This window comes from Stenella coeruleoalba, assembly GCF_951394435.1.
Source record: "Stenella coeruleoalba genome assembly, contig: scaffold_589, whole genome shotgun sequence".
NCBI lineage: Eukaryota > Metazoa > Chordata > Mammalia > Artiodactyla > Delphinidae > Stenella > Stenella coeruleoalba.
Genome location: NW_027646329.1, coordinates 1 through 59,000, shown reverse-complemented (window position 1 = coordinate 59,000; position 59,000 = coordinate 1). Strand labels below are relative to the sequence as shown.

General features: G+C 44.8%; 1 long non-coding RNA gene across 1 annotated transcript; it reads right to left on the bottom strand.

Moving 5' to 3' along the window:
- Positions 1-16,577: 16,577 nt before the first annotated feature.
- LOC307181168 lies at positions 16,578-43,436 on the bottom strand. The gene is made up of 4 exons (XR_013826059.1): positions 39,306-43,436; positions 38,832-38,943; positions 18,336-18,479; positions 16,578-17,564 (listed from the first exon to the last, which is right to left on the bottom strand). It is a non-coding gene; the product is annotated as an uncharacterized lncRNA (long non-coding RNA).
- Positions 43,437-59,000: the final 15,564 nt, after the last annotated feature.

Here is a 59,000-nt window from a genome sequence, read left to right as displayed (position 1 = left end):
CTTAAACATTTTTTAATAAGTCCATTTTAATTTAATTCATTTATAATCATTTGTGTATACTGTTTGTATAGTTTTCTTAGTGGTTGCTTTTGGCATTACAGTATACATATGTAACTTATCATAGCCTACTGGAATCAGCGTTTCATTACTTCAAGTGAAGTTTCAAAATTTTACTTCCATTTAGGTCTCTTAATATTCCCCAGTTTTAAAGTATGATTTTCTGTAGTATTTCCTTTCTCTACATTGAGAACCCCATCAGATGGTGTCATCATTTTTGCTTTGACCATCATATAGAATTTAAGAAACTCATGAGGCTAATGATAGTCTCTTATATTTACCCCATTTGTTTTCACCCATTCCATTGTTCCCCTTTTCTTTCTGAAGTTCCCAGTCTTCTGTTAATTGTTTATGTTTTCATAACAGTAGGTGATATCTTGGATTTCCAGTGCAACTGGATATGAGTTTCAGGAAACACTGAGCCTGGCTCACTTAATGCTACTGAGTTGGAGGGTTTGTATACGTTGGGCCTGTTGGCACAGCAGATGCTAGCAGATTAGACTAATGTTGATGGGACTAGTGCCACAGGAGGATGGGTTCCCATTCAGGCTATGCTGCTGCTACAGTAGATCAAGTCCCCCTCTACCCCAAGTGTGGGGCAGTGACCTGCTGCTGTCACTGCTTTGTATTAGGCTCCTTTTGCCTCAGGTGTGTGGTGGGATCCCTTGGAAGCTGCTGCTGCTGCTGCTGTCAATCACAAGGTTAAATTCATTTCAGAAATACTTAAGTATAAATATATAGCCTGGCTCTTGTAGGACCTCTGTTTTTTTTTTTTTATTGCTTTCATACAAATTATCCCAAATTTAGTGACTCAAAACAACGTAAATTTATTACCTTACAAGTCTGACATTGGTCTCAATTAAGTAAAAGTGTTGGCAGGATCAACAGATGAATGGATAAAGATGTGGCACATATATACAATGGAATATTACTGAGCCATAAAAAGAAATGAAATTGACTTATTTGTAGTGAGGTGGATTGACCTAGAGACTGTCATACAGAGTGAAGTAAGTCAGAAAGAGAAAAACAAATACCATATGCTAACACATATATATGGAATCTAAAAAAACAAGAAAAAATGGTTATGAAGAACCTAGGGGCAGGGCAGGAATAAAGACGCAGCCATAGAGAGTGGACTTGAGGACACAGGGACGGGGAAGGGTAATCTGGGATGAAGTGAGAGAGTGGCATGGACATATATACACTACCAAATGTAAAATAGCTAGCTAGTGGGAAGCAGCCACAAAGCACAGGGAGATCAGCTCTGTGCTTTGTGTCCACCTAGATGTGTGGGATAGGGAAGGGAGGGTGGGAGGGAGATGCAAGAGGGAGGAGATATGGGGATATATGTATATGTATAGCTGATTCACTTTGTTATGAAGCAGAAACTAACACGCCATTGTAAAGCAATTATACGCCAATAAAGATGGTTAAAAAAGAAAAAAAAGTGTTGGCAGAGCTACATTCTTTTCTGGAGGCTCTTAGGGGTGTTTCTGTTCCCTGGACTTTATCCGCTTCCAGCGGTCACTTGTAGTCCTTGACTCAGAGTCCCCTTTCTCCACCTACAAACCCCAAAATGTTGCATCTCTCTGATTCTGCTTCTATTAGGACATCTCTCTCTTTCTCTTTCTACAGTTGGGAATGGTTTTCTGCTTTTAAGGACTCATGCAATTAGATTTGTTCCATGAGGTAGTCCAGGATAATCTTTCTATCTCAAGGCCTATAACTTCAGTCATATCTGCAAAGTCCTCTTTACCATGTAAAGTAACATATTATTGGGTTCTAGGGATTAGGGTGAGGGCATTTTTAGGAGCCATTATGCTGCCTACCACACCCTTAACAAGTGACCTTGAGAAAATTACTGAGACTTTAAAGCCTTACTTTCCTCAAACATAAAATGGAAAGAAAGATAACTAGTTAATATCATGAAAGTGAAACAGTATATATGAAATCAACTAATTCAAAAAATAAGATTTCTTCTTTTTCTTTATGATTGGCATGATTCTCAGAGTTCAGTTACTTGAAGAGTTACTTTTTTTTAAACAGAACTAAGGAATTTCAGGGTTCAGGTGCTGTAAGATTGTCTGAATTATCTGAGTAACAATTAGCTAAGCACAGGTGTAAAGCATTTGATTTACTCCCTGGTGTCCTTTATCTTCTCATCCCACTAAATCCATATCCCTTGTCTAGCTCCAGCCAGTAGAGTCAGAGTTTGTTTTACTGTTTAACTAAAGTTCAATTTAAATTTGCTCTACCTCTCCAGATTCTCAGCCCTGGTTGCATATTATATTCACCTGGGGAGATTTCAAGACCTACTTGATGCCAAAGTTTTACCTATCATGGATATTTGAGGAGGGACCTGGAATGAAATGCTCTAGCTTATGGTTTGGGGAGCCAAATCATAGTCTACACTGAGCCAAATCATTTGCGAGATCAGCTCTAAAAAGCAATTTATCTGTGGTGACTGATGCTCTTCCTTTGTCAGTATGCTTGTCCCTCTTTGGGGGAAAAGAAGAAGGGGAAAAAAACCCCAGCGGTTGGGCTCCCTGAATTATAACCTGATGCTGTGGAATTAGTGTTGGCTCAGAGCGCACATCTTCGGATACCCATTCTCTCTCCTGCTTCCTTGCATGAGCTTATATCTTTGGGCAGTTTTTCATCCACCACCCTCTTTTGCTTCTAATCTTAGCAAGTAAAGTCTCTCCTTAATGAAACAGCATTTCATGAGACTTACTGGGAGCATAGGTCTGTTCCAGACCTATCCTATGTTAGCTAAAGCAGATATAAGTGATGTATTTTTGGCATTCATCCTTGTGGGTTGGAGAGAGAAGACAGAATTTTATCCTTTAGGTGTCATATGACTGGGCAAATGGGCTCATTCCCTCTACTGCCTACCATGTAAAATACTGAGGGTATTACCTCTAGAAGGTATCTTCTAGGTATCAAAATAGCTCAGATAAGTCATATTTCTCAGTAAAAGGTGACAAAACTATGGCTTAGGTGGTGAATTTTCCATGTCAATTTGTCTGGGCCACCATGCCCAGTTATTTGGTCAAATATTATTCTGGATATTTCTGTGATGGTGTTTTTGTGTTTTTAAAAATTTTTATGTTTTATTTATTTATATTTTTGGCTGCATTGGGTCTTCGTTGCTGCACATGGGCTTTCTCTATTTGCAGCAAGCGAGGGCTACTCTTTGTTGTGGTGTGCGGGCTTCTCATTGCGGTGGCTTCTCTTGTTGCAGAGCATGGGCGCTAGGTGCACGGGCTCAGTAGCTGTGGTGCATGGGCTTAGTTGCTCTATGGCATGTGAGATCTTCCCAGACCAGGGCTCAAACCCGTGTCCCCTGCATTGGCAGGCGGATTCTTAACCACTATGCCACCAGGGTGTTTTTGGATGAAATTCATAATTAAATTTGTGGTGGACTTTGAGTAAAGCAGATTATCCTCCATAATATGCATGGGCCTCATCCAATCAGGTGAAGCTCTTAATAAAGACTGACCTCCCTGTCACAAAAAGGAATTCTGCCAGAAGACTTACAGAAATTGAACTGCAACTCTTCCGAGTCTCTAGACAGCCTAACCTGCAGATTTTGAATTTACCAAGCCTCTATTATTGTGTGAACCAATTGTTTAAAATCTCTCTCTCTTTCTCTATCTTTATATAGATATGGATATAGATCTAGGTATCAATATCGATATCTAGATCTATATCTGTCAGTATATATGGGCACATTGTATACACATGCTGTTGGTTCTGTTTTTCTGGAGAACCTTGACTAATACAGTGGCCCATATAAATAAAAGGATGAACCCAAGTTCACCCAGGTAGAAAGTAGTACAATGAGAACTGGAACTTAAGGCCTCATGACTCATTCAGCTGTGAACACTGACCCAGAACTGGCGTCCGCACACTCTGGCCCACTGATCAGATCTCGCTTGACTCCTGGTTTTGTACATAACGTTTTGCTTGAACCCAGCCGCACTCATTCATTAACGTATCGTGCATGGCTGTTTCTGTGCTACAGCAGCAGATGGGCAGTTGCAATGGAGACGTATGGTACAGAAAATCCAAAATATTTACTATCTGACCCTTTACAAAGAAGATCTGCTGACCCCTGCTCTAGGATGCCATCTGATTTCTGATAGCACCGAGGAGAATAATTCATGCACATTGGGATAGATTGTTAATCTCATGTCCTCCTTAGGTCAAAGATCTCTTAAATGCTCACCCTTGCAATAGCCAGCTTGGGGAGCATTGTCTGAGGATGCAGAAATTTTTCTTGCCAGGTCTTTCCAATCCACACTGCTCCCTGACTATGGTTCTTAAAACCTTTTTTTTTTTAAAATTTTTATTGGAGTATAGTTGATTTACAGTGTTGTGTTAGTTTCAGGTGTACAGCAAAGTTAATCAGTTATACATGTACATATATCCACTTTTTTTTTTTTCTTTTTTCAGTACGCGGGCCTCTCACTGTTGTGGCCTTTCCCGTTGTGGAGCACAGGCTCCAGACGCGCAGGCTCAGCAGCCATGGCTCACGGGCCCAGCCGCTCCGCGGCATGTGGGATCTTCGCGGACCGGGGCACGAACCCGTGTCCCCTGCATCAGCAGGCGGACTCTCAACCACTGTGCCACCAGGGAAGCCCCACTTTTATTTTTTTTTTGGAGTCTTTTCCAAATAGCCCATTACAGAGTACTGAATGGAGTTCCCTGGGCTAATAAGAAGAGCAGGTTCTTACTAGTTATCTATTTTATGTATAGTAGTGTGTATATTTCAGTCCCAATCTCCCAATTTAGCCTCCCCGCCACAATCCCCTGGTAACCCTAAGTTTGTTTTCTACATCCGTGCCTCTACTTCTAAAACCTGTCTATTTTAACCAACTACCACTCATTGCTTACTGTCTCTGGCTTCATGTACTTGATAATAAATCTACTTCTTGTTCTATCCTGGATGACATGTTCCAAGGACTGAGATAATATCTTATTCTACATAATTTGTCCTTGATATTGTCTATCTTGGGGTCTTCATCTATGTCCCAAAGAAGACAGTCACTCTGTCTTCTAGTACTACTATTAATACCACATTTTATGGCATGAATTTGACCCAATGCACTGAACTATCCCTTTAGAAGCTGTATGCAACCTGTCACTGGGTTTTAGCACAGGGGTAGAACTCAGATTAGTGATCATATATAAACAAATCTACTTGACCAGAAACTTTTTGTCTCACCATTTATTACACAAGTAACTTCTGTCTTTGCATCTATGATGTAAATATTTTTAATCTCCTAAATTATCTGAAAAATTATTGAGAGCTTCCATTTCAGTAGGCATTGGAATTGCTGTGTTATGACTATTTCATTATTTTATTTCCAAGTGTTAAATTAGGCTTCAAGCTTTGGCCAAGAGTAGACAGGAAAGGGTTTCAAAGAAATGAAGAGTGGGAAAAACTTCTGATGCAAGGGAGACTTAATAAAGATTTGATTTTGAATCAATAATTTATAATAAAAGTTTGAGTTTGAATCAATAATTTATGTCATTGCAAAATAGCTCCCTGGTAAAATTCCATTCTTTGGTAATCATTAAGTACAGAAATTAACAATCAAAATATGCAGTGACCTTCTTCATTTTCTAAAAACAAACCTATATCTAGATGAGAGGAGAATTCATCTCATAACTCAGGCTCTGGACTTACGACTCCAAGTTCTGTCTTCTTTCAACCATACCTGCTAAGTTTGTCTAACTTCTTGAGCATGAGGTAATGGTGTCAGCTTTCATCCCCTTCCTCAGTATATAGCTTGGTGAGTATGAGTAAGGGATCTAAAACTTGAGAACCTGGGTTCAAATCTTGACTCTAAAATTTACTTGTTGAGTACTCTTGAGCATGTTATCTGTTTTTGCCTCAGTTTTCTCATCTATAAAATAGAGATACCATTACTTCTCTCAGGGAGTTGCTATGAGGGTGAAAGAGAAAATTCATACAATGCAAGAATTTATCAGTTCTTGGAACACAATAAATACCGAAAAATAATGTTAGCCATTATCAAGGCCCCCTCATTTTATGGATAATATAGATTAGTTTATATAGGTCTAATATTTACATATGCATAAACATTTTGTACCTATGTGTGTGTATACGTTCTTCTTAGAAATTGAGCAGTCAACATTCACATCTAAAAATCTGTGCTCTGTGAAATGTAGATCTCCTGTGTACAGACACAGTGCTATAGTTATCTATTGCTACATAATAAAGAAGTCCAAACTTAGTGGTGAAATAAACAAAAATTTTAATATGTGCCCAGATTTTGTGGGTCAGCAATTCAAACAGTACACAGAGGAGATGGCTTGTCTCTACGCCATGACTGATATCTGAAACCTCAGCTCATGAGGATTCGGATGGCTGGAGCTGGAATCATCTAGATAATTTTAATTCACATGTCTGGCCCTTGAAGACTGGGCCCAACAAGGACTGTTGACTGGAGTGCCTATAGATGGCTGCCCAGGTGGCTTGGACTTCTCATAACGTGGTAGTTAGGATTCAAGATAGAGTATCCCAAGAGAATGAGTGTCCAGGGTTGAAGCATTCCACGAGAATCATGCAAAAGCTGCATGACCTTTTATGACCTAGTCTTAGATGTTACATAGCATCACTTTCATTATATACTATTGCAGGCGTTGGAGACCTTTTTCCATAAAGTGTCAGACAGTCAATATTTTAGGCTTTACAAGCCATACAGTCTCTTTTGCAACTACTTAGCTCTGCTGCTGTGATGTGAAAACAGACACAAACAATACATATACTAAGGAACATGGCTGTGTTCCAATAAAGCTTCATTTATAAAAGCTGGTAGAGGCCTAGACTTGGCCCACCAGCCATAATTTACTGACCCCTGCTCTATTGTTTGAAGCCATGGAAAGCCTGCCTAAATTCAAGGGAAAACACCCACATCTGGATGCGAAGAATGGCAGTGAATCTGAGACCCTGTATTAAAACCACTACATATGGGATATTTATAAGAGGATCTGTCTGCATACCTTGTTTCTCCCATGTATGGTGGGTATGAGGTATTGGGACATCTTACATCTCTGTAAGCCTGGGTCAGGGTCAAAGTTGGAATCTGAACTCAATGACCTTGATTTCTGGAATAATCGGTAACTCTAATTATGATTTGCTTACACTCCTTACCCCAATAAATATACCACAAAAGATAGATTTCAAGTAAACAATTGCTTTATGGCAAATTTTTATCAAGTCTCCATTGACTGAATTATTCCATTTTGGTTGGAAAGCATGAGCTTTTTTCTTTCCTAAAGAGATCTGCAACTTTTCAGATGTGGCATTTCATTCTACTGAGAGGATGATGTAGGTTTTTATAAACGGAAAAAGCAGGGCAGGCTGAGTTCACTCAGATCGTACTAGTGCTTAAAGGAATAACCGAAACTGGAACACAGGCTTCCAGGTTTTCCTGTCCTGTGCTCTTTCCGGTAGGTGCCATTGTCTGCTGGGTCTGGCGGTAATAATTTCTGACCTTTACCTCTCTACGCTCTTGTGAAGTGGTTTGGGGCTTTGTTAGCTTTCTTATGAGTTTGTACTAAATTGTGTCCATAAAGTAGGCTGAATTCCTCAGGGAAGGATGATAGCTGTTACTGTGTTATTACTGGAAATGTTGTGTTGGTTACCTTTTTTTCTTTTCTTTTGTCCAGTTGTATCCTGAACTTAAAAGTTATATTATCCGAAATGAAAGATGTGCATCTGGTAGAAAAGACTAATTTAAGGGATGAAAATTCCTGATGATTGCTTCAGTCAACCCTTAATACACACTGAGCTTCATTAGTAAGTAGACAACTCTCAGACCATTCCCTTGGAAGAGGTCGCATAATCAGGCTTTGTGTTGATTTCGCATTCTGTTCGGTAGAGACAGAACAAATTAGAATAATTAGCTGGTACAGGAAAGCACAATGAACTTTCTTCTGTTTTTGTGATGCATCCCATAAGGGTTGAAAATGAGACTGGAGGTAAGAACGTGAAACTCAGAAGAGCAAAGGAGAGAGGATATTGTTTCTTTGAAAATATTCTTTCAGTGTTGGCCCAGAAGAAATATGAAGCTGAGGAAATTTTTTTTTAATGATGATTTTTGTGTTGATGATGTGAGTGTGGAATTAGTAAGAATCAGGAAGCAAGCATCCTTTTCCACCAAGGACTTGGGAGCAAATGAAGCCATAAATACTCCCTGCTCTTGGAAACCCTTTTGGAGCAGTAATCAGAGAAGGGTAAAGGCAAAGCCTCAGGGCAGAGGTGTTCAGAGCAAAGGGATAGGAGGAGAACAAAAGGAGAGTGGATATGTTTAGAGCTGTCATTTTGAAATTTACCTGCTTCTGATTCAGTGCTGCTTTGCTGCTCTGTTGGTCCAGTGGAAATCCTCAAAGCAGGAGCAGCCAGCCGTATTTTAAAATAATAAGGTTAGAACAAATGACTTTAATCCAGGTCTCTTTAGCTCAAAAGCACACAGGAGAGTGTGAGGAAAGAGTGAGGCCATGAGGAATTGTTCACTGGGTACCTTTTCCCCAAACCTCACTAACTGGGAGAAACTGACCACTGGGTTATGTGCCTTGAAGGAAAGCAAATATGTTGAAAGCAAACAGTGTGGAGCTTGTTTAGAAAGCAAGCTGTATCATTTGGTCACCTGCTGATGATAATAGCATTGGCTGAGACCTGACCATTTACAATGAAGGCACTTCTGTAGGTAATAAGTTCCAGGAGGACCCGAACTGAGTATGTCTGTTTCAGCATTTAGCATGGTCTAGCATCTGAGAGGCTGGTACATTATTGGCATATAGTACACTTAAAAATGAATATTTGTGGATTGTCTGAATGAGTAGATGTGTGTGATTCACCTCCTATTTGCAGGTCCTATGCCCTGCAATGGATTTTCAGTGTCAGGTTGTGAAAGTATTTATGACGGGGATTGGCACTGTTCCCTATCTAATGGATAAAGATTACACATGAAAGGACTTTACACTGACATCCCAACAGCCTCATAGGAATTACTTAACAAAAAAATAAAATTGGATTCTGTATAATTTCTAATTTGTAAGCTGGCCAGAACACTGGTATTTCAGCCAGTCCTCTGGTAGTTCCGATGACGTCCCCATGATCACCCAGGCATAATCAGAATGGCTTTAGGATTTGGGAGCCAAAATGTTCCTCAGTATTTACGGCTTTGCTAGTCCATTTAAGAAAATGGACTATTGAAAAAATAGCTTCAGACACAATATGGCATTTTATGATTTAGCATGAAATCTGAGAAATATAGAGGTTATCGGAAGCCTGCAATGGTAAAGTTCCCTCTGCTATTGAAGTTATTGTCTTTAAACAAAGATTCTACATCAGTAATGCTATATATATATTTTTTTTTTATGATATTCAGGTTAATTTCCTATTCTCTCTAAGGAAGTAATTGGTTGGTTGGTATGGGAGATGGTGTGGCTTCCAAAGGTGAAAAGTATTATTTTGTTGTAATTTCCAGCTACCTAAGGATGGGAGAGGCCCAGGACACTGCAGTCAGTATATTATGTGGAGCAGGTTATATTGTGGTTTATTTATGAACTTTTACATGTTTATTTTCTATGCAAGTTTGTGTGCTCCTTTTTGAGTTTTGGTAGATAAGTGTTTTGTAACTTTGGAATACTTGGAGTTTATATATATATATATATATATATATATATATATAAAACATATATATATATACATACATATATATATATATATATATATATATATATATATAAATGTAGTAGTTAAAGCCGTGGAGAGTGTACTAGTCTACCTAGGTTCAAATTCTGGCTTTACCCTATGACTTCCCTGTGGATTCCTCTGCTCACCTATTAAAAAGGAGGATAATAAGACTGCTGTGGTGAGTTACATACTAAGTGCTATTTAAGCATTTGCTATAATGATCATGTATACTCGAAGGCAAGGAACTTGCCCCTTGATCGTCTCTGTATTCCTAGTGCTTAAGAATTCCTAGTGCTTTCCTAGTGCATTGTCTTAGGCTAGAGATAGCTCAGTACAGTTCTTCTCACTATAAAGTACTGTTACATTGAAAGTCTTTGCTTGTGTACTAATAATCTATGACATATCTGCTGAGGACAAAGAAAGGAATAGTTTTAAAACTGCAATGGATAACAAAAGATTGTATGATGTAATGCCTTTATTATGTAATTATAAAACTAACAAATGATCATGGTAGAAAATATGAAAAACTCCTAGACAAAAGAGAGGTCAACAACATTTGGAGTAACTTTCAGAGTGTAGAGCTGTCCATGAATATTAGTGCTTTCATATTTTCCAGGACTTTCAGTAGACTCTGCTTCTTAAGAGTCTATTCATGATATTTTACTTTAATGATGTTTTCATCATGGGGACACACACACACACAGAAATCTGTTAAAAAAAAAAGACAGACATGTAAATCACTGATGTTTCAGATAGCCACATGAAATAAAGTGAGAAAGGTCAACAAGCTGAAAGAATGTGGAGTAGCATCTCCTTAATTGCTTACATAACTCTGATAATTACCTCTTTGTGGATAAAGTAATTAATGGGGAATCTAATTTAAGAAAAAGATATGAACTGCTTGGCTTCTCGAAGCCAAGTATTTCTTTCCACAAAAGGTTACTTTCCACGGCCATTCTTCCTTATTACCCGACAGGGAAAGAGTATTGTATGGCAAAGGATCTTCCTGAAGGAGGGTGCTTCCCACACTGATTGTCATAAGTGACTTCGCGATTACTGTTGCTGTATTACCAAAATCTTAAACTAGGATATTTTTGACAAATGCGGTCCTTAGTTAATTTTTAGAGCTACAAACTGTCAGATGGCTCTGAAATAACAATTGTCTGGCTATTCTTCAGGGTGATCACAATATGGAAATGACCTTGAGGTATCACTAAAAAGCAGGAAGGTGTGAGTCTTCCTTTGGTTCCAGAGTGAAATGGGAGTTGGAGTTGGAGTTGGAAAAGAGGCCCACAACCAAGTGATAGAGAAGGAAATGTGAGGTCATTGGTGAAAAACCAGGTTGAAGTTAAGGTGAAGAGGCATGAGGAAATGGGCAACTGTTCCAGTATTACAAAGATCATCAAGAAGCATATCCATGAATGTGGTTTGTATTGCAATCTGCTGAAAAAGAGACAAATATCCTGGCCTGGCCTTCATGGAGATTATATTTTATTGATTCTGATAATAGATTATTGTTGAAAAGGGCCTCCTATAAATTATAACCATGCAAAGGCAGCAAGATAATTTTTTTTCTTTATGTATGTGTTTCTCATTCCTACTCACTTCTATCTTAGGGGAAGAGAAAATCACAAAAAGCAAAAATGTCAATTCTCAGCTATTCATTTTCAATATAATTTTTTTTCCAAATTCCAGTGGAGGCAATAGGTTAACTGTTAAGATTTGTAAGCCTCAAAAAGCTAGATTTTTACAAAGTGTAGCCAAATTTTATTCTATAAATAATAGCTTTGCAAATAATATATGGTGATGCAAAGTTGGAAAAAGCTGGTTTTTCTTCCGTGAATGGCTTCACTGTGCTGGGAGAAGAGGCACAGAAGAAATCAACGTAATTAAACGTGGGGTGAGTTTTCCTGATAGGGGACTCTAGTGCTTTAAAATAGACTAGATAATCCTAAGGATAATCTGAGGGTAGAACAGACCAATGCCTCATTTCCAATCTGGTACCCTGGAAGAAAACAGTGTATTTTCTTTAAGGTCTTGAGAGGTTTTTCTTCTGCTTTGTTTTGGTTTTGGTTCATTTTGTAATCAACCTTATTAAGGTATCATTTACATACAATAAAATGCAGACATTTTTAGTCAACGGCTCAGTGACTTTTAATTAATATATACATTTGTATAACTAGCACCCCCATAAAGATAGATAACAATTCTAAAACCCTAGAAAGTTTCCTCCTAGGCTTTTGCAAAAGTATCCCCATCTCCCACCCCAAGGCCACCACGGATCTGTTTTTTATCTTTAGAGATGACTTTTGCCCAGTTTACAATTTCATGTAAGTTGAATAATACAGTAGGTGCCCTTCTGATCTGGCTTCACTTGCTCAGCATATGGCTTTTGAGATTCATTCATGTTGGGATGTTTTAAACCAGGACTTTAGCCTGGGTGGCTGATGTTGTCTGAAGGCACCTATAGGTACATCTGAGTCTCTGGCATTGTCACTGTCTGTTCTTGGCTCAGTATTTTCAACTTTATAAGAAGCACAAGGTTGAAGTAAGGAAGATCATTGTCAGTATAATGGAGGTGAAGTGGGTTCTGTTATATAATATTCTCAGCAAAAATTGACCTGCTTGGAATCATTGTGTTGATAATGGACAAGGATACTCCTCCTCCAAAACCCTTGATACTATAAAACTTCTAAAGGACGCTGTCCTAGGACTCTTTTAATTTTCATATTTTGGGAAACATTTCTGGAGAATTCAAATGCTCGCAACCTGAAAGAAACAATTATTCACCTGAAAGCTGACTCTGCTAAAGTTGAGTTGTCTGACCTCTACATGCTGATAGAACCCAAACAGTCTTGCAAAACAATGCTCTCTTGTTGGATATAAGCATATAGATTGTTTAAGATGGACGTGTATATGCAGTAAAGTGAAAAAGCAAAGAATCTTTGAGTTTCCCTTGCTGGATTTTTTTATTTTTTCATTTAAGTTTCTATAGCATATGCTAATAATTCAGGGAAACCTCAGGTTAGTTTTAGGTCCACTCTACATAAATGTTGAAGTACTCCATACCCACCTTTTTTCTACCTTCCTTCTTTTCTTCCATCTTTCCTTTCTAACTTCTTATAATCCATTATACTTAATCCTGCATTTGCTGAGGTGGCAATTAGTGTAGGAAAATACTGTGAAATTTTGCTGTTCAGAATGCATGTTGACCAAATTCTATATTGAGAAAAGGTCTGAATTTACCCAGAGTAACCCTTTCTCAGCGTCTTTGAATAAACGCCATAGAAAGTGGGCTATATATAATATCCTGACAGGTATGTAGAACTCCTATCAATTGCCCTAAAGAGCTTACCTAGCGTAGATGCATATGAATGCATTTAATAATTGCTTTATTGGCAGCAGTGCCAACCTACACAGTCTGTTTGGTTTTATATCATTCTCATTACCTGCTGTTTACCACTGTATACATTGCTAATGGCGTGGTTTCTATGGCTTGTGAATTTCACGGCCAAATAATATGTAATTTATTGCACACTTCAGTGTAGAAGATGGAGACTCCATAACTTTTCGTGTGCTCTTTGCCCCTTTAGAATGTATTACACTGAGATCAGGCAAAGTAATAAATGTATTTCAAATGTGCGTGATAGGTAGACATCAATTAGGACTGCTGGGCAATATTTCTGCTTCCAGCAACGTAACAGTTTTTAAAGACTAAGCCATTGAACGTGGAGTCACTGAACATGGGACTCAGTTCACTGGGATCCTTCTTAGAAAACTAAAGGAAAACTTGGATTGGATTTGTGTGGTTTATTCAAGTAGTAACTAATCACCTACATCTTGGTGAACTTAATTTGTCACAATTGTTTGGTATTTTATTAACTCTCTTCCCCTTCTTCCCCGACTCTCACGAGAACGGATCATGAGTATCTTAAAACATACTAAGTCGTCTTCCATCCCTGTTAATCTAACTACAAAAGCACACTTTCCTTATCCAATGTAACTTACTGTCTTTTAGAGTGGCTGGGGTTTTAATTCTCTACAAAATTAAAACCAGCAAAGAGAAACATTTTCAAGGAGCCACCACATTGTAGCGCTTTAGAAAGAAGACTTTAGAATTAAGGGCAACTATATCATTTTATAGCTAAAGCACCTGAGGCCTAAAGTAGGAAGGTAACCATCGAGGTCAGGGAAAGGGGTTGAAGATCAGGTTTCCAGAAAGAGTCTAGAGGGACTCAATCTGAGCAGGTCAAAAACTGAAAGGAGGCCACGAATGTTCTGGGAAGGCTGGCATCTGGCCTCCAGTGTGGGATTCAGATGGGGAGTGGGTCCTGGGGGAACTGAGCTTCTGCAGTAGGCAGAGAAGTCCACCTCCTCTCCGGAAAGTACCACTGACATCAGGGAGTTGAGAGGAAAGAGCAGAATTCCAGTCCACCTGAGAAAGCAGGCCAGTCTGATTAACTCTGAATTTAGGCTTATTTCAGATACTTCTTGAGAAAGAACATGGACAAGAGCAAGTCCCACGCAGCCTCTTTTAAATCCATGCCCAGTATTTTCTGGTGGAGCTGCTTGAACCCTCCAAGTGACTCCAGTATTTTAATTTCACTCTGTATTTAATTCCGACAGTTCTATGATTGATTATTTAATGGGCAAATAAGTAGGGTCACAAAAGAGTGTGAATGTATTTTACAGGATGAGGATGGGCGGAGTGGAGCAGTCTGGAACAGGACACCAATAAAAAGGGATCTTGGTAAAGAAGAACGTCTATTAGAAATGGAGAGGAATTCGCAAGGAAATTAGTGCCTGACACCACGCCCTTCTCTCTGCATGTTTAGAAGCTAGTTTCTAATTTTATTTTCGTAGGAGCTGTCCCTGTGATGAATTCTCTTTTACCTCCACACCATTTACCACATGGACATATTGTGAAGTTTGTGTGAGAGAAAGCAAGTATTAGAATTTGTCTTGCAAGGAGCTATAAACACTTCCTGGAACAATCTAGGGTAGAAGGAAAAGGAAAGGAAGGTGGAAACAAAGCAGAAAGACAGCTAATGATGCTGGAGTCTCTCGCTGGGATTTGTGGTATCTCTTTTTGAAACTAAGTACAGAAAGTCAGAACTTGACTGATTGTTTCCTGATCACGGTTTGTTTTCAGTTTTGCTTTTTTCTTGCTCTCTCATCAGTTATTCCAGCCATTGCTATGTCATTTTCAGTTTCAGTAAGCATGCCTGTCTTGTTTCCATTTGCATTATTCATGCAAACGTTGATTGAACTGATGACCCCGAGTTATCAAGGAAACATTAGATACACCAGTAGATACATTTCTTAATTTTAGAAAAACATTACCGAGTGAAGGTTAAAATAACTCCTCTTCAATTTGTCATTTTAAAAAAACTTCTCCTAACATACAATACCTCATTGCCTAACAATGCCAGATAAATGAAGAATTCCTATGTATTCATGAATGCAGGCTAGTCTGTATATTTTTTGGCAGGTATGACCGTTACCGAGGGTAACGGCCTGGTTTGCCGGCCATGTCCTGTCTCCTAGATAGTTGTAGTTTCTGTTTTCTTTCAGTTGGTCCATTGGATATCAGAGGTGAATTTATAAAACTATACTTCCCTTTACACTTAGTTTTTTGTTTTGTTTTGTTTTACTTGAAGTATAGTTGATTGACAATGTTGTGTTTCAGGTGTACAGCCAAGTGATTCCGATATATGTATTTCTTCTTCAGATCCTTTTCCATTATAGGTTATTACAAGGTATTGAATATAGTTGCCTGTGCTATACAGCAGGACCTCGTAGTTATCTACTTTATACATAGTATACACTTACTTTGTGTGATCCACGCTGGTCAGACCACATGATTATTTTCACTTCTGATATAATTTTTTCAGGTCCAACCTCAGATCTTTGATAAGAAGATATTTTTTAGCATGTGTGTGCTCTAAATCCAACAGTAGTTATTAGAGATATGGTTTTGCATTAGGTATTCTTCACTTTTTTGTTCTCGGCCAACCAACTGAAAACTAGCATTTATTTTCTGGTTGGTTTGCTAGATGTTTATGACTATAATAAAAGTCTTACATTTTGTCTCATATCTTAAAACACAATCTGAATTAGCAGTGGATATTGTGCTATACATAGGGCCTGTGATATAAATATTGTATCTAATTTCAAAAACATATAGCCTAGAAGGGAACACGGACACCTAAGCAGCAATTATGGCAACTGCATTTGTTTACTAAGTGAAATAGCACTGAGATGGATAAAGTGCTAGCAAGCCTTGAAGAGGCAAATCAGCTTCAAAAATAGATGCGCAGTTCTTTAAAAATCTTTTTAACATTTTTCCATCTACATGTAGACTATAACTTAGCATAAAAACGGTACGGGTTTTATTTTAAGTAATGTAGCATTTTGACATCCTCATAATGAAATTAAATCCAGAAGGAGGTTTCTCTCCATGATCTCTTGAAATGGTCCTTGATCATCCACAATATTTCCCATCAACACAAAGGTGTTACCAAGGGCAGGAAACTCCAGCATTATTAAAGTTTCATAAAGCAAAGTCAATTTTAAGAATATAATGTCCCCAAACTGATAAAGGTCTTGACAGAAAATTTCAAGGGAAGCATAAATTATTTTTTGTTTGTCAGAGGGCAAAAATATTTAGGTTGAGTTAATGAATGGTAGAGTTTTTGAGTGGAGAGTGTCCTTAAAATATTATGTAGATCTGTACTGTCAACAGATGCTAGCCACATGGCATTATTGATATTTAAACAAATTTAAAAATAAGATTAAAAATTCAGTTCCTCAGTTGCATTTGCCATATTTCAAAGATGTTTATTAGCTCCATGTAGCTATTGAATACTGCATTGCATGGTACAGATATAGAATATTTTCATTATCACCAAAAATTCTATTGAGCAATACTAAAATTATACCCAGATATGCACAGAGAAGGCAACCAAGTCTCAAGGAAATAATATAACTTCCCCAAGATCACACAGCTGTGTTTTTAAAGAAAAAGAAAACGACACAAAGGAAATAGTAACAGAGGCATTAACGAAACCCAGTAAGTTTCTGGAGCAGTCAAAGTAGGGTTTAAAAGTGCATACTTAGCTGTTAGCAGGGTTGAAGCTCTTGATGGTTGGTAAGAGCTACCTGCCTGAATTTGGACATTAGCATTTTATGCAATGAATTAAAAGCAAAAAATCCTTTCAGCGAATGGCTGCCAGCTCCATAGTTTTAGCCACTGCCGTGCTTCCAGGTTATGTTTATCATTTTCATGTACAGGGCACCACTGTGAAATGTGACAGTTTATCTGACCCCAGAGAAATCAAGAAATCTTGTGGGGGTTATGGCTATATTTGAAAAGGTTGATTTTTAAATGCATCATGCAGACTGGCCCTGTTGTAAAAGCGATTCCTGCCATCAAATAATCAAAATGTAAACTCTCTTCTTACCTTGCAAAAGTCAAAGATAGTCCCTGCATCTTTATTATTTCGTTGAAATCCAAATATTGTTTTTCCATTCTCTAACTTGTTTTCCTCACAGTGTTATCAACTATTGCCAAGGAAGGAAAGGTTAGATTTATCAGTCAAAGTTTGCTAAAGGCCCCCTAGGTAACTGAACCCTCAGGAGAAACAATCATCATGTATTCTTTTTCTGTTGTTTCAGTATCTTCGTAAAGAGTCATTTCAATATGTTTGGTTCTGTAGCAGAGGTTCTGTGAAGTGCTTATCTTCCTCTGAGGTCCAGAAAGCCTGCGAGTCTGTGGGTAAAGATGGGTAAGGAGAGAGAGGGAAGGAGGCTAGAGAGAGGCTCAGTGCTGAGATAAGGACAGTGTTCTAAAGCCTCCCGGGGGTGAGGCTGGGGTGCACAAACACCCACGACTAATCTAGACAGAAACTGAATAATCAAGGGGACGACCAGTGTGAAGTCATGTGGTCACCTCTCCCTCTAGAAATAAACATTGCCCTCAGTAAGTCTTCCCCCTGCCCCAGAAGAGCATTAGGAAGGTCTGGAGAGGGGGATTATTGGCAGAAATGGGAAAAGCAGGTTGAAGGGATTAGCCTGGAGCAGAGAGCCCAAGAAACCCAAGCCAGTAGATGGAAGGCAGACTTTTCCTGGAAGTCTCCAAGCCCACGTCAAGTTCTGGGACCACCAAGTACAAGTCAAAGAGTGCTCATTAAACCCCTTTGGGCCCCCACGGGAGTGGAGGAAGACTGGACAGAGAGGGAGAAGGGGCCATTGAAGGTACAGTATTTACTATGGGATTTAACTCCTCAAAGGCCTCCCAGTAGCTTCAGATCTGCTCAAGAATCCTTCATGTCCTGCTGGTTTGCAGCGAGTGGCTCACAGCTTCAAGGCCTCCTCTGCCAGATGGAGAACTATTTCAAACATCCTGCCTCTATTTTGTACTCTAGCAATGCAGACCGGAAACCTGACCCCATTTTCAGGTTCTAAAGAGAAATTCTAAGTACCTGAAAGACTGAGGAACATGGTGGCTTTTATTTAAGATGTGGAGAGACAGAGCACATACCTGGACTTGGGCATGCAGCAGCACCGAATTGCACCAAGAGTTCCCTTTATTTTCTCTCGCATCTCTGTTCCTCCTTTTTTCTCTGCTGGATTAGCCATGGGGACTCCAAGTTCTTCATTGTGTGGTCCTGGTACCAAGATTCTCCTGGGAATTATAAAGCTATTCACCTGCTACATCGAGCACTTCTTATTTTTTCCCCAGCAACGTAAGTCATCCTTAAGAAGGGTCAGGGTGCTAGCTCTTAAATATATTTTAGTCATCCCTTTGTACATTAAATTCTCTTTCTTGGAGACTGCTCCTGACATGGTGTTCACCGTGCTCTCAGCTGGCCTCCTGAAGTTCTGCCCTGCCTTCCCCACCAGGTACAGTTCAGGAGCTGCCTACCTCAGGGTGATAGGTTATCTTCTAGTTGCTTTATTCCTTTCCCTTTTACATTTAGAGAGTATAATTGGAATACATAAACTTCTCTATGACCACAGCTTTATTTGCAACCCACAGGTTTTGTTATGGCATGTTTTCATTATCATTCAATTAATAAAATTCTAATTCCCATTGCAACTTTATCTTTGACCTACATAATGATCAGAAGTATGTCTTTAATATCCAACTATTTGCTAAAATATTGGTTATATAGTTTTAAATTTCTTGCTTATTCAGAGTCTTGTTTTATAACCAGAATATAGTCAATTTTATAAATGTGCCATGTGCACCTAAAAATTTCTGCGGGATATATATATTCCATCATTGTTGGTACAGTGTTTTATATAAATTTAGGCCAAAGTTTTAATGATGGTATTCAGATCTTGTATAATCTGCTGATTTATTGTTGTGGTTCTATGTTACTGATCTAGGTAATTCAGATTTTTCTATTTCTACTTAGATTTTTGGAATTTCCCTTCATATATTGCATTGAAGTTTAGATTTATAATATATTGCTTGTAAAGTAACAGTGGGTTTTATTATCCTGCATTATCGCCAGTGATACTTTTTGCTTTCAAATCTATGTTAACATTAAAAAATCTTCTTCAATTTTACTTATTGTTGTTATGACATAATTGTTGAATCCTTTCATTTTCAATCTGACTCTTGTCTCTTGTAGGTGGCATAGAATTAGGTTTTTTGTTTGTTTCAATAATCCTTGTCATTTGAGTATTTACAGTTAATGTATTTTCTTACAGATCGTTTACTCCTTGTTTACTATTTGTCCCACCTTGTTATGTTCCTTTTGCTCTTCTTTCTTCCTTTGAGATTTCTTCAAATTCCGTTTTGCCTTGTATTAGCTTGTTATTTTTATATAAGTAGCAGTTACACATGTACCATGACTTATTAGCTGTTTTACTGCTTCTCAGGCAATGCTGAAATCTTACATTTCTTTTACTATATTTTCCTCTTCCATTTGTTTTAATGCATTCTAATTTTTGATATATTTTATTATTACCCTTTTGTGTTGTTAGATTTTATTTAGGTTTATCCACTTATTTATCCTTTCTGTTATACATAATTCTTTATAAAGTCCTTATTTTCATCTGTGATAATCTTCCTTCTGCCTGCAGGTCTCCCTTTATAATTTAATTCAGTCAGTTCTGATGAGAAAATATTTTCTAAATTTTGTTTGTCTGCAAATTTCCTTATTGCATCTCTCCTTCCAAACAACAATTTCTCTGCCTCTAGAATTCCCAATGGGCAGCTCTTTTCTTTAGCACTTAAAAATGTTATTCCATTATTTTCTAGTATCCATTCAGTTTCGCTGAGAAGTAAACTGTAATCTTAATCCTATTGTTCCTTTGAAAGTAATCTCTCTCTTTTTCGTTGGGCTGCTTTTAAGATGTCATGTTTTTCTTTGCTGTTCATGAATTGTACTGTGGTGATCTTAGGTGTGGTTTTCTTTGTATTTGTTCTTGTTGCTTTTTTTTTAGTGCTTGTTGAATTTAAGGCTCCATATATTCCTTTTAGTTTTAGAGAACTCTCAGCTGTTAATATTTCTGAAATATTGTTTTCATCCCAATCTCTCTCTCCTTTTTTCTTTGGACTCCAGTTTACACATATGATAAAAATGTTTACTGTGGCCCATATGTCTCAAATGCGCTTATGTGTACTTTTTATTCTTTTCGTTTCCCGTGCTTTAGTCTTTATATTGTTACTACTCTATCTTCCAGTTCACTTACCTCTCTTTACCTGTGTCCAATCCACTACCGAGTTTTAAATTTCGTATAAGTTTTAACTCTATCAGTTCAACTTCAATCAGTTTCTAGTTTCTAGTTGTCAAGTTAAATTCTTCACCTTGTCATCTATTTTCTTGACCTTGATAATATTTACCAAAATATGTATGAAATTTAATGTTTAGGTCATCTATGATTCTGATTCTGTTTTGTTTTTTATTCTAATTCTCCTTTTCTTGGTAGTCTTGGTGGTTCTTCAGTGAATACCAGACTTGGGATATGACAAGTTGTAGAGAATCTGAATGACATTACAGTTGCCCTTTGGACAACCTGGGTTTGAACTGCACAGATCCACTTATACATGGATTTTTTTTTCAATAAGTAATACAGTACTACATGAGCTGTGGTTGGTTGAATCCTCAGATTCAGAACCACAGATAAGAAGGGCCGACCATAAAGTTGTATGTGGATATTTGACTGCACAGGGAATCAGCGGCTCTAAATACTACATTGTTCCAGGGTCAACTGTATTTTCTTGAGGAGAGAATTTCCTATTCTTAGGTAGGGGAAGATCACCTCAGTCACCTGGACCAACTTCATACTCATTTTCCTTCTTTATAAGGTTCAATGTAGATGTTGCATCAACCTTCCTAACACACAGACACACAGACAGACAGACAGACAGACACACACACACACACACACACACACACACACACACACACACACACACACACACACATGTAGAGACTTCCAGTGTCCTAATTCGTATCATTAGTTTTCCATTGGGCCACAAATCTTTCATAGGTTCTGAACCCCAATTTTGTCTCTTCAGCATTATGAGCCAACTAAGTCTTTGCTTTGACTTCAGTTAGCTTTTGTTTGACTTCTTAGCATCTTGTCTTGTCTACCTTTTATACATGGAAAATACTGCAAGGGAACACTGTTGCTGAATGCAGCTCCGTTCTCTGAATCTTTACTCTCTCTGTGATTTTGGTCCTTAAAATTCTAGCTGCCTTGTTATTTCTCAATTCCAACTCTGGTTTCCTTAGTCCTATGACATTGTCCTACGTTCTACTGGCTTTTCTACCTCTTAGGAGCCACGTTTGCTTTCTCAGACTTTTGCTCTTCATCAGTAGTTTCTAAATGACTGGGCTAGAAACGCATGTGCAGAATATTGTTCTCACTTCAGTGAGTTTCTTTCTCTATTTTACTTTTCTAGGTCATGGCTACCTCAGTAGCTTTCTAACGCTCACAGTCAAATGTTGCTTATGATTTATCTGGCCTTTCTAGTATGTTTTCCTAAGGTAAACTGATATAGTTGGAAACAGAAGTTTGTACCCACCATTTAAAAAATTCTGTTTTGTCTTTCTATGAATTCTCTTTTTGTCCCATCTTCTGTCACTTTTTCCTACCCAAAATTCCCATTCTCACAGATAGATTATTTTAAGATTAAAAATTATTATTAAGCTAATACGTTAATTTTGAAAGGAATTAATTTTGCTTTGAACAAGAACACAGATTGGTGAATGGAATATGGAAGATTCCTTAAGACCTTTTTCATCTCTAAGAGTAGTATCCAACCATCGGTACCATCATAAGTTTGTCAACTATGGAAGAAAGCAGTCTTTATAAAATCAGCACTTTTTTTCATTTTTTATTTTTTTGGGTGTCACCAGGACTTGCCTTAGACCACAACTCCTGGCAACACCAAATATAAATGAACCCTGTTACCCATGGGCGTTTACTTGGCTCTGCCACCCTAAGATTGGCCTCCTGGCTCCTTAACCCCAGGGGACTCTAAGCCCTGGGCCACATTCTTGAACCCAAGCCCCGCTCCTCTGTCAGTGGGCAGAATAGTCCTGATACCCCCTGGGACCAGGGACTGGGCACATGGCCCACATCTGCCACCACACGGGTCAGGGCGAGAGGGAAGAGGGACCTTGACATTCTCTTCTGGTTTCCCTCTGGGGCTTGGAGTCAGATCCAGCCAAAGACCCCACCCTTCCGTGTGGAGCTCCTGGCCCCTCATTTGCAGCGCCCAAAACCTGCCTCTGGGGAACCCCTCATTTTGCTCCTTTCTTTGGCTGAGGGTGCTCAGGAAGGAAGCACTGCTGAGACCCAGAATCCCAGGCCAGAAGATGCCCAACAAAGTAGGCTAGGCCAGCCCCAGGACATGATACCGGAACTCCCTCCTAAACAAGACTGAACTCATCACACAGATGGGGAAACTGAGGTCGAAGAGGGCAACGGCTTACTGGCGGAGCCTGGAGCAGAGTCTCTAATGGACACATTCCATGTTACCACCAAAACATGGGATTTCTAGAGTGCAGCTCACCCCGTGCTGACCCCCCCTCTTAGCCTGGCCACCAAGGTCTCGCCTCCATAATCCCATCCCACGACACCCCCTTCCTGTGTCCCGCACAACAGCCGGATTAGACCCCTTGCCCTCAGGCTGTCGTTCACAGGGCTCCTTCTCCCCGAAGCTCCTTCTCCCACCTCTGCCTGCCCAAGTTCAACCAGCCTCTTTAGGGTCCGGCTCAATGCCAGCTCCTTCGTGAGCCACCCAGAGTCCTCATGCTCCTCTAACCTTCCGAGGTGCTTCCTCTACCCTCACACCCCGCGCTCTGTTGTCCACGTGAGCTGTGGTTACGGTGTGTGAGCTTCCTGAAGCCGCAGACCACCTCCCCTCTGGGCCCCAGCACCTGGCGCAGTACCCAGCACTCAGTAGGTGCTCAGTAAAATCTCCTCCTCATCTGATGCCCTGCCGTGTCCTACCGATAACTGACAATAATGCCTATTGTTTACCGAGCATATACCATAAGCCCGGCTCTGGTACTGTCTCCCATCCTCATGTGATGGACCCAGGTCACAGAGGTTGTGTGACTTTCCTGAGGTCACAGCTCTGGAACTGGAACCCCACTGGTTCTTGTGCCTAAATGAGTCTCCTTTCCTTCCCACTCACCTCTTCTAGGTCAGACCACCATCATTTCCTCACCCTGTCCTGTCACTAAAGACTTCCCATGACTCCTTGTGGCCCACTAGACAAAATCTAAACCCCTGAGCATGGCATCTAAACTCTGTGACATCTGGCTTCTTCCCTCTTTGCAGCTTCTCCTCTAGTCTCTGAGCATCACCTCAGTTTCCAGCCTACTGTACCTTGATTTACTTGTAGGCTCTGCACATGCTTTGCCCTCTGCCTAGAACATCCTTCCCCTACTTTTCCTCCTGTGAACTCCTACACATCTCTCAACATCCAAGATCAAGGGTTACCTTCCATTCTAGTCAGATGAGACAAGCAGCAAACGAATTGGACACAAAATTGAGAGCTCTACGAGGGAAGGACCTGTGTCATCATAGTATCCCCAATGCTTAACCCATAATCAGTGCTCAGTCAACATTTGTTGAATGAATAAATGAATACTCTCTATATTCTTGTTGACTAAACAGAGAAATGGCAAAAGAATACAAGGCCACAGTATGCAGGGCTGGAGGTGGAAGGGAAGAGACTGAGGCCAGGAAGGCCAAGGACGTGGTGGAGTACAGTGACAAGTACTTCAGGGGCTGCTCTGCAGCAGAGCCACGCTCTTGGCAGAGGGAGTGTTTGTGAGAGACAGAGGAAGGAAAGTGATGGTGTGAGGGAGGCTCTGAAAGTGTGTGTGTGCACGCACACGCGCATGTGAGAAGGCGGTGGGGATGTATGCGGGGGAGTGTGCGTGTGTGAGTGTGCTGCATTTGTGAATCAGTCTGTGAGAGCGGTGCTGAGGAAGTATGTGAAGGAGCGCGTGTACGTGGCTTGTGGGTCTGTGGCGGAGAGCCCGTGCGTTCTATTTGTGCATGGGGGTCTGCGTGAGAAGGCGAGGGTGTGGGCCACGAAGGCTGTGCTGGAGGTTGTGCATGTCTGCGGGGCGAGGGGGTGGGGACAGTGATTGAGAAAGACAACAAGGAGGGGACACCTGAGGGGGGTATGAGGGAGAAACCATAAGTGTGCGGGCGTGGAGGGTGTCGTGAGCACGTGCAGGAGGAGACGGTGTGACCGTGAGTGTGCACGACACGGAGGGTAAGGTAGGATGTCAGGGCGCTGCTGAGGGTGTGGCTGCATGGCCTCGGCCACGGGCCGGGAGCCAGAGGTGGGAGCTGGCCCTGGGCCCAGGGTGGGGGGCTCTGACCAAGCAGAAGGTTCCTCAGCGTTCTCCCTGGAGCCACGGGCACCAGATCACCACGTCCCCAGGTAGAGAGGTCGAGCAGGAGGCCCAGATGTGTGTGTGCGCCTCACATTTTGTCCACAGCAAAACCTCTGGGCATTTATTTGTCTTTGTCTGTGTCCGGGTGTGCACGCCTGTGCTTGTGTGCGTGCTGCCGGCTGTGTGTCTGTGCCTGTCTTTGTCTCTGTATGTATCTGGGCCTTTGTCTCAGTGTGTGTGGCAGTTGGTCTAGGCTTGCCCACAAGACTGTGTCTGGGGTTGTGTGTGTCTATGTGTCTGTGCCTGTGGGGCACCGGGCGTCCTTGATCTGTGCATGTCTAGGTAGGGCTGCGAGCAGCCCCCTGGACCGCCTGTTTGTATCTCTGTCTGTGTGGCCTTAGTGTGAGTGGGAGAACGTTGTGCTTTGGAGACTGTGGATCTAGATCTCGGTGTATCTTTACACACTGTATCTCGGTGTGTGCTTGTGCATCTGCATGTGAGAGTCTGCCATGCGTTGTAGCATGGAAATGCTTATGTGTGTCTGTGGAAGGTGCCTTTGTGAGACCAAGGATCTCCGTGTGTCTCTGCCTGTGTGTATGTGTGTGTTGGGTGTGAGGGGTTTGTCACAGACTGGTGAGCAAGTTAATCTCAGACTCCGTGACACGTGGAATAAAATCACGCTCCCATAATGGAAGAGAACCAACTCTTCACCCTCTGCCCTGGGGGAGCCAGTGGGGGCCAGGGCCAGGCTTAGGCCCCTATGCAGGGCCCCCTGTGGCCTCAGCACCCTACCCCCGCCTCTCCTCTGCCACACCAGGCTCATTCTGCCTCCAGAGTGCCCCGGTGCCCACTGCTGGCTGGGCTAGGCTCCAGGACATGTGACGGAGCCTTAGAGGCCTGTCCTGGGCCCCCCAGCCCCACCCACTGCTGAGGAGGGCCCTGCCCCAGATGGGAGGGCAGGTGCAGGAAGGAATCTTTGGGCCCCTCCTCCTCCCGGAGGGGAGAGATGAGCTGCAGGCCCGACCTGGATCTTCCATCTCTCAGCAGCAACATTCCTGGTGAGCAGGCTGCGAGGCTTGGCAGGGCACCTGCCGGAGACCCGCCCTCACCCGCCAGGACGCCTGGGTCCCCAGGGCCGGGCAGCAGCGGGTTCCCTGGGGAGCTAGGAGGGCCCCAGAACTTCAGGCTACAGCTGCCCGGGACTATGGGAAAGCCAGACCCTTCCAGGCTCCCACCCCCAACCACAGACGGCTCCTCAGGCCCCCAGGCAAACCTCCACCCTTCTTCTGGCCTCTCCCCAGCCTCGGCCTTTGCTTCAGAAAACAGACCAGCCACCCAGCACCACCCACTCCCTACCTGAGCCTCAGCGCACACCCAGCCTGAGTTCAAGACCTCACCTCTGGGTTTGAGGGCTCTCAAGGCCAGGACTGTGCTGCTTATCTCAGAATGGGGCTTCTGAGGACAGGGCCATGTGTCCCGCAGCTGTGAAATCCCTCTTGGTCTTAGCACTCCTTCCTGACTGAGCAGTCAGGCACCAGGAGAGGATTTCAAACCCAAGGCTGGGGACACTGAGGCAGTGAAGCTCTCTGCCCTGCCTACCGTTATGAATCAGAGGCCAAATCCAGTAGTCTAGACACACAAGTTCTTAATTCTGTCCAGCGGCAGTGGCTGCAACTTGTTCTTCCCCATAGGGGGTGCAATTTCGGGGGGGGGGGAGGCATCAGTTGGAGGGAGAGGGGAATGGGCAGGTGGACCCCCCTCAACCCTCAGACTTGGATGAGCAGCCGGAGAGCAGGTTTGGTAAGAGATTAAGGTCGAGGAGAAGAGAACCCAGATGCTCCAAGATTTATGACCCTAATTCTTCTCCCTTAAATTCCCCTCCAAGCCCCCCAGCCCTAGCCTGGTCCCTCCAGGGTCATGCTGTGGCCCCAGGCCAATGTCAAGGCCTTAACCCATCCATCAGCTGTTGCCAGGGAGTTTCCACCCCAATGGGTCCCAAAGGGAGGAGATCAACTGACACTACGGGCCCAGACTGACGGGGAAGGGGCATGGCCCTAAAGAGGTGGCCAACAGCCCCCTGCCCCCTCCCAGGATGTAGGGGCTCACAACCTCCAGGGCAGAAGCTAGGCTGGTGGGTGGGGTCCAGGAGGAGGTGACCTCCCAGCTCTGGCACCACTCCCAGCCCCGCCCTTCCAACAGGCCAGGAGACCTGGGATCCCACGGGGCCCTACAGCTTACAGGGTGTGTGGCCTTGGGCCCTTGCTGCTCCTCTCCAGGCCTCAGCCTCCCCACCACACAATGCAGGAAGTGGTCTGGATACCCCAGGCATCCCCCCTTCAGCTCCGCTCCCTCAGTGCTAAGCCCTGCCCTCTCTCCAGTCCAGGGGTGTCACCTAGAATCTGGGCCAGATGGGGTGAGGCTTTGGCAGTTAACTGGAGGAGCCCCTGAAGCCACCCAAGTCAGAGCTGAAGAACGTATGGTGCTCACTCCTCCACCGCACATCCATTTTCCAGAAGAGTGAAACTGAGGCCCTGAGAGAAGGTCGGGGTCTGCGCCAAGACCTGAGTGTTACTGGTGGGATGGTTAAGAGCACGGGCTCTGGGGACAGAAAGACTTAAGATTAAAATGTCAGCTGCAACAGAAACTTGTTACGTGAAGTCCCTTGCCTTCTCAGCCTCAGATTCCTCATCCATAAAATGGGCAATAGTGCCTCCCTCCTACGACTGCTGAGTTGAAATAAGAAAACGCATGTAAAGGGCTCGGCCAGTGTAGCAAACGCTTGGACAATGGTAACTATCATGACTGTGGGTAGTATTAACACAAAGCCAAGTGGCCGGGGGGAAGGGTAGGTGGGGCCCCGACCTGGCTCATCCTCCAGACCAGGAGGGCCAGCCAAATTCCTCAAAGCCCCCCAGCTGTCTCCCCTCTTCGTTAAAGGCCTCTCATTAGTGAGCCTGGGCACCTGCCCCCCCACACGTAATAAGCCTCATTAGTATCTTAGCCCCAAGCTCTGAGCCCAGAGTCTGTGCATGTGCACACGCGTGAGGGTGGGGGGCTGCGACAGGCCACCAGCCAGGAGACAGCATCCCCGCCAACCACACCCCCTGCCTGTCATCAGCAGGGCCCGTCACCACCCAGCTTGTCACCTGCCTGCCTCGCACCCGCACCACCTGTCACCCACCCAGCTCGTCACCCACCCAGCCCATCACCTGCACCACCTGTCACCCACCCAGCTCGTCACCCACCCAGCCCATCACCTGCACCACCTGTCACCCACCCAGCCTGTCACCGGAGCTGCCTGACAGGCCTCTGGGTGAGGGACAGGAGATGGGGAGGAGAAGACCACAGGGATGTGGAGCTGGGGGCCCCAGAGACCCTGTAAGACCCCCACTTCAGCTCGGCATCCTGCAACATCGCCATGGCAACGTCTCAGCCGCAACCACTTTCCCAAACATCCCCCCCGCCCCCCAGGCCCTGCTCTTTAGCTGAGCTGAGGCTGAGAAGAGCCTTGACTGACAGCAGAATGGGACAGGAAGGAGCTGCTCATCAGCTGGCTGGCCTTGGCCATCCCTGCCCTCTCTGGACTTGGTTACTCCATCTGCAAAATGGAGGGGCTGGAACTGGGGAGGCCCCCGTACAGCGGGTCATCCCTTCCCAGCCTGGATTTGCTGAGCCAGTGGCCAGTTAACCTGTGAAGGCTGGTGGGGGCGGGGTACAAAAGGACAGGGGGTTCTGGGTTCTTCCACACTCCTTTGCCCTGGCCCAGCTCACACAGGCTGGGCCTCTGGCCCAAACTCACATAGCAAAAGAGGAGGAGCAGGCTGGAAGGCAGAGGGGCTCTGCCACAGGACTGCCAGCTGGAGATGATGCCACAGTGGGTGACCCAAGGCTGAGTGGGCCCCCACCTCCAAGCTGCATTATTTATAAAACCCAGAGCTCCTAGCCGAGCAACAGCTGCGGTGCCGCCCCTCCAGGGGGCACAGGCAGCGGTGGAAGGGTGGTGCCTCCCGGGGGGAGCCCCCTGGGGTCCCGGGCTCCCTCCACAGCTGGCTGGGGCAGGGGCTGAGGTGGGAAAGGGGCGGCTGCGCCATCCTTCCCCTCCCAGCCCCCTCTCCTCTCCTCTCCTCTCCTCCATGCAGGCAGGCAGCGATAGGATTACTTCTGCATGACTGCCCGCTCCACAGGGTTCCAGAGACCCTCCTGCCTGCAGCAATCTAAAATTCCTGTAGCCCGGCCTCTCTCCCCTTCTCCCCACAGTGAATGCTCCAGCTTCTACCACAGCGTGCCCGCGGCCGCCACCACCACCAGCGAGTTGGCCGGGGCCCCAGGTCCTTGGAGCCACGGGCAAAGGTAGACCCATCCTCGGGGTGTCCCTCGGAACCCTCTGAGGCCCAGGCCCTGGTCCATCCCCTCCGGCCCCTGGTGCCCGTCCAGCCCCACAGGGCAAGGCTCAAGCTGGGGTCGGGCCTGCCAGATGTGCCAAGGAGGACCGGCACATACGTGCAAACACACCTGGTGGGTCCTGGCGTGCCTGGCCACATCCTCTGCTGCCAAAACCTGGATGTCCCCACCTCTGCTCTAACCGCCCCCTCCCTAACCTCACTAATCCTTGCTGCCCCTGGGGTGGGCAGACAGCTGGGCCAGGCCAGCGCCTGTGGCTCCCCAGGGCACAAGAAGCAGGCAAGAGATCGATCCACTGAATTTTTTAAGGCTCTAATGGAGCCTGCCTCCCCAGACTTGGGGCCTGGGACACAGGCGATCTCTCAGGGACCCCTCCCTCAGCATTGCAGTTGCTTCCTCTTTCAGCTCTAGGGGGTCGGGGCACCTTTCTAGGAGCCTTTCCCCCAACAAGAGAAGAGGCACGAGGGGCCCCTGGGAAAGAGATGGGATTGGGGGGCTGTGAGCAATACCCAGAGGCCCCCCCCAGTCTCCCCAGCCCTAATGCAGGCAGAAGCAGCTCAGCCTCTAAATCACTCCCCTCATGCTGCCCTCTGAGGCGGATTCTGTGCATCTGTAATTAGGGGGTGGAACAGATGGTGCAGATTCCATTTAAAATCATGCATCTAGTAAAGTAACCTTCACTGTTGGAACTGACTCCCAGGGAGACCAAGCCCCAAACCCGGGTCTGGGGGTGGGGTGGGGTGGGAGGGGAAGCATGTCAAGCCAGCACCTTCTCCATCTTTTTTTCCTGAAGCTCCAGACCCAATGTCCCCCTCAGGTGAGCCCAAGAAGAGGGGGATTTGGCAAGCACCTGAGAATGTGCAGGCTGGGGGTAAATCCCTCTGCCCAGACCCCCCCACCCCCACCCATACACGACAGAGTCAGGGCATGGCTGGGTACTCAGAGTTCTTGGCTGACACACCAGGATGACCAGGTGCCAAGAGCCCCCAAAGAGGCCCCAAACCCCCAAAGCCCAGGCCAGGGTGCCCAGAGCACAGGGTCTTGGGTGGGGCAGCTTTGAACCAGATGTACAGCCTCACTGTCCAGGAATGAAAGGCCTGGGGCAATGGGGGGGGTGGAGATGCCTCCCCAGGCAGAGGAGGCTCTGGGAAGTGGGGGAGGACCAGGCAGCCGAGAATGAGAGAGAGCACGGAAGAGTGGGCCAGTGTGTCTGCAAGGCTGAGGCTATCTGGGGGGAGTTTGGGGGAGGGAGGCTGGGGAGGACAAGGTGGGGTGGGGGAGCGGTGATGGAGAGCGCTGAGGAGGGAGGCTGTGCTGGAACGTGTGATGGTGGGAGTGCGGCTGCAGGGTGAGGTGTGGGCGCAGGGCGGAGCTGCTCTGAGGGGTGACTGGGCTGGGGCCCTGTGTGTCTGTGTATGAGTGCGGGACTGGTGTTTGGAGAGGGGTGGGGGCTGTCCCTGGGCCCTTGGATGGCTGAGGAAAGTACTGGAGCTGCAGCTTGCTGGGGAACACACAGAGGACTGCTTGTTTGCGGAGGTGCTGGGATCTGGGGGGGGTGTGTGCGTGTGTGGGATGCACATGCACGTGCACGGCCTGGAAGGTACGAGAAGCTGAGGGGACATTACTGTTCAAAGATGCACCGTGTCTGTGTGTTTGAGGTAAATGGTGTGGCTACAGGGGTGTCCTCCTCTGCGTGGGTGTCGAGGCGGTGTGTGTACGTGTATGTCGCGGGGAGAGTTTGGAAAGGTGTAGGGGGCTGTATCGGTGTGTCTGGGGACGTGATGAGCTGCAGCGGAGGGAAACGCTGGGGCCGTCGGGAGAGTCTGTGGGTGTCTGGTTAGGTGCTGGGACTCTGAGAACCTGGGTGTGTGGAAGGTATTAGGGCTACAGTAGGGTCCTGGGTGTATCTGGGGAGGTGCTGGGATTGGAGGAAGAGTTGATCTGTTTCAGGATGTGGTAGAAGCCTTGTGTGTGTGTTGGGGTGTCTGGGGGTATATTGGGGGTCATAAACATCTGGGTTTTGGTTAAGTACTAGGGCTGTAATATGTGTTTGGGTGGGTAGGCATGTGGTGGTTGTGTGTTTGGGGGCGTGCTGGGGCTGTGTGTTTAGGGGTGCTGGAGCTGAGAGTGGGGAAGTGGTTGTGTATTTAGGAGGTACAAGGGGCTGGAGTTGGGCCCCTGTGCCCAGACAGGTGATGGGGCTGCGGGGTGAGGGCGGGTGCCCCTCTGAGGAGGTGAAGGGCAGAGTCCTGGCCTTTGCTCGGGCCCACCTGGGGGCTGCCCGCTAGAGCCCCTCTGCCGGTGGTGCCCGCCCACCCCCAGACCCCACGTCCGGGTGTCGAGACAGGCAGTCCATCTGTCTCTTCCTGTGCCCAGGCCGAAGGAGCAGTGCCGCCTCCTCGCTCCCTGGGGGGGCGGCAGCAGATCCCAGCCCACCCATCTGCCTTCAGATGGTCGAGGCAGGAGCCTCCACAAAGCTGCCTGGGGGGCATCCCTGTGTTTGAAGAGGCACGGGCTGGGGGGTGGGGGGAACTGCACAGCAAACAGTCCTCGTGGAGGCTCCTTTGAAAACCACTGACGCCAGGAGAGACCAAGAGGGAGGACAGGGGCGGGTTTGTCTGTCCTCGTACGTCGTGTGGGTCAGCGCCCAACTGTGTGCCTTGGAGCCCCTTCGCATGTGTTCATGCCGGTGGCCTCTGTTCACGCAGCATCCTTGCCTTGGAAAACAGCCCTCCAACCCAGGCTACGAGCTCACAGCCTCACACAGCTACCCCCTCATCCATGCACCCTGCCTACACTACACTCACACGCAAACATCTCCCACACCTTCACATCTGCAGAACACTGCACCCTGGTACACATGCCCCTCAGCCCCAGAGTCCCAGTCCTTCACATGTGTACGCCCATGACACACACCCGCACACTGCAAAGCCAGGTACAGCCACATGCACCTGTCACATATGCATGCCTCCACACAGACATACCCGACAAGTAGCTGTCACACCCACACCCACACACTCCACACACCTTGGGGAGTGGATCTTCCTGTCACACCCATATCCCACCTCATATGCACTCAGTCTCTCTCATACACATTGTAACAGACACTCACCATCCCTTATACCTGTACATACGCGCACATGTTTGTACACGTGCATACACACTCTCACCAGCTCTCAGCTCTTTCACACCAGCCAGTTTCTCTGTGTCCAGGCCAGGCCCTGCAGGAAGGCTGCCACCCGCTGAAAGTGTCTCCTGCCTCCCTGCCCTGCCAGCTAGGTCAGAGTGGGGGGCATACCCCCCCACCATGGCTCCCTGGGAACCCTGATCTTCCCCTCCAGAGAGAAAGAGTCCTCTCTCTGCTCTGGGGTGTCTGCCACTGTTGTGTGAGAGTGTGACTGTGTATGTGTGTGTATCAACATGTTCTGAGAAGCCACGATGAGGCCTGTGTGTCACTGCCTGTATGGGTAAGAAAGCATAGGGACAGGTTCACCGGTTATGTTTGTGAGATTCAAGATGAGTGTGAGAGCAGAGACATGTATGCCACAAAATGTGTATTTGTGAGTGTGTGTGAGGCCAGGCCCCTGTGGACAGGCGTGAGTATGGGGGGGTGCACTTACACAAGGAGACACACAGTGAGTGTGAGTGGGGAGTGAGTGGGAAGTATTCTGGGATATTTTCTGAGACAAGGGGTATGTACATTTGCGAGTAGGGGTCAGGGCTAGGAGAGGCACCCTCCGCAACTCCCTCCCCCTACAAAGAGATCAGGGGAAAGGGGTCTCTGGGATCTGGGGGGAGTGTGTGTGTGTGTGTGTGTGTGTGTGTCTTCCTCTCTCTTTCTCCCTGACCTCTTTAGCAGCTGGAAACTGAGCCGGGGGTGGAAGGAATGGAGACTTGGCTGGCCTGGGGGTATGGGGAGGGAAGCAGGAGAAAACACCTTCCAGATTCTCATCAAATCCTTGTTTGTGGTTTGTAGCCTTCAGTCTCTCCTCTCTCTTTCTCTCAGTCTGGGTTTCCCCCTTTCTTTGTCTCTTCCTGCCCCTCCCTCTCTCCCCTGTATCTCTCCTTCTCCCATCTCAGTCACCTTGTCTCCCCCCCTTGGATCTCCCTGTCTCCAAGTCTCTGTCTCTGCCTGTCTGTTACTCTCTCCCCAGGCCCTTCCATTTTTCTGACTCCTGTCTCTGCCAGCACCTCTGTATGTCCGTCTCTCCCAGTCCTGGTCCATCTGTCTGTCTCTCTCCGTCTGCCTGTGCGTGGGTGTCTCTGTCCATCTGCTCCGCCACCCATCTGTCTGGTTGTCTGTGCTAGTCCTTCTAAGGGTGCCCACTCGCTCACCAAGACACCCTCCCCCAGGTCAGCAAAGGCCTCTCCTGGCTCAGGGGGCGGGGAGGGGGTGCAGAGCTGCAGCTTCTGGAAGCTTCAGTAGCAGCTGGCTGAGCTGGGAGTTCGGGGCCAGCCAGCTGCAGAAGCGGCCCCTCCCCTGGGCTCCCAAGCCAAGGACCCCAGAGCAGAGAGAGGAGAAAGCAGGGCCTCACTGCAGCTGAGTCTGTGTGTGCGCACGTAGGGGGAGGCAGGGGGCCTCACTATGCCTTCACTTCACCGTTCCCCCCAAAGCCAGGCCCTGTAGGAGAGGAAGCTTCAGTGCCCACCTCCCTCATCCCCTCACCAATGGAAGAGATGCTGGGGATCCAGGAGGGAAGGACTGGGGGATGCCAGGCCTTGGACGAAGCCATAGCTTCCTGTCAGATGGGTGGGAGGGGGGCTCCTTCCCTCCTCCCTCCCAGGCAGTCCCTGGGGATCCCTCCAGTGCTGGTCCCAGCTCCAGACATGAGGGGCCCCATAGGCAGTTCTCACCAGCTCCCACAGGGACCATTCCTACCTCCCAGCTGCCCCAGAGCCTCTGACCCACAGGGATAAGGCGGAGGGGGGTGGATCACAAGGGTGTCTCCTCCCTCCCCAAATGGAGGTTGGCTCTGGACATCTGGAGTTCGTGGCCCTGTCTACGCCCTGGCCATCCTGAGAGGCCCCAGGCAGTCCACCTACCATTGCCAGCCCGGCACCACACACACACACACACACACACACACACACACTGCACCCCAGCACTCGTGGCCCACCACCGCCACTCCCTGGCCCAGCAACTCTGAGGGCTCGAGAGGAGCCCTACCGCGGAGACCTGCACCCTACACTGACTGGTGGCAGCCTCCAGCAGGGCCCCCGGCACAAAGCCAGCAGCTGGAGAAAGTACCCCCCAACACTTCCCAGGAGGCTCTGTTCCTCCCTAAGAAGAGCTCACAGTCCAAATCCCACAATAGATGGGGAAACTGAGGAAGGGATGGGATGACACAGTCAGTCATTCTTCCTGAGACCCTGGGGTGGGATCATAAATGAGGAATAGGGAATGAAAAGGACGCCGCAGGGGCAGAATCTGGCTCCTTCCTGACCTGCCACGGGCAAAGTCCATGTTGGCTGCACAGCCCTGCACAGCCCTACCGCTGGGCCAGGGCCAGGGGCTGGCTCCCTCCCTCTAGAGCTCTCCTTGCCCCTGGCTGGGCCCCCTCCCTCTCCTCACTTCTGAGCAGCCCTCCCTACCCTCTCCCTCCCAGCTCTGGCTCTCTCATCCTCAGCTCTTGGAAGCCTGACTCACTGTTTCCCCTCCTCTCTCCCCTCCCTCCCTCTCTCCCGGCAGCGGCGCCTCCCCCTCCCCTGGGGGGGCTCTGGCCACAAGGGTGCCCGCCTGCTCCTCTCCTCAGGCTCTGGCCCCCTCCGCACCCAGGAGGCCCCCTGCAGCTGTTCCAGCTCTCTAACTACAGAGAGGTGGACGGAAAGAGCCTAGGTCCCAGGCAAGCAAGGGGAGGGGGCCCCTCTAGACTGGATTTCCTCCTGTCAAACAAGGTGGGGGGCATCCAACCGGATGACACCCCTGGTGTCTCTAACAGTCCTAATGTTCCCCGCTTTTAAAAGCCCGGTGCCTCCTGACAGAGCGCCCACAACCTGTGGGGTGCTGTACCTGCCTCAGGCTCCGCCCCCAGGTCCAAAGAAGAGGTCGGCTCTCTTCCCAGACATTTGGGGAGTGGGGAGACGCTGCCCTGGGGCAGGAGCATTAGTCAAGTGACCCCTGGAATCCCCCTGTCTCCCCGTTCTCCCTCCTCCTGTGGGAGAGCTTCCTTCTCTCTCTCTCCCACCTGTCCTCCTCCCTTTTCCCAGAGACGTTTGCTTGTCTCTCCTTCAGATACTATCCTAGCAGCAATTGATCTTGGGTGAGAGGCTCTCAGTGCCCGTTCATTTTGGGCTGTGGGGTGGGGAGTGGCACATGCCTAGGCCTTCTTGGTCCCCTGGATGCCATCTCCAGGGGCTGTGATCCTGGCTCTTCTCCTTGACCGTTTTCTCTCTCACCCCCTCATCACTGGCTTCTGTCACCATCTTTTCCTCTTTCCACCTCAAGTTGGGCTCTCTGGGTCTCTTTCCTCCCCACCTCCCCCTGCTCTCTCCCTGGGGGGCCCATCTGCTGACATTAGCAACAATGTTACTGTTGCTCCCCCCCTTCAGTTCCCAGCTCCACCCATCCTGGCTTCCCCCTCCCCGGCTCTGTCCCAAGAGACCCAGGGGACCCAGAGGCAGAGCTGGGCTCCATCCCATAATGGTGAGTCTGCTTGACCTCACTAATCACACCAGAAGTGCCTGGGCATCTGGTATGAAGGCATGGCACCCTGTGGTCTTGGGTGGCTGGCCTGAGGCACAGAGCTCTGTATTCCACAAACCAAAAAAAAAAAGAAGTTGACTTGGGGTGGGGCAGAGCAGAGAAGAGGGGAAGTAAGGGGGATCAGGTTTGCCTGGAGGAAGCCCCTGTCCAATGGGGAACAGAGGCAAGAGGAGGTAGTGGCTCGAGCCAGCGCTCCAGGCTGATTGAGAACAAGCAATGTCCCTCTGGGGCTCTGCCGGTCCAGATCAGCCCCCCCTAAAAAAAAGGTCTTCTGCCAGGGACAGTTTGCCCTCCAAGCCTCCAGCACAGCCACACCAAGCAGGTAAAGATCCCGCGTCTCTGTCTCTTAATCTCCTTTAGAATCCAAATCCATCCTCCCTACAGTACACCTCCACTTAGCTCAGCAGGGGGTTCCATAAGCCTCCCTGCCCCAATCTAACCAGGTGGAATGGGAGGGGACAAAGCCCCCCAGCTCCCAAGCCCCCTCACCAAAGGTCCCATCAAGGGCTGGGGAGCAATGCAAAACAATCCTGGAACCCACGCACCTTCAAACCGAGAAGCAACCCTGTCCATCCACAGCACCTGGGGGTGCTGGGGCTCCCTGCCCCCACGACCCTGTTCCAGACCCCCCAGCCCAGCAACCATAATAAACAGCAAGCTCTTTTTCTTTATGACACCAAATTCCTCCAAGCCGAACAGCTCCTTCCATCACTACCTCAGCCATAGATCACATTAAAAACTCACAGAGGGCAACTTAAACACATCACATTTGTTTCTCTCTATATTATTTCAATAGTAACGGCATTAAAAATGGATTTTACTGCAGAAAATAAATATCAACACGTGGGCCGGGAGCCCAGGCAGGGGGAGAGAGCCCACCAGGAGAAGGTCCCTGAGGGCTTGGGCACAGCTTAGGCACTGACCAAGGAGGTGGCTCAGAGGACAGACTACACCTGGGGTGGGGTGGGGTGTGGGGGGAATGCCTGGGCAGGGGGCAATGCCCGCCCACCTGGGCACCTGCCCCAATGCCAGACCAAGAGGGACAAGAGTCACTGGTTTGAACTGGTCCCCCAAAGCTCATGCCCTCACTGATCTTTGCAACCTCTGGAGGGTAGGAGCTCTGGGGCAAGAAGTTCACTAGTCTCTAGAGGTTATTCCAACTATTGACACAGCAGAAGAAAAAAATGAATTCAACTTACTATCCAGTTTGATTTTCCATTACTATAAAAATATACATCTGCTCAAAGGAGGGAGATGGCAAGCTGCAGGCACATGCCACCTGGGGGGTCCCCCTGCAGCTCACCACCACAACCCAGCCTGCCCCTCCAGGCGGCAGGGGTGGGGGCTGTGTGTGGGTGGGGGACGGACCAACTGGTAATCTGTCACCTACAGCCCCAGCTCACACAGCTACACACACCGGACCACACGGAACAGGAACAAGCCAACAATAGAAACACCCCAAATGCTCCTGGCAGGACTCTGCCCAGGCCCGGGGGCATGCCCCCGCCCCGCCGGCGGCAGCAGCGGACGAAATGTGGCCACCCTGACCCGGAGGCAAACTTGTCCTCACACCCTGAGCTCTGCCCAGGGAACTGGGGCCAAGTCCCGCCTGACACCAACTGGTCCGGCGGGAAACGCCTGCCCAGCCAGACAGGCACAGGCCCCCCAAGGGTCCCTCCTTGTGCTCAGGGGCCAGGCTGGTGCAGCCTGGCCCTACCTCCCAGGGTGACGCCTGGGCCCAAATTCAGCTGGCCCTGCCAGTCAGCCACTGGAGCAGAACGGAGGGCACCAGGCTCAGCCCCGCCCAGCCCCAGGGCCCCCAAGCTAGGAGGGAGGGGGGACTCCCCACCCCTCCACATCTGGCCCTGGCCCCCAGGGTCTGCGGTAGAGAATTCCCGCCCCCGCTTCTCTCTCTCTCCCTCCTCCCTCTCAGTGCCCGCTGCCCGTCTCAGGGACGGCCCCAGCTCCCGCCTCCGGCCAGCAAGGCCCACATCCTTCCTCCCTCAGCTGGCCCCTTCGCCTGGCAGGAGGCTGGGGGGTCAGGCTGCTGGGGAACCCCTCCAGCTCCCATCAGTCTTCATCCCCAGCCCCCAAACTCTGGGTTGCTGTCCCTTTTCCTGTAGAACAGGAAACAAGGTTATTTCCTAGACTCAGAGCCAGCCCTCTGCCCCTCTGGCTCTGCCTGGGGACCAGGACCCAGCAGGGGAATGCGCCCTTAGCCAGAAAGCAGAGGGATTCTGCAATTCACCCCCAGCTACCGGCCCAGGGGGCTGACAGCTGTCACTCAGCACCCCACCCCCTGGGGAAGAGGGGGCCGATTCAATCAGAGCCTCAGAGGAAACGCATTGATAGGCGATTATTTATTTATGCAAAAGTGAGCCGACTTTGTTCACCAGGTAACCGGGCACGCGGCCCAACCCCTACGGCCCTGGCCGCCCCCAAATCCCTCCTCCGCCCCACACCCGCTCCGGGTCATTAGGTCCCCGCCTCTCAACTCCCAGAGCACCAGCAGAACCTTGGGATTTGGGGGTTGAAGGGGAAGGGCTCCTCCCTCCGCAGTCTCCCCCTTTCCCAGGGCCGTTCCTAAAATCCAGCCTTGTTCTCCGGTCCCACGGTCCCCCCCTTCACCCACCCCCGCCACACACTCAGCAAGCTGGAGAGCAAATTGCAGTTTTAAATCCAAAGACGGAAGGAGGGGGAAGGAGGAGGGGGCGCGCGGCAGCGCTGGGCGCGCACCTCGTCCCCGAGCCGGGGGAGCCGCGGGGCGGCCAGGAAACCCGGGAACACCCCCTCCCCGCGCCCCCTTCTCGTCCACCTCCCCCTCCCCCTTCCCAGCGCTGCCTGCCAGGCTTCGAGCCGAGCCCAGCCGAGCCTCGGGCCCCGGTGGAAACAAAGACCGATCGCACCGCGGGCACCGCAGCCACGGGGTCCGGCGGACCGGACCCGGGCGCGCGGAGGGGGCGCAGAGCACCCCCGGTGCGCTGCACAAAAGAGCCCGGCCGGCCGGTCCCCAGCGGGGGTCTAGGGCTGGGGAGGAGGCGCCACTCACCGGAGTGCTGGGCTGCCGGCTCCGTTGGTCCGAGCCAGGCAAGGGGCTTTGCGGGGCGTCTGTCTTCCGACCGCGGCAGCGACGCGGGCGCTCGGCAGCTTCGCCGCTCACCCTAAAATCGAGATCGTATTTCCCTTTGAGTCCTAACACTATGATAATATAATCTCAGTTATGGTATAAAGCAGGTAACTGATTTGAGAAGGGTACTGAGTTTGAGGACATATTGACTGATTCATTCTACAAACACTTTACTAAGCGACTATGCTAAGGGCCTGGGATCCCATGAAACAAAATGCCAGCAGAAGTGAATCTCTTTAATGAAACAAAGTATGTGGAAGACAAATCATTAAATGCTTACTTACAGTAAAGCATGCAATGTATCCTGAAATAGGATATATAAATGACTATACGTCCAGGGCTTGCCCCAAGAGCAAGTCTTCTCTAAATGGATTCTTTTCTTTTCTCTTTCTTTACCTTGTCTTCCCCACTTATACCTCTACTCTCTGCTTCAGTGAAAGATATTTCTCCTTTCCACTTCTAGCTGAAAAAAAAAAACAAGTCTCAGGTGTCAATTTACTATGTAACTGTGGGTCCCTCTCTGTATTACAAAACAAGACTCAGGGGCCAGTGAGTCCTGATATCATGATCTCCAAAAGGGTCACAAGGGATCTCTGAAAATTTCAATAGTTTTAGTGTCTTTTCTACATCTTTTCCAATGATTCAGGTATGGAGGTTTCTATATCTTGGGCCTAGAATTCCTTCTACTGAGTGGTGAGTCAATGTGGTTTTAGTGCTTATATCCTATAAGTTCTTTTAATTAGTGTCTTATAGCCTCCCAAAGTGTTTATATATATATATATGACTGGCCACCATTTAAAATGAAAAAAATAATTTACATTGCTACTTATCCTCATTGAGTTGCCCATTTAAGAAGCAGAACTGCACTGTCAGAGTATCCACTTTAGTAATACCTTAGCCATAGTATTTTAACATATATAGTAGTTCTCAATATTTACAGTGTATTGGAAGCACCATAGTAGTCAGGGTACTCCAGAGAAACAGAACCAATAGGAGATACATAATAAATATAATGTAATGTATGTAATTGCTTTAACATATGTAATAGGTATTAAACATACTAAATATTAAATACATTGTATATTAAATATAAGCTGGAAACTAGGAAATCCAGGGGTGTAGTTTTCAGAACTGACGTAAGCCACAGTCAGAGGGCAGGGGATCAGATCAAACACTCAGGCAGAGAGAGCAAATTCTCCTTTCCTCTGACTTTTTATTCTTTTGGGGCCCTCAAGAGATTGGATGAGGCCCACCTACACTGGGGAGGGAAATCTGCTTTACTCCATCTACCAATTCAAATGCTAATCTCATCTGGGAACAGACCCACCCAGAAATAATGTTTAGCAAAATATCTGTGTATCTCAGCATATAGTTGAATTGACACTTAAATATTAACCATTACATTCTGCAAACCTTAAAATATACCAATGCCTCAGTCCAACCCCCAGAAATTCATATTTAATTGGTATAAATTACAGGCTGGGCTTTAAGATTATCAAAAGCTCCCCAGGAGATTTTAATGAATCACCAAAAGTTAAGAACCATTAACATCATAGAACATTTCTTTCTTGATGAGAAATCAAAATGCTTCTCACTTTTAGCGTTGATGCCCTGGGAGAGATATTATCTACCTCTGTAAGGTGCCTTCAGAGTATCCCACTGTACCCCATGTAGTCAGGATTTACAAACAGGCCACTGCAAACATGTGCCTCCAAGTCTGGTCAAAGTCAATCCAAATATTTTTCCCCAATATGGTAGTAGATGGGTAGAATTTCTTTTATGATCACCACGTTGTATGGTAGGCATAATTATTCCCATGTAGAGGGTGAACTGAGATTCATAGAAAAATAGGGGTGCATATTGCCACAAAGCTAGCAAATGTAAAAAATTAGGAAAAGGTCAAGTTTTCTGATCCGAGTTAAATAAGTAGTAGGTATCCTTATTTTATTTATTCCACAGATACTACTGTCAGGGGTGAGTAGAATAAAAGCAAATGAATAAAAATGTAGTCAGCCTATGAACGAGAAGATTAGCTAGCATCCTTCACACAAAAGACCTGATACGTATTCGGCCACTAGAGAGGTTTAGTCAGCTGTATTTACAGTCCCATAAATGGAAAGAAGCATCATGACAAAAGGAAATTCTATGAATCCAGGAAAAAACACATCAAATTAAATAAATAATTCACAGGCAGAACAAAGATTACAGAGTTGGCTCTGATAACAAAGTATCTAAAATAAGTGGTGATGTGTTTTCCAACCACACAGGCTGCCAGTCCAGGTGCAAAGGAAAATAAATAAAACTATTATAGATCTAGTAAGAGTTAAACAGACGATAAAAACCAACAATGGCGATGAATTTTAAGTTGGTGATTCTTTGAACAATCTTCAAAAGATTTCATTTGCTCTGTTAACGCAATGTCAAGTCCATTTTAGAAATAAAAGAACATTTTTCTGCTTGCTAGAGTTTAGACATAAATCCTCAAACTGTATTAAATCAAGATGCCTCTAGAATCATAGCGCTAAAGATCATCAAGGATTATTAAAGAACTATAGTCACTCCCTCATTTTACAGGTGAGAAAACCAAGGTAGTAAATGACTGTGTGATGGCCTTAAAGTCCACATGATTCCCATCAGTGGCCAAAACAAGATTAGAATGCAGGTCTCCCATTTCCTCTTCACTTAGTCATTTTGAGCACAACTAGTGCACTGCTGTTTGAAACCTGACCTTTCCAATGGCAGTCAAAATGCCATACTTTAATAGTGCTTCCATTGTCTTTGACCAGAATATTAAATAACTGGCAATCACGTTCTGAGCTTCTTTCCAGATGAATTATACGTTAAGCTCTGTTTCAATATTGATTTGTAATATACTTTAAAGCATGTTGATCTTCCTCTGGTCTCTTCTTACAGTTCTGAGCTACATGAACGCTAGAGTTCCTAAAATTTGTGATTTTCTGAATGGCCATCTCTACTATGTCCACCAACCCAACAACAGTCACTGCTTGTTGCTAGACAGAAAAAAAAAAGTTAATAAATTTACAAGTGAAATCCTGTGTTCGTTTTTTTTAAATGAAAAACAGAAACCTATTTGATTTAGAATCTAAACCCTAGAAGCATACACAGAGCTTAAAGAAATGTATGATTCTTCTATGGAATACTGGAGAATTCTTGTTTAATCAATGGAAGCACATCGTTAGTTTACTCAGGTCCCTAAAAAGGCGGAGGACCTCACTTAAAAGAAACAAGTGACTATCTTAGTTAATGTAAATAGAAATGCATTTCCAGCTTATTTATGGTTGTTCATTTCTATACCATACAGTGGTCTGTTTCTCAGGACATCAGTATAAAAGGCAAATTGATAGGTGAGAAGGGTAAGTGGTATAATAAAAAAGTTAAAAGCATGGGCTACATGACATGGACAAGTTACTCAGCCTTTCTAATCTTCCATATGCACATCTATAAAACAGGGAATAAAACATATTACAAAGAGATATGCTTCTCCTCCCACCATGCTTTGGCCTTCACATGTTTGGGACGCATAGGAGATCCAGTGCCTTTCCCCTCCATCCTGTTCTTGGAAGAGGAATTGTTAATGTTATTGGTCAGTAACCAGAACATCTATGGAGCAATGGGTAGAATTATTACATTTGAAAGGGACAAACGTGTCACATGGTTCTGTCCCAGTAGCTCAGCTTATGATTCACAGAATAAGGCATGTTAGCTTAAGCTTGTCCCATGACCTAGTCAGCTGTGATTTGGGGGCAAGAGAGAGAGAGAAGGAAAGCCTCAATTAGAATTCCAAAATGAAGTAACAGCGGCTAGCTCACTAGTAATAAGTAATACTTTGGTCTTTTCTGATTATCGTTTCTTGTGTATGGATCCCTTGGCAGGAAACTTAACCACCCACTTCAGAGGTCTGTTATGAAGTCCGATATGGTATAAAAAGTGCACAGTGCAGTGCCTCATATGCAATAAGCTGTCAAAGAATATTACCTAGATGACCTTGGATTTGCACTTAAATGTTTGTTATTAAATCAGTTTGCATGGGACTAGTATCCAGAGCCTCAGGATAAAGTAGATTCATGTGAGTTAATAAATGAAAAGCTCTCTGAAATTCTAGATGGCAGGTCTTGCTAACTCAGGTAAGTGGAAGCTGGTGGCTGGGCGTTCCCTCAGGACACGTGTTTTGATGGAATGAGGACTCAGGGTGTAGAAACCAGCTTGGCAGTGGATGGTAAACCATTGCCCAGCACATGCTGCCTCCTGTTAAGCAGAAGGCTCTCATGCAAATTGCTTTCCGAATCGTTAGCTGTCAGCAACCCTCATCTCTCCTCCTGCAGCTGTTCTTTCTGATTTTGCCTGCAAACTTTTCATATTGGGCAGGCTCCCAAGCCAAACAAGTTGCCCCTCTGCAGGCTTTGTTCCTGGGGGCGAGAGGTGAACCTCACAGATAAGTCAAAGTAAGGATGCACCATGGACTAATACACACTGAAGGAACAGACTCCTGTAAGCTAAGGTGATGAATGCCTTTGAAAGTAATTTTCATGCAGCTTCCTATGAGAATGTCAGCCAGGCTCCAGAAGTTATATGCTGCAATTTTAAAATTATCTGCCTCTGTAGACTTCTAAAGCTTCTATCAGCTAAGAAGTATCTTTTTTAAAAAAGAAAATATTTTTATACAATTTTAAAGACTACTTTCCATTTATTACAAAATATTGGCTATATTCTCCCTGTTGTATAATAACATCCTGGAACCTACTTTACACCCAATAGTTTGTACTTCCCACTTCCCAATTCCAACTCTTAAATTGCCTTTCCCCTCTCCCCCACTGGCAATTACTAGTTTGCTCTCTATATCTGTGAGTCTGCTTCTTTTATGTTATATTCACCAGTTTGTTTTATTTCTTAGATTCCACATATAAGCGATATCATACAGTATTTATCTTTCTCTGTCTGACTTGTTTCTCTTAGAATAATGCCCTCCAAGTCCATCCATGTTGCTGCAAATGGCAAAATTAATTTCATTCTTTTTTATGGCTGAGTAGTATTTATACATATATATATGTATGCAAATATATAAATTTAAATTATATATATATATATATAAAATCTTCTTTATCCATTGATCTGTTGATGGACACTCAGGTTGTTTCCACATCTTGGCAATCGTAAATAACGCCTCTATGATGCTGCGAACATTGGGGTGCATGTATCTTTTTGAATTATAGTTTTGTCTGGATATATGCCCAGGAGTGGGATTGCTGGATCATATGGTAATTCTATTTTTAGCTTTTGAGGGACCTCCGTACTGTTTGCCACAGTGGCTGTACCAATTTATTACATTCCCACCAGAGGAATGTGTGGGAAATCTCTGTACCTTGTGCTCAATTTTACTGTGAACCTAAAACTTAATTAATTCCCAGCAGCATTAGCAAATAAGACCATGCATTTTTTTAAAAATCTCTTTTTAAGGCAGAGTAAATATTTGCTGAATAAAATGAGAAACTCTATCTCGATTGGGTGGATTAAATCAGCAGAAACTAAGCTTCACCTGTGATTTTAGCAGCTGAACTGGTTGAGAAATTCAGAGCAGAACAGGCACAAGTCCTCTCTGAACAAGGTAAGGTACAAGAAAAGGAAGGATGGATGTTGTAGGCAAATCATAACACTCTATCATGGCTAAATATAATATCAGGAATTAAATAACTTGAAATCATATAAAAGTTTCCTTTATTCGTATGCCCCCTCCCGCATAAACTGGAAGGTGAGCACAAATGTAAATCAAGCAGGCAGAGGCTCCCACTATCTTATATATGAAATCAAAATTTTAAAGTGTTTTCTTCAGAATCCCTTTTGCCTGGGTGCAGAAGAAAAAGTAGCTGATCAGTGCACCCAAAGGTAAAATGAAAAATAGTAAAAGAAAGTTTTTCTACATTTTTGAATTTAAAATCTGAAATACATTTAACACTCTTCTTATTTATACCCATGTACCTGAAAAACCAAAATTAAAATTAAATTGTATTAGAGCAGGGGAGCAAAAATTTCCAGCCAATCCAAAGGTTAAGTGGTGCCTGATACACTGTTTGAATAAAGTTACGAATCCATATCCAGACTCAGCTAGAAAATTAAAGCGTGCTGTGATCACTCGGTACAAAGAGGGGTCATGGCAATTGATTTTATTTATACACACTTTCATACATAATAATTTATCAAATTTGTCCTATGCCACTTTCCATGCTTAATTAATCCTCATTTAATCTCTACCAAATGAATACTGTGAAACATGTTTAATCATTATTCCCACTTCCAAGATGTGGGAACTGAGGCAGGAAGTATGGTACATCAAAATTCAGAAATTTTGTCACTCCAAATATATCCAGGTCTAGCTCTTTAACCTGTATAATAGTCTTTTTCTCTTTTCCTTGCCGTGTGAACCTTTCATCTTCTCCCACTGTCAAATTCAAGTGTTAACTCTAACCTCTCTTGATCTCCGCTATCCACTGAAGGAGGCCTTCTGGCTTCCTAGAAAAGCTTCACCATTCTTAGCAGAGTACTTGAGATCTAGCAGGTGCTTTGTTAAGTGAATGAGTTAATAAACATATAAGAGAACATTAAAATTACCATTTAAGGGATGGAGAAACAGGCTCTGAAAGATTAAGTAATTTCCTTCATGTAAGGGGTCAAGCTGGAATTCAGATTCTGAAGCCCAAGTGATCACCCTCAGAATAATCTAAGTTATATTCATTGGGATAGAATATGCTCAGTCTATATCCCTCACTAGACTCTAAGGAACAAGAAGGCAGTACTAGGCACCTAATGCACTTCATTTTGGGTAAATTTTTCATTTATGCAAAAATACTTGTGTAAAGATAGACTAAAGCCTTAAGCTTTCCCTGCTGGATTCCCTGCTCAACTGTGAGTACTCCTGTGATGAAAACTCGCCTAACGCACTGAATGACCTTGACCAAGCAGCTTTCCTTTACAGCCTCCATTTTCTTTTCTGTAAAATACTGTTGACAGGACACGTTCCACCTGCCTCATAGAAATGCGTTTATAAAGCACTTTGGAAAGCATGAAGCTTTCTTTTTTTTTTTTTTTTTTTTTTCGGTACGTGGGCCTCTCACTGCTGTGGCCTCTCCTGTTGCAGAGCACAGGCTCGGATGCGCAGGCTCAGCAGCCATGGCTCACGGGCCCAGCCGCTCCACGGCATGTGGGATCTTCCCGGACCTGGGCACGACCCTGTGTCCCCTGCATCGGCAGGCGGACTCTCAACCACTGCACCACCAGGGAAGCCCAAGCATGAAGCTTTCTTCAAAAGCAAGCAAGTACGTTAAATGTCATTATTATAGGACTCCTTAAAAGGAGCCTTTTTATGGTGAAAAGAAACCTTAGCTTATCAATTGTGCAACTCAACCACAGAAAATTTAAGGCGGAACATGCATGACACAATAATAATTCCAAATAAATCCTTCTAATAGTTAAGTAAAGAGAAGTCAAAATTCTTCTCTGGACTATTTTGATTTCATACAAAGGGCATCCCTTTAGAAGTTATGGAAGTTCAGATACAGAGCCTCAAACTCTAGATTGCAATGCGACATTTGTTTCTGAACTTCTGCTGCCAGTCTTGCTAACAGTTCACTTGCCATGTAATATATTACTGCATTTCATTTCTAGACAAGAACATTATTTACTCACAGGAGAAATACTTTCCTGAGGAAAGACTGTCTTTGGAAACTTTCAAGGACATTTGAGAAATGCTTCAGCCCAAGCCACAAAATTATGAGCATGCTTTTGTGCCTCTCTGTTCCCAGGGCACCATTTTTAAAAATCTTTCATTTAAGTTTATTGCAAGCATCCATCTTCCCTTTCCAGAAAAAATAGCAATTAACACAACTTCATTGATTTCCAGTTTTCCTCGGTGTCATTTCATAATGCATATATTGTACGCAGTTCACATCATCATTTTCATCGCTTTCAACATTTTCCATGTTGTCTCCCTACCTGAATTGTGACTTTTTGTATGGAAAGTTTTATTTATCACTTGCATCTTACTTTGAATAAATCTGAAATCAACATTCAGGATTATTTATTTTTATTTTCTTCAGTATGTTTCTAACTTAGCAAACTATGGGTAAAAATGCCATGTAACAACAGTATGTAATATTTACATAGAGCCCATGTAGTGAACATAGTCCTAAACTCTTACCAAATCCTCACCAGACCCTATAAAGTAGGTACTATTAACCTTGTCATTTGATAGATGAGAAAACTGATGCATAAACTGGTTAAGTAACCTGTCTGAGGTCAGATAGCTAGTGATTACTTTCCCCATCACCGCCATTGTTTAGTTAATGCGTCCTTCCCATCTCAGTTCAAATGGCACTGACACAAAAAAGCCTTTCTTTGACCTCCTGAAAATACTGGGTCTCGTTGCTTTTACAGCATCATATGTTTATTATTCATTTCACATATTTGTGTGATTATCTAATTATATTTGAACGTATTTTTCCTAAGGGTAACTCTAGTCCAGCTGTGCTTTCCAAATTATGAAATCCGGGACTACGTGGGCTATGTCTGTTTTGCTTATTACTGTACTTTCAGTATTTGGTGCATGGTAAGTATTCAGGAAATGTGATGGATGGATGAATACAGGACTTTGTAAGAACAAATAAATAAATGACTGGATCAATAAATTTGGTTGATCATAACATAAACAACAGTGCCATGTTAAAAGTTTTCTCTCGGTCTATACACAAACTCTTCTCAGACAGGGTTCCTGTTTGCTGTCTACACCACCAGTTGGAAGAGAAAAAAGCCAATCAAGGTCTGACTGTCATTATGTGTACAGGCTGAAGCTGATGCATTAGGCTGAGAGACAGGGTGATTTAGGAATAATTTTACTTCTGGCTGAACTATATATAGAACCAAGTCTTACGTAATAAAAAAAAAACCTACTTTTAATATGATTGTGTGAAGAATGAAATAGGAGCATCAAGCCCATTAATTGCGATATTTAATTATATTGTCCCATTTCCACATTCATTTCCATGAATTTGGATGCCATTAGGTCAAGCTAACCCAAGCATTTACACCACCATGATAAATAGTGAAATATCAATGGATACACAGAAAGAAAATTTCCCAAATTTAGCAGAGAACACATTAGCATGAACTTGTAAATTTGACATTCAAGTTCATTGGTGCGCAGAGAACCAAGTGACTTTTGTTAAAGTAGGAAACTTTATGACTATGTGAGGACATGAACATTGAGAAAGTGCTCCCTATTTTAAAACCAGGACATTAGAAATATTTTAATGAATTTATTTTTTGCATATCTGCCATCTAGGTGACAGTAAAACTCAATATTTATACATCAGATTTTTAAAACATTGTGCATATATACTGCTACAGAATATAAGTTGCCCCCAAATCTCCAAGATACAATATAGGATCAAACAAACAAACAGAATGACAAGAAAAACCAACTGTAATATTTTGACACCTCTTAATTATTAAATAATTATGTTTAGAGAAACAAAAGTTAAAAAATTGTGCTCTGAAGAGTATTTAAAATATGAATGAACCTTCAAGATGGCAGAGGAGTAAGACGTGGAGATCACCTTCCTCTCCACAGATACATCAGAAATACATCTACATGTGGAACAACTACAGAACACCTACTAAACACTGGCAGAAGACCTCAGACTTCCCAAAAGGCAAGAAACTCCCCACGTGCCTGGGTAGGGCAAAAGAAAAAAGAAAAAACAGAGACAAAAGAATAGGGATGGAACCTGCACCTCTGGGAGGGAGCTGTGAAGGAGGAAAAGTTTCCACACACTATGAAGCCCCTTCACTGGTAGAGACAGGGAGCAGTGGGTGGGGGGAAGCTTTGGAGACACGGAGGAGAGCATGGCAACAGGGGTGCGAAGGGCAAAGCGGAGAGCATCCCGCACAGATCGGTGCTGACCAGCACTCACCAGCCTCAGAGGCTTCTCTGCTCACCTGCCAGGGCAGGTGGGGGCTGGGAGCTGAGGCTCGGGCTTCAGAGGTGAGATCCCAGGGAGAGGACTGGGGTTGGCTGTGTGAACACAGCCTGAAGGGGGCTAGTGTGCCACAGCTAGCTGGGAGGGGGTCCAGGAAAATGTCTGGATCTGCGTAAGAGGCAAGACACCACTGTTTCGGGGTGCACAAGAAGAGGGGATTAATAAAGCACTGCCGAAACGAGCTCCAGAGACGGGCGCGAGCCGCGGCTATCAGCGCGGATCCCAGAGACAGGCATAAGATGCTAAGGCTGCTGCTGCAGCCACCAAGAATCCTGTGTGAAAGCACAAGCCACTGTCCACACTTCCCCTCCCGGGAGCCTTTGCAGCCCGCCATTGCCAGGGTCCCGAATTCCAGGGACAACTTCCGCGGGAGAACGCACAGCGTGCCTCAGGCTGGTGCAACATCACGCTGGCCTCTGCTGCGGCAGGCTCACCCCGCACTCCGTACCCCACCCTCCGCCCGGCCTGAGTGAGCCAGAGCCCCCGAAGCAGCTGCTCCTTTAACCCTGTACTGTCTGGGTGAAGAAAAGACGCCCTCAGGTGACCTACACGCAGAGGCAGGGCCAAATCCAAAGCTGAGCCCCAGGAGCTGTGCAAACAAAGAAGAAAAAGGGAAATCTATCCCAGCAGTGGAATACCTGAATAGACAATGAATCATCCCAAAATTGAGGCGGTGGACTTTCTGTGATTTTGTCTGTACAGCTTTGCTTATACCATTTGTCCTATGGTTCTGTCTGTACGTCTTTTGTTTCTTTGCTTTTTAGTATAGTTTATAGGGCCTGTTATCATTGGTGGATTTCTTTTTTGGTTTGGTTGCTCTCTTCTTTCTTTCTTTCTTTTTTTAAATTACTTTTTAATTTTTAAAAAATTTTAATATTTTTTTATTTTAATAACTTTATTTTATTTTTTACTTTCTTTTTTCTCCCTTTTGTTCTGAGCCGTGTGGCTGACAGGGTCTTGGTGCTCTGAAGGGTGTCAGGCCTGTGCCTCTGAGGCAGGAGAGCCAAGTTCAGGACATTGGTCCACAAGAGACCCCCCCCAGCACCACGTAATATCAAAAGGCGAAAGCTCTCCCAGAGATCTCCATCTAAACGCTAACACCCAGCTCCACTCAACGACCAGCAAGCTACAGTGCTGGAAACCCTATGCCAAACAACTAGCAAGAGAGGAACATAACCCCACCCATTAGCACACAGGCTGCCTAAAATCATAATAAGGTCACAGACACCCCAAAACACACCACAGGATGCGGTCCTGCCCACCTGAAAGACAAGATGCAGCCTCATCCACCAGAACACAGGCACCACTCCCATCCACCAGGAAGCCTACACAACCCACTGAACCTACCTTAGCCACTGGGGGCAGACACCAAAAACAGCAGGAACTACGAACCTGCAGCCTGCAAAAAGGAGACCCCACACACAGTAAGTTAAGCAAAATGAGAAGACAGAGAAATACACAGCAGATGAAGGAACAAGGAAAAAACCCACCAGACCAAACAAATGAGGAGGAAATAGGCAGTCCACCTGAAAAAGAACTCAGAGTAATCATAGTAAAGATGAGCCAAAAGCTTGGAAATAGAATGGAGAAAATACAATAAACGTTTAACAAGGACCTAGAAGAACTAAAGAGCAAACAAACAATGATGAAGAACACAATAAATGAAATTTAAAATTCTCTGTAAGGAATCAATAGCAGAATAACTGAGGCAGAAGAACAGAAAAGTGACCTGGAAGATAAAATAGTAGAAATAACCACTGCAGAGCAGAATAAAGAAAAAAGAATAAAAAGAATTGAGGACAGTCTCAGAGACCTCTGGGACAATATTAATGTGATAAACCATATTAACACACAGAAGGAGAAAAACCATATGATCATCTCAATAGATGCAGGAAAAGCTTTCCACAAAATTCAACACCCATTTATGATATAAACCCTCCAGAAAGTAGGCATAGAGGGAACTTGCCTCAACATAATAAAGGCCATATATGAACCAACATTCGAATTATAGGGGTCGCAGAAGAAGAAGAGAAAAAGAAAGGGACTGAGAAAATATTTGAGGAGAATACAGTTGGAAACTTCCCTTATATGGGAAAGGAAATAGGCAATCAAGTCCAGGAAGCGCAGACAGTGCCATACAGGAAATATCCAAGGAGAAACATGCCAAGACACATATTAATCAAACTATCAAAAATTAAATACAAAGAAAAAATATTAAAAGCAGCAAGGGAAAACAACACATAACATACAAGGGAATCCCCATAAGGTTAACAACTGACCTTTCAGCAGAAACTCTGCAAGCCAGAAGGGAGTGGCAAGACATATTCAAAGTGATGAAAGGGAAAAACCTACAACCAAGATAATTCTACCCAGCAAGGATCTCATTCAGATTCGACGGAGAAATTAAAACCTTTACAGACAAGCCAAGGCTAAGAGAATTCAGCACCACAAAACCAGCTTTACTACAAATGCTAAAGGAAATTCTCTAGATAGGAAACACAAGAGAAGGAAAAAACCTCCAATAACAAACCCAAAAGAATTAAGAAAATGAGAATAGGAACATACATATCAATAACTATCTTAATGTAAATGAATTAAATGCTCCAACCAAAGGACATAGACTGGCTGAATGGACACAAAAACAAAACCCCTATATATGCTGTCTACAAAGGAACCACTTCAGACACATACTAGGGACACATACAGACTGAAAGTGAGGGGATGGAAAAAGATATTCCATGCAAATGGATATCAAAAGAAAGCTGGAATAGCAATTCTCATATCAGACAAAATAGACTTTAAAATAAAGACTATTACAAGAGACAAAGAAGGACACTACATAATGATCAAGGGATCAATCCAAGAAGAAGATATAACAATTGTAAATATTTATGCACCTAAAATAGGAGCACCTCAATACATAAGGCAAATGCTAACAGCCATAGAAGGGGAAATCAACAGTAACACAATCATAGGAGGGGACTTTAAACACCCCACTTTCACCAAAGGACAGATCATCCAAAATGAAAATAAATAAGGAAACACAAGCTTTAAATGACACATTAAACAAGATGGACTTAATTGATATTTATAGAACATTCCATCATAAAGAACAGAATACACTTTCTTCTCAAGTGCTCATGGAACATTCTCCAGGATAGATCATATATTGACTTGTCACAAGTCAAGCCCTGGTAAATGTAAGAAAATTAAAATCATACCAAGTACCTATTCTGACCATAATGCTACAAGACTAGATATCAATTACAGGAAAAAAAACTGTAAAAAATACAAAAACATGGAGGTTAAGCAATATGTTACTAAATTACCAAGAGATCACTGAAGAAATCAAAAAATACCTAGAAATGAATGACAATGAAAACACGATGACGCAAAACCTATGGGATGCTGCAAAAGCAGTTGTAAGAGGGCAGTTTATAGCAATACAAGCCTACCTCAAGAAGGAAGAAACAACTCAAATAAACAATCTAACCTTACACTTAAAGCAAACAGGGAAAGAAGAACAAAAAACCCCCCAAAGTTAGCAGAAGGAAAGAAATCATAAAAATCAGATCAGAAATAAATGAAAAACAAATGAAGGAAATGAAAGCAAAAATCAATAAAACTAAAAGCTGGTTCTTTGAGAAGATAAACAAAATTGATAAACCATTAGCCAGACTCACCAAGAAAAAAAGGGAGAAGACTCAAATCAATAGAATTAGAAATAAAAAAGGAGAAGTAACAACTGACACTGCAGAAATACAATGGATCATGAGAGATCACTACAAGCAACTCTATGCCAATAAAATGGACAACCTGGAAGAAATACACAAATTCTTAGAAATGCACAACCTTCTGAGACTGAACTAGGAAGAAATAGAAAATATAAAGACACCAATCAGAAGCACTGAAATAGAGACCATGATTAAAAATCTTCCAACAAACAAAAGCCCAGGACCAGATGGTTTCACAGGCGAGTTCTAGCAAACATTTAGAGAAGAGCTAACACCTATCCTTCTCAAACTCTTCCAAAATATAGCAGAGGGAGAAACATTCCCAAACTCATTCTACGAGGCCACCATCACCCTGATACCAAAACCAGACAAAGATGTCACAAAGAAAGAAAACTACAGGCCAATATCACTGATGAACATAGATGCAAAAATCCTCAACAAAATACTAGCAAACAGAATCCAACAGCACATTAGAAGGATCCTACACCATGATCAAGTGGGGTTTATCCCAGGAATGAAAGCATTCTTCAACATATGCAAATCAATCAATGTGATAAACCATATTAACACACAGAAGGAGAAAAACCATATGATCATCTCAATAGATGCAGGAAAAGCTTTCCACAAAATTCAACACCCATTTATGATATAAACCCTCCAGAAAGTAGGCATAGAGGGAACTTGCCTCAACATAATAAAGGCCATATATGACAAACCCACAGCCAACACCATTTTCAATGGTGAAAAACTGAAACCATTTCCTCTAAGATGAGGAACAAGACACGGTTGTTCACTCTCACCACTATTATTCAACATAGTTTTGGAAGTTCTAGCCACAGAAATCAGAGAAGAAAAAGAAATAAAAGGAATCCGAATTGGAAAAGAAGAAGTAAAGCTGTCACTGTTTGCAGATGACACGATACTATATATAGAGAATCCTAAAGATGCTACCAGAACACTACTAGAGCTAATCAATGAATTTGGTTATATAGCAGGATACAAAATAAATGAACAGAAATCTCTTGCATTCCTATACACTAATAATGAAAAATCTGAAACACAAATTAAGGAAACACTCCCATTTACCACTGCAACAAAAAGAATAAAATACCTAGGAATAAACCTACCTAAGGAGACAAAAGACCTTTATGCAGAAAACGGTAAGACACTGAGGAAAGAAATTAAACATGATACAAACAGATGGAGAGATATACCATGTTCTTGGATTGGAAGAATCAACATTGTGAAAATGACAATACTACCCACGGCAATCTACAGATTCAATGCAATACCTATCCAACTACCAACAGCATTTTTCACAGAATTAGAACAAAAAATTTCACAATTTGTATGGAAACACAAAAGACCCTGAATACCAAAAGCAATCTTGAGAAAGAAAAACAGAGCTAGAGGAATTACGCTCCCAGGCCTCAGACTATATTACAAAGGTACAGTAACCAAGACAGTATGGTACTGGCACAAAGACAGAAATATACATCAATGGATCAGGATAGAAAGCCCAGAGAGAAACCCATGCACATATGGTCACCTTATTTTTCATAAAGGAGGCAAGAATATACAATGGAGAAAAGACAGCCTCTTCAATAATGGTGCTGGGAAAACTGGACAGCTACATTTAAAAGAATGAAATTAGAACACTCCCTAACACCATACACAAAAATAAACTCAAAATGGATTAAAGGAGAAGGCGGAAGATGGCGGAAGAGTAAGACGCGGAGATCACCTTCCTCCCCACAGATACACCAGAAATACATCTACACGTGGAACAGCTCCTACAGAACACCTACTGAAGGCTGGCAGAAGACCTCAGACCTCCCAAAAGGCAAGAAACTCCCCACATACCTGGGTAGGGCAAAAGAAAAAAAGAAAAAACAGAGACAAAAGAATAGGGACGGCACCTGCACCAGTGGGAGGGAGCTGTGAAGGAGGCAAAGTTTCCACACACTAGGAAGCCCCTTCGCGGGCGGAGACTGCGGGAGGCGGAGGGAGGAGCTTCGAAGCCGCGGAGGAGTGCACAGCAACGGGTGCGGAGGGCAAAGCGGGGAGATGCCCGCACAGAGGATCGGTGCCCACCGGCACTCACCAGCCCGAGAGGCTTGTCTGCTCACCCGCCGGGGCGGGCGGGGCTGCGAGCTGAGGCTCTGAGGCTCGGGTTTCGGTTTCGGACGGAACGCAGGGAGAGGACTGGGGTGGCGGCTTGAACATAGCCTGAAGGGGTTAGTGCACCACAGCTAGCCGGGAGGGAGTCCGGGGAAAAGCCTGCACCTGCCGAAGAGGCAGGGGACTTTTCCTTCCCTCTTTGTTTCCTGGGGCGTGAGGAGAGGGGTTTAAGAGCGCTGCTTAAAGGAACTCCAGAAACGGGCGCGAGCTGCGGCTAAAAGCGCGAACCCCAGAGACGGGCGCGAGCCGCGGCTGAAAGCGCGGACCCCAGAGACGGGCGCGAGCCGCGGCTGAAAGCGCGGAATCCAGAGACGGGCGCGAGCCGCGGCTGAAAGCGCGGAATCCAGAGACGGTCGCAAACCGCGGCTAAAAGCGCGGACCCCAGAGGCGGGCGGGAGACGTTAAGGCTGCTGCTGCCGCCACCAAGGGGCCTGTGTGCGAGCACAGGTCACTCTCCACACCCCTCTTCCGCGGAGCCTGTGCAGCCCGCCACTGCCAGGTTCCCGGGATCCAGGGACAACTTCCCCGGGAGAACGCACAGCGCGCCTCAGGCTGGTGCAAAGTCACGCCGGCCTTTGCCACCGCAGGCCTGCCCCGCACTCCGTGCCCCTCCCTCCCCGCTGGCCTGAGTGCGCCAGAGCCCCCGAATCAGCGGCTCTTTTAACCCCATCCTGTCTGAGCAAAAAACAGACGCCCTCCAGCGACCTACACGCAGTGGCAGGGCCAAATCCAAAGCTGAGCCCTGGGAGCTGTGAGAACAAAGAAGAGAAAGGGAAATCTCTCCCAGCAGCCTCAGAAGCAGCGGATTAAAGCTCCACAATCAACTTGATATACCCTGCATCTGTGGAATACCTGAATAGACAACCAATCATCCCAAATTAAGGAAGTGGACTTTAGGAGCAAGATCTATGATTTTTTCCCTTTTCCTCTTTTTGTGAATGTGTATGTGTGTGCTTCTGTGTGAGATCTTGTCTGTATAGTCTTGCTTCCACCATTTGTCCTAGGGTTCTATCCGTCCATTTTTTTAAAAAATTTTTTTCTTAATAATTAATTTTAATAATGTTATTATACTTTACCTTCGTTCTTCCTTTTTCTTTCTTTCTTTCCTTCCTTCCTTCCCTCCTTTAGACAACGAATCATCCCAAATTGAGGAGGTGGTCTCTGACAGCAAGATTTATGATTTTTCCCCATTTACCTCTTTTAGTGAGGGTGTATGTGTATGCTTCTGTGTAAGATTTTGTCAGTATAGCTTTGCTTCCAACATTTGTCCTAAGATTCTATCCGTCCCTTTTTTTTTTCTAAATAAGAATTTTTTAATTCAATAACTTTATTTTATTTTTACTGTATCTTCTTTCTTTCTGTCTTTTTTCCTTCTTTCCCTCCTTCCTTCCTTCCTCCCTCCCTCCCTCCCTCCTTTCTTTCCTTCTTGCCTTCTTTCCTTCTTTGCTTCTTTCTTTCTTTCTTCCTTCCTTCCTACCCTCCTTTCCTTCTTTCTTTCCTCATACTTCTACTAATTCCCTCTACTTTTTCTCCCTTTTATCCTGAGCCGTGTGGATGAAAAGCTCTTGGTGCTCCAGCCAGGAGGCAGGGATCTGCCTCTGAGGTAGGAGAGCCAACTTCAGGACACTGGTCAACAAGAGACCTCCCAGCTCCACATAATATCAAACGGCGAAAATCTCCCAGAGACCTCCATCTTAACACCAGCACCCAGCTTCACTCAACGACCAGCAAGCCACAGTGCTGGAAAACCTATGCCAAACAACTAGCAAAACAGGAACACAACCCCACCCATTAGCAGAGAGGCTGCCTAAAATCATAATAAGGCCACAGACACCCCAAAACACACCACCAGACGTGAACCTGCCCACTAGAGAGACAAGATACAGCCTCATCCACCACAACACAGGCACTAGTCCCCTCTAACAGGAAGCCTACACAACCCACTGAACCAACCTTAGCCACTGGAGACAGACATCAAAAACAGGAGGAACTACGAACCTGCAGCCTGCAAAAAGGAGACCCCAAACACAGTAAGATAAGCAAAAGGAGAAGACAGAAAAACACACAGCAGATAAAGGAGCAAGATAAAAATGCACCAGACCTAACAAATGAAGAGGAAATAGGCAGTCTACCTGAAAAAGAATTCAGAATAATGATAGTAAGGTTGATCCGAAATCTTGGAGATAGAATGGACAATAGAATGGACAAAATGCAAGAATCAGTTAACAAGGACCTAGAAGAACTAAAGATGAAACAAGCAACCATGAACAACACAATAAAGGAAATTAAAAGTACTCTAGATGGGATCAATAGCAGAATAACTGAGGCAGAAGAATGGATAAGAGACCTGGAAGATAAAATAGTGGAAATAACTACTGCAGAGCAGAATAAAGAAAAAAGAATGAAAAGAACTGAGGACAGTCTCAGAGACCTCTGGGACAACATTAAACGCACCAACATTCGAATTATAGGGGTTCCAGAAGAAGAAGAGAAAAAGAAAGGGACTGAGAAAATATTTGAAGTGATTATAGTTGAAAACTTCCCTAATAAGGGAAAGGAAATAGTTAATCAAGTCCAGGAAGCACAGAGAGTCCCATACAGGATAAATACAAGGAGAAATACGCCAAGACACATATTAATCAAACTGTCAAAAATTAAATACAAAGAAAGCATATTAAAAGCAGCAAGGGAAAAACAACAAATAACACATAAGGGAATCCCCATAAGGTTAACAGCTGATCTCTCAGCAGAAACCCTACAAGCCAGAAGGGAGTGGCAGGACATATTGAAAGTGATGAAGGAGAAAAACCTGCAGTCAAGACTACTCTACCCAGCAAGGATCTCATTCAGATTTGATGGAGAAATTAAAACCTTTACAGACAAGCAAAAGCTGAGAGAGTTCAGCACCACCAAACCAGCTTTACAACAAATGCTAAAGGATCTTCTCTAGGCAAGAAACACAAGAGAAGGAAAAGACCTATAATAACGAACCCAAAACAATTTAGAAAATGGGAATAGGAACATACATATCGATAATTACCTTAAATGTAAATGGACTAAATGCTCCCACCAAAAGACACAGATTAGCTGAATGGATACAAAAACAAGACCCTTATATATGCTGTCTACAAGAGACCCACTTCAGACCTAGAGACACATACAGACTGAAAGTAAGGGGATGGAAAAAGATATTCCATGCAAATGGAAACCAAAAGAAAGCTGGAGTAGCAATTCTCATATCAGACAAACTAGACTTTAAAATAAGGACTATGAAAAGAGACAAAGAAGGACACTACATAACGATCAAGGGATCGATCCAAGAAGAAGATATAACAATTGTAAATATTTATGCACCCAACATAGGAGCATCTCAATACATAAGGCAAATACTAACAGCCATAAAAGGGGAAATCGACAGTAACACATTCATAGTAGGGGACTTAAACACCCCACTTTCACCCATGGACAGATCATCCAAAATGAAAATAAATAAGGAAACACAAGCTTTAAATGATACATTAAACGAGATGGACTTAATTGATATTTATAGGGCATTCCATCCAAAAACAACAGAATACACATTTTTCTCAAGTGGTCATGGAACATTCTCCAGGATAGATCATATCTTGGGTCACAAATCAAGCCTTGGTAAATTTAAGAAAATTGAAATTGTATCAAGTATCTTTTCCAACCACAACGCTATGAGACTCGATATCAATTACAGGAAACGATCTGTAAAAAAATACAAACACATGGAGGCTAAACAATACACTACTTAATAACGAAGTGATCACTGAAGAAATCAAAGAGGAAATCAAAAAATACCTAGAAACAAATGACAATGGAGACACGATGACTCAAAATCTATGGGATGCAGCAAAAGCAGTTCTAAGAGGGAAGTTTACAGCAATACAATCCTACCTTAAGAAACAGGAAACATCTCGAATAAACAACCTAACCTTGCACCTAAAGCAATTAGAGAAAGAAGAACAAAAAACCCCCAAAGTTAGCAGAAGGAAAGAAATCACAAAAATCAGATCAGAAATAAATGAAAAAGAAATGAAGGAAACGATAGCAAAGATCAATAAAACTAAAAGCCGGTTCTTTGAAAGGATAAACAAAATTGATAA